Here is a 72,089-nt window from a genome sequence, read left to right as displayed (position 1 = left end):
AGGCAAACCTCTCCTTTGTTGCGATGCTGATGTAACCTTTGATTAATTTGGAGTGCAAAATGTACAAGTTGCTGACACAGGTTCTTGACTCAGGCAGCTATGTACAATTTATATGAAATGAGATTGGCGGATCACACAAATAGAGAAAGGAAAATTTTATTGAGCTATCAAATAATCATAAGTATAATTGCCACTCCAGAAAAGCAAGACATGTAAAGCTGAATGGTATCATACATTGCATACTCACAATATCATCCAAAAAAGAAAATGAGGATTCCTTGTGGCACTTTAGAGACTAACAAATTTATTTTGGCAAATAAATTTGTTAGTCTCTAAGGTGCCACAAGGACTCCTTGTTGTTTTTGCTGATACAGACTAACACGGCTACCACCCTGAAACCTGTCACAGTATCATGAAACCATCAGTGGGAAAGACAAAAAGGATAGAGCAGTGAGTGGAGATTTCCAGAAGTGAGCATGACATTTGAGTTTCCACTGGGCTGTCATCCTGATGAACTCGACTATGTCCCCACATCTGGGACCATATTTGATTAGGCTTTAGCCCCTTTTGCCTATGTTTGTTATTCTGGGGGTTTGCCCATGTTTATTGTTAGGGTTCTGGCTGTTATTTACCTCACTGGTTTCGATACATCAGCGTGGTTTCACTCCATGGTTACATGTACCAAAATCAGGGCCGGCTCCAGGCACCAGCACAGCAAGCAGGTGTTTGGGGCGGCCAATGGAAAGGGGCGGCACGTCCGGCTCTTCGGTGGCAATTCGGTGGAGGGTCTCTCAGTCGGAAGGACCTGCTGCCGAAGAATTAATGAACCCGATTGAATATTTTTTTCTCCCCTGCTGCTTGGGGCGGCAAAAAATCTGAAGCCGGCCCTGACCAAAATCCCCCAAGAATCTGTTATTTTAAGACTCTTTTGTTCTTTTGCAGTTTACATACTTATTACAATGTACTTATTGCAAAAGCACCCAGAGACCTTAGAATCTTAGGTCAAACACTTAGGCTAACTATGGGAGCCTTGCCTGATTTCATGGGTTTCAGGGCATCAGCAAACTCTCCCTCTGGGCCACAGAGTGCTGAGGCATTTGTATTTTAGCAAAGAACAGTTCCAGGGGCCTCATGTATAGGGGTAGAATTGGAATTGTATAGACTTATAAAGAACTGTTTATTTATAGTTCTGGGTGTGGTGCATAATTTATTATGCTTATCTCAAATTGCAGGAATAGTTCCCCCAGCTGTTTTTTTCCTTGAGAAGGTATGCTCAGTGTCTTCCTGCCTTCTCCCCCAAACTGTCAGAAATCTTGCCTTAATTGAAAAAGTGCAAAATTGGTTATTGAGCTTGTACCTGTTTCTGGTCAGTTTGTGCAGGAGTTCTAGGGAAGGATTTAAGGTATTTCTGGTCCATGTCCTTGACTTTCCTTTCAAAGAGCACAGTGTTTTCCCTACACTCCCTTTTATTATCCACAGCAAAGCTAATAAATCTATCTCTAAGAAAGGCTTGTAAAGTTTCCCAAAGAAGCTGGCTAGAGGGAGTTGATGCCCATTTTCCCTTGCCCTTAACAGGATACAGACCCACCCTACCCACTGCACTAAAAGAATACTGGAAAGGAATCTAATATTTTGGTGCAGTGCCGGTAAATGAGCTTCAAAATCTCATACATTCCCTGAATGAAAGTTCAACAGTGTTTTGGTTGGAAAATGCTGATACTGTTCTGCTGCTACCATTATGGCTGCTACCATTATGAGTTGGGGCAAAATCTTCTCTCATCCTCATTTTACACTGAAGTAACTCTGTGGAGTTATGCCTGATTTAAACTGAAGTAACTGATAATCAGGCCCTGAAATGTCCTAGCTTAACTCTTCCAGACAGGAACGAAATTTTGGTTTGCATCCCTTCGGGTTAAAAGAAAAAATAAGAAAAATGATTTGAAAACCTCAAAAACAAACAATCTTTCTTTCCCCTCAGCAGCAGGTTTTGCTTATGGAGTGATAGTATATGATTCTATTTACTGTACTGGAGCTGCTCCACAATGAGAGTAGGTTTTATATTTTCCTTCTTGGAAAGAATCTGCTCACCAGCACTGATGCTTAGACATAGTTTGGTTAGTTGTTGAACCCAGAAAAAGTGGGTTTGCAAATCAAGTAGACATTGACTCATTTTGGCTACAACTGCCATCCTCCATCGTCCGATTGCATAGACAAAATTGAATAAGGCAGATATGACCGAAAAGGATGAAATCTTCAATTTTCTTGATTCATTCCACAATTAAATAGCTGTTTCTGGGAGCTCAGGTGGTGTTGGTGGTAAAAAGAACCTTTTCTCATGATACTATAACTTTCTCTTAGATCTGACTCTTGCCACAGTTTTTCTTGCCTACGTTATTATTATATATATTACAAGAGTGTCTAGGGATGATACAAACAAATTATCGCTACCTCAAATAGCTTACAATTCAAATAGACAAAGGATGGGAGAGAAAACACAGGCACAGAGATGTGAAATGACATGCTCGAGGTCACAAAGCAGCTCAGTAGCAAAGCTGGGAAGAGAAATCCAGGTCTACGGAGTCATAAGACCAATCCATTGGACCATGCTGCCTCTCATCATTTTAGCCTCCATATGGGATTCTTGCAATGCATTCTATCTTATGTCACTCAGATGCTTTAGGTGGTGTAATATATAGTTGCTATTTTTGGCAGTGGAAGTTGCAGAGAACATATTACACCAGTTTTTCATCATCTTTACTGACTTGCTGTTTGCTTGTGGGTACAATTGAAGTTGTTAGCTTTTGTTTCTATAGACCTGTAGGCCTGATCCAAAGCTTCTTGTAGTCAATGGGAATTCTTATATGGACATACTTTGGCTTTGGATTAGCCCTTGCGTAGATTGGGTCTTTATTATGTGAGTGGCACTACTGGTGAGACAGCCAAGGTCAATGGGTGATGCTTAATATTAACAGGTCCCAAAATTAAGTGTCACAGGGCTCCAGACCGGGTGTTTTCAGATGCTAGTCAAGGAAAGCTCATGATTCTGGAATTTGTTTTTTCCATTGGTCCAGGAGAATTTGAGTCTATTGACCTTTAGGGCATGGTACAAGACTCACCCTCTTTCCCAGCCTTTAGTTTGAAGGATGGAGGAGCCCAGGGGGGGTTGGTGTTTAGCTGTAATGGGGAATACCTCTGTTTTCATTGAGCTGTTTGGTTTAAACAATCATGCTAAATTTTGTACATGCACCCAGCAGCTTTCGTAGGGGCTACATTTATATGTCAGTCAGTCAGTATATTACTTTATGTTGTGATTCATGCAAACCAGTGCTGTACCATGCAACACAATGGACTGGATTCATAAAAATGATAGCAGGGTCAAAAGGGATGGAGTTGGCAAGCACCAAATGAACAAGACATGACTTGCTGGAGTTTACAGGCAATTTTAGTTTTATTTCCTTTTTTGTTTAATGTTTAAACTTTGATTTAAAGTTTCCAGTTGAGAACAATAGATCTAAGGGTTATTTAAGTCCAAACTGATAATGCCAAAGCCTTAAAAAAAATAGAAAAATAAAATAAACTAAAACAAGAAAAATAAAGCTCACAGCAGGACTTTTTCCACGCAAAGGCCTTGATGTTAAAATTGTACAGGCTGTTCCCCTTCCATTTGTCTCTCTGCAATGTTTGCTGTAGGCAAGATTGTAAAATGCTGGCTATCTGGCATAGTCTCTCTAAATAAAACTGATATTTATGCCCATCTGCAACACACAGCTACAGGAAATTCACAGACAATACCACTGGGATTGCTAAAGATATAATCTAATATAATAAACAATTTAAGTTATTTTCACAGTTCAGATCAAAGGGTTCCGGGATATCAGACCCAATCTGCTTCTGCAGAATTGTTTTCTCAAAATAGATATAATAACAAAGGATACGTCTTAGTGAACCGAGATTTCACATATGTCCTGGTGAATCCTTGTGCATGAAGATGGGACTATATCCCTTAAAGTCTTTCCTTTCTTCTGAATGATAAGTTAAAACAACCTATACAAAGCTTGGCGGTTCAAGCAAAATGGGAGTTCGAGCTAAACCATACATCGACAATATATGGAAAACTAAACCCGCTACCTTTTTGTCCATCTCTAGTCCCTTTTTGATTTCTCACTAGCCATGTATTTGTCATCCTAGATAGACCCTAGTGCCTTTTCAAAAGATTATATTAACAAGGACACTTCAAACAAGTAGATAACTGTTTTTGTATTGAAAAGGGGGTATGTTGGGCCCAGCAAGGGAGTAGATGTTAATGGAACTCTTGTTCACTGTTGCAACATTAAAGAGCTAAGTGTGACTTAGGGTTATATGTCAACTGGCAACTCTCTTTGTAACAATCACCATTAAACATCTTTTTTTAATAGCTATTTGTTTAGGAAAGTTCAACAGGCTCACACATCATGGCCAAGTAAATATCCGAAACAAAATGAAATTCATTACAACAGTAAGTTTATTTTTTTTTGTTTACAGGAACATTACGCAGTAATATAGTAATAATCTCTCCCTATTTAAGACATGCTACCATATTATAGAGTGAGCCTCTTTAGACCATCCAGGACATATTGTGGGTGATTTTAGTAAACTGAATGAAACTACTGACTCTGACACTACTCATATTTATCAAACCAGGCATGTCAATGAAACATCAATAGTACAAAGTATTGGGCACTTGTGCTGGGCTTTTTTTAAACCAGTGAATGTACTTTGTCTAACTATTGAATAAATGGCAACCAAAAATCTTTGAAACCATGTATTAAAGACAAAGAAAAAACGAAAAAACAGTTAAAGCATTTAAAATGTAAAGTACATAGTAAGACTTTTATTTTAATAATATACCTTATTCCCATTCCCTTTAGCTGTATAGAGATTTATAGCGGGAAATCTTGTTTGTCTTTTTGATGGCATTAACTGTTCCTTTGGGGAGAAAATAAGGTTAGTTTAGCTGGTCTGAAGCTGTTGTTTTTTGGAGTCTGATCCTAGTTTCTTTAAGCCAAACATATGCAGGAGGGGGAGAAAAGAATAGCAAAATCAAAAATGTAGCTTCTGTCTCAGTTTCTTTCACTTGCAGGCTCATTGCTGGAGACCCAAAGCCAAACATGTGGTTTTACCAGCCACTCCACGATAGGGCAAATGTTAATCACCATCAGGCTGTGTAAGGCATTATTCTTTGCTCCCTTTCTGTTGACGCTTTCAGCACTGCTGCAAAGGTGGAGTTGTCTTGGAAGCTAAGCCAGACTCTTATTCAATGGAGGCAAAAAGAGAACGACAGGACAGGAAAGAAATAAGGGAGGAGGCGAAAGCAAGAGCCCAAATGTCATATCCCAGGTGTTGTACATACCTGTCTGAGACACTAGACATGTATGTGGGGCAGCTGGCCCCTCCCTCCATTTGCCTGGCCATAGCGCTCTAGCTCAGTCAGAGCTAGTGTGGGTATGTCTCCCCAAGCTGGAATGTACACCTCCAGCTCGAAGTGTAGACATCCCCTGAGGGTGCAGGTTCCTGCACTACACTGCGCCCCTGTGATGCAATCCTCTTGCATGTTCTCCAGAATTTCAAAGGAGAAAAACACTGATGTCGATACAGCAGCCAATATTAAAACACAACAGTTTCTGGACAGGCTCTGAACACTTCTCAGAATAATCCATTAGCAACCTAACTAGGATATATGCTAAACGAGGCTCAGTCCTAGACAGCTCTGAACACAGTGTGTTGAGAGGTTTGGAGATGCTGGGTGTCTTGGTAATTAAGTGTGACCTTTGCATTTATTTAGATGGCTACTAGCCATATGGCTCCTTACCACAAATCTCAAGTTAACATAGTGGTGCTACACAATAGCAACTCTTTTATTTCATGGTTACATGGTCACTACTGATTTTCACCCGGTGTAGAGTAGGGCTCTTAGTGGAATTTTTTCCACTAGTGGATGCCTTTCAGGGGGCTTGTCCTTTAAATTTGGCATAGTAAAATAGCTAAGGCCCTAACATGGCCATTTTGCAATTGGCTGCTGCATGCTGTCCCTCCCTCTCCACTAGCTGGTAAGCATTTTGAATTCTTGTTTTGTTTTTCTCTTTCTTACTGTATTTGAGGCGATGGCACATTTTTCACCTGCATCCTGCAATAATGCTCTGCAAGAATGTTCTCAACACCAAGTCTTGGCATTCTCGAAAGAAGGGTGCAAACCCCAACACAGTCTGCCTGGGGAGCTTTGGAGATAAAAGAGCATAGCCACCACAGCCTGAAACATATTGATAAAGCCAGCCATCTTTACTGAAGCTTGTTAGATTGGAAACAGGGGAAGCACCACGCCACACATTTTGGCATCTGCTTACCTTTCCCTATCTGTGGCCACCTTTACATGCCTGCAGAATTTAGGACAAGATTTGTTGCGCTGAAAACCAACGTTCCCTATTCAGTCAGCTAAGGCAGCATGTGTAAAGAGCTGCAAACAGCAAGCCATTTGCAGTTGCACAGTAACCAGTTTTATTGGTCTTGAAAAAGCCAGGAACTATACTATACATTCTTCAGTGCCATCTACTAGCACCTTACCTAGTAACTAATAGGTACTAATTATGTATGTGCATACAGAAATAGAGCTGCCTTAAAACAGTATATGCTAAGATCATTAACTTAGGCTCAAATGGCTATAATTCCATGAAGCATTCATTATCAATTGTCAAGCTCCTGGCAAAAACATGTATTCTCTCACTGAAATTAGGTACCACACCAGAAGACTGGTGAATAGCAAACCTTTATTTCAAAAAGGTGCTACATGTAATCTGGGTAGTCACAGTCCAGTGAATCTTACTTCTGTACTTAGGAATTTGGTTGAAAAGATAACTAACTAAAAATAGAATCATAAAACATCTAGAAGATCACAATATCTTAGGATCAACCAGCATAGTTTTGATAAGGGACTATTTTGTTTTCGTATCTATTAGAATTCTCAGAATGGGCCAATAAAATGGTGGATAAAGGAGAGCCAGTTGTTGCAATTTATTCAGTCTGTTTCAAAAGGCTTTTGACAAAGTCCTTCACAACAGACTACTAAACACACTAAGTATTCATGGTGTGAGAGACAAAATATTGTTATGAATCAGAAACTGGCTAAGATACAGAAAATGAAGAATAGTAATTTTCATCCTGGCAAAAGGTTAACAGAGGGGTACCACAGGTTTCATACTAGGACCAGTATTGTTTAATATATTTGTGAATGATCTACAAAGAGGTGAGCAGTGAGGTGGAAAAATTTGCAGATAACACAAAATTATTTAGGGTAGCCAAGACTGAAGAACTTCAAAGGGGCTTAACCATGTGAGGCGGATGGGGGAACAGAATGGCAGATAAAATTACATGTTGAGAACTGCAAAATAATGCACATTTGAAGGGAATAATTTAAACTGAGCATATACTTTACCATGTTCTGAATTAACTCTACCAGCACAGGAAAATATCTTCACTTTATGCTTCAGGGTTTAAGTCAATCTCTAACAATTAAAGACCTGAGTGAGGAGACCTCTGTGGTGGACAGATTATACCACATCTGCCTACTGCAGGGTTCTTATACCTTTTTCTGAAGTATCCGGTACTAGCCACTGTCAGATAGAGGTTACTGGATTTCTTTGTTCCTATGACAAAGAACTGAGCATCATTACAGACAGCTCAGTGAACATTTCTATTCGATGTGTAGCAAAGATTAAGAAAAGCAAAACATTATTAAGCAAACAAAATATTAAACTACACAAGGAATGGGTTGGCAAATAAGACAAGCCATATTCTAATGCTAGTATAGAAATCAATGGTGTGACCTTATCTGGGATACTGTGTTCAGTTATGGTCATCCAGTCTCAAAAAGGATATAGCAAAAATAGAGGGAGTGCAGGATGAGAATAATTATGGGCAGAGAAAAACTCTTATGTGAGGAGAGGTTGAAAAGATTAGGAATATCTCTCTTGGAGAGGAGATGAATAAGTGGATGTGATAAAAGTATATAAAATAATTAACAATAATAGAAGGGAGGTCAGGCACTTCAGTTAACCTTTTCTTATAATAGAAAGTAAAAAGTGGCAAATTCAAAACTGGTAAAAGAAAATACTCTATCATACAACACACAATTAACCTGTGGAACTCATTGCTATAGGACATCATTGAGGCCAACAGCTCAAAAGAATTCAGAAAAGGATTGCACATTTCTCTGGATGACAAGAATGTACACAGTTATAATAGTAAATATTCAAACTAAAAAACAAGATATTTGGAAAGGATACAAACACCCATTTTTCAGAGCATAAATTAATCTCTGACTATTGGAGATTAAGAATAAACTTGTCCTCTGGGTAGGTGATTTCATACCTGCCTATTGCAGGGGTGTGTGTGTGTTTTGCAACTTCCACTGAAGCCTCTGATTCTGGTTGCTGTTAGAGATAAGATAGTGGACTAGATAGCCACTGATTTCAGATGGTCATTACTATGTTTCTATCATGATATATATTCAGTCAATGACCATTCCATTTCCTAAAGTCATCCTCATTTTGCTTAAAGATACTTAACTGATATTTAATAAAATGTCATGGATAGTCTTCCAGTTAACGAGCTGCAATGTCAGATTTCATTTCAATCCTTTTTATTTTTATTTTGGAAGTTTATATCCTAGGGCTCTCTGTTTCATTTTGACCAGAATTATAGCTGCAGTATTGGCACTGGATTGTCTGTATTTACATACTTACAAAATAAGGATTGAACCAAACTATGATGAAGCTTAATATAAAAAAGACTAGGAAACCAAAACAACAGCTAATGCCCTCCCTAGTTCTAAACCACAACACATCAGCAAAAATGGATTTAATATTAAAGGCACATTGTTCATATATTGTGCCCCCCACCACAAATGTCTGTATCGTTATTAAAATAAAAAGTGACTCTATTTTTTAAAGAGAACGGAGTTCTTCTGAAAGGCACTAGATTGACTCCTACGGAGATTAAGGACCTGATTTTTTAAATGTAGAGGCCCACTTACATGCCTGCTTTTGTGTGCACATGTAACCCATGCTACTGTAGTATCTGTGGCATTTCCTGTAATGGCGGGTTCAACAAGGGGACAGCAATGCACTAGTGTTATCAGCTGTTACTCCTTTACCACAAGTGTTAGAAACCTGTGTTTTGTTTTTGGAGCTAGCGACTTCTAACCCCTGCTTATGACATACGGACTGCATGTGTGTGTGTGCATGGTTAAGAAAGGGCACCTATGGTATAGGTGCAAATATCCCATGTACAGGTATGTGCAGGTGCAAATATCCCAAATTTGCCCTCCACATATAGTAAGTGCACATGCAAAAAGCAATGGTACACACAAGAAACAGGAGTGTGACTGAATTATTCTTTCAGGAGTGAGAGGCATAAACAGGACAGAAGAAAAAGAGACACATCAACTTCATCTCTCTCAGTGGTTACATCTCTGCATGGAGAAATGCACACACAAGCAGGCTTGAGAGTTCACTGTATGAAAATCCAAGCCCCCAGATTCTCCATCCATTGTATATTATATTGCATCATCTGAGAAGTAACAGGAGATAATGAAATTAGAGGCTGCTAGGATGCATTTGGATGAGGTGGCAGAGTGAAGGTTGTGGTCTCTTAACTTTGGCATTTCTGACTTTTGAGTGCTTCACCCTAGAACCATGGTGTTCTCTTACTGTAGTATTTTTAATGAAATGCATATTTACAAGTTTAACTCTGTGTTAACAAAGAGGTTTTGTTTGGGAGTATGTTTCTGGTCATCTCATATGATAGTCTTTAGAACTTTTTGTCAGGCAAACAGCAGCTACTTTAACTCATCTTCGAAAGAGGTGGGTATTCTGGGGTCCTGTGGTCAGAGATAGAGGAAGCCTGTGAAGTTAGCTGGGCGTAGCTATTCAAGCTATATTCTATTTCACGTTTCAACTGCTCTTTTCTTTGCCTCCAATGTAATTCCTCAAAATAAATAAATATATTAAAACAGTATCTGTTGCAGGGACAGGCATTATAAATCCTCCTAGCTAATTGAAAAGCCATCTTAGTTGCTATGGAGTCTTTTTTTCAGGCTGTGTTTAAATTAAGTAGCTCATGGGAGAGGCTTACTCCCCATTTATAGTGAGTTCAAGTGGGACAATGGATCTGTAGATTTGTGTGGCAAAGGATTAAAGAGAAGGAGGAAGCCAGTCACATAAGCTTTATATCTTTTAAATCTGAAAAGCAAAACTGTATATCCAATGATCCCTTCTTATAGTGTAGCAAAACACTAGAATAGAGTTTCCTCTTTCCTTCATGTTAAGGTGTAACATCCTACTTTCAAAATGGAAAGCATTGCCTTTAAGCACACAGAATTCCCCCCCCCCCACCTTCCTTTAAAGTATTTAAACTATTACAAGACCATTTTCCCAGGGTCATTCAAAATGTGAAAATTCTATTAGCATAATTTTAGAAGGGCTTATATAAAGTGCCCCAAACGCCCCTGTACAGGTTGCAGACTCACAGTTGTGGCGCCTCCTGCTGGTTGCTCTGGGAACTAGCTCTGTTGTGTATTAGTCCACAAATAATACATCTGTTTCAACAGGAATTATAGAGACGTTTTGGATTTTTGTCTCTTTTCTCTACAGCACTTAGGCTCTGATTCAGCAAGGTACTTCAAGTCTCTAGGACTTCTCATATGCATGTACTTAGCTATCTTACTGAATCTGGGCCTTGGAGGGGATCATATAGTATGACCAGGCGAGCATATCTTATACAATACATACTTTTCCAGCAGGACTTCAAGTGGTGAAGTATACTGGAAAAATTGTTGTATCCTTCCCCACCTTTCTTCCAAGTACATGTTCAATGTGTGTTTTGCTTTTAGTAGGTTTGAAGTTTTCCATTCCAGCTTGTTCTTGCCAATTACCTTCTCTTTCCAGAATGGCGACAGAATGTAAAGCAACAGATGGAATTTTAGTTACAGTATACATTTCCTTCTACTAGGACAAAAATTATATTGCATGCTAAGTGACTGCTAAGCTTTACCTGTAAAGATGCATCAGAAGAAGAAATCATTAGAGACTAAGGCCTTGATTCTCCACAGCATTGCATCTTATATAGTCCTTTACATTTATTTGCATAATAGGTATAAAACACAACCAAGTTAGAATGGTAGCATTCTATAGCCACTTTGCACATAATGACTACATAAAATGCAAGGCTGTGGAGAATAAAACCCCAGATACTCAGGCATGGAGCTCCACTGACTTCAGCTCTGCATGGCTGTGAGGGTCCTTCCATGGGGAGCAGATTTGCAGGACTGGAGCTGTAATCTTTTCAAGATGAGAGGTGCAAATAGCAAGAAGGTGTCCAGCTCTCATAGTGTTTGGAATGTGAGACCAGTAGTTGCCTTGGAAACAGAATGTTAGAGGTGGCAAATCCTTGTAGCAACATGGAGAACTGTTAAAGTAAACCTTTAGTTGTGAGTGCAAATCTAATGTTGTGAAGAAACAAAGATAACTATTGAATGGATGTTCAGGGATTCTCAAGAGAGGCATCTTACCTGCAGGTCACATACAAAGTACCTTAAGGTAATTTATTTATAGCATGCTTTCACCAAGAAATTTTCAACACAATATAAGTATCTTGTTTCCATCAACATCCACCCAGTGATCCTGTGAGAGATGCACAAGGCAAGAAAATGAATAGACAAAGGTAGGGGTGTTATGCGCTGCTGAAGAGAGCAAAAACACCTGCCTTCCCCAAAGAATAAGAATTCAGCTATTGAAAATACTAAACAGTTGGATGTAGAACAAAATCTGAGTCCCAAACCCTCTCTTCTTGTACTCCCCCCCTACACACTTGAATTAAGAATGTCACTGTCAAATCATTGCAGGCCAGATATTCAAACTGCATGCACTGTATCCGTGGGTGGATCAAGTTGCTTAAGAGCCCCATGTCTTAAAAATATGGCTATTTTTCCAATGCTGAAAGAGAAAAGCACACATGGGTGACCTGGATAATAATGGACATCACCTCCAGAGTGGTCTATAAACAGCAAAAAGATGCAGCCTATGATCAAGCAAGATAGTTGAGACAGAACAAAAAAATGAGGGGGCTTAACAAAGAAGTATATCTTTAAATATGAAAAAACCCACAGTTGTGTGAGCCTATACTTTGATCTTCGGTAGTCATGGGCATCTGGTGTGGTATTATAGGATGAAATTGTGATATCCCTATTCATGTTGAATAGTACCTCAAACCATGAGTAGTCCTGCAGAAGTCATTGTTAAAACAGTTAAAGATCAGGAGCTGTTCTTTATTTACATGGAGGCCAGCACTGGAAGTTGAGGGAGATGAATCTTGAGGAGAGATTTGACTGTTCTGGAAAAGGCTTAGAATTGGCTGTGATCACTATATTGTACTCTGCAGAGACATTCAAAAACAAAAGCAAGTAACAGTTCCTCATTTTGGTGATTGTTTTGGTCTTTTCATAATTTCCGGACTCCAAACTGATTAAGAAATGGAATGGACCCTAGACTTGCCTTCTTTTTAAAAAATTAGTTTAACTAAAATACATTAAAAAACCAACAATCCCAAACCCAAATAAAACAAAAGCCCTTTATGGGACTTTCTTAAAGAGTAATCCTTATTTGGCTTTGATTTTCTGTGGACTTCTGTAAAATATAGACGTTACCAAAAATGCCATCCACCTGCATCAACAGGTGGTGAATTAGATGGGGCCAGCGGCAAAAGGGGCGCAGTCCCATTAGCAAGAGAGGAAGACACTGGCCAAAGGACAATAGGTAGCTCCTCCCCCTGAGAGTCTCTGGCACCCATTGGCCAGCTGGGAGGGAGGGGTACTGATTGGCTAGCATTCCCCAGCTCCCAGGATTTAGCCCAGCTGTTCAGGGGCTGTGCAGAGCCTCTTTTGGCTTCATTCCAGCACTGTGTGAAAACATCTCTGTGCCCAGCAGATCCAATGCTATCTGAAGCGGAAATAAATAGAAAAAGAGGGCCCTGCACTCTTCTTGGAAGAGCACTTTATATTTAAAGGGAAATAGTAGTATGTCTGAGGGAATTAGCACTAGAGCTGTGTGGATTACTCCTTTTTTGGTTCAGTGGTCTTTCAATAATAACAAGAATAATTAATAATTAATAACTTAATAATAATAATCATTTCAGATCAAACCAAAACCAAATTTTGGGGGCATTTTTGGCAAATGGAAAAAGTCAGAAGAAATTAGTTGTGGGTCAGACCAAATGTTTCATTTGACCTGAAACAAAATGTTTCCATTTTGGGCCTTTTCAATGTTTTGGTTTTTAATAAGAGCAAAGGAAACTTGGAAACAAAGGGCTAGATTCACAAGGGGACTTAGGAACCATTCATGAAACTGAGGAGGAGAAGGAGAAGAAACCTTTCCTTATGCTCTATAGTCCAGTGGTTAGGGCACTCACCTAGGTTGTGAGAAACCTGTAACCAGAGCATGGATTTGAGCCTGGCTCTCCTGCATCCCAAGTGAGTGCCCTAACCACTGGGTTATTGGCTATAAAGAATGGTGGTGGCTGCACCACTTCCTTCCCAGCTTTGTTGATGGTGCCTTGGGAATGGTCCCCTTGGGAATCTAGCTCAAAAAATCAAAATGTTTCACTTCAGAAATTTCAGAATTAACCATTTTGACATTTCCAAAACTTTTCTTCGACTAAAAGAATTGACTGAAATTGACATAAATTCACAAAATGGTTGGTTCACCTGAATCTGCATATTTCAGCAAAAAAAGTTTCAGCTGAAATATTTCATCCAGCTCTAATAAGGGCTATGTTTGATCTGCTCAGAAGTATCTCCAGCTTTACTCTGAATATTGCAGATGAATTGGATATGATTTATTTTCTTGGTTAAATTCCTTCATTGCTTAGTGTATGTGTTGGCTGGAAAAGATGAAATGCACACCATGTCAGAGTCAAAATGCACTCCAACAGTCATATGTATTGAGAAATTTCACATTGGTTTCAGGTTTTAATGGATGAATAATGCTTGATAAACAGAAATACACTCCCCAGTTTTGGATGCTCATTTAGGTCCCAATTTTATAAACACTTATGTACAAGTAGTTCATTGAACTCAATGAAACAACTTGTGAGACAGATTATTCACATGGTTAAATGTTTGCAGAATCCAAACCTTAGGAATTAACAATCCCTTAGTTCTACAGGATTTAATATTTGTGTATTTCTTATTTGTGTTCTTTTTTTCAATGTACAATCATGATATGTAATTGGTTGTCAGAGATTACATTTGCATATACAGCACAGAGCATTTTTATTTACTAGTTTTGCAGTGTTAAAGAAAGCATGTGTTCATTGTACTGTGTTTTTCGGGAGAGCTCAGCTCAGATAGAGCATCTGGTTTTGCAGTGAAGGTCTGCTTCTTACCCAGTTTACCAGCTGAATTGACAGAGGGACAAGAAAGTTACCCCAAATCATACAATGACTCAGGGTTTCAATTGTGATTCCAGCAATGGCACTCTTGACTATGTGTCCTTTGTTTGAGGACAAACTGGAACAATGACTCCAAAGCCTATGGGTGTTTGAAATGTGGACCTGAACCTATATCTGAATTATTTATTTAGGTTTTACCTCCACAATGGCCTGCAAGTTTGCAGGTTTCCTACCCTTCTCTGAATAAAAGCTATTTACATTGCATTTAGTCCAAATGTACCACTTTCATGTGCACCGTGTACATTGACAATTCACACAACCATAGCAAAATATAAACATCAGACTAAGCTTGGTTGTTCCAAGGGTTTCTCTGCAGAAACCTCTTTGTCTCAGACCCCAGTTCCCTCTCTCGCTAGAGAATCCCTCTTATCTGCTTCCCTTGTTCCTGGTTATTGAGCTTCACTTGCCTCAGTGAGTCAGTACCTTCATACAGGGTTTTAGCAGCTGCTAACACAGTCGTTTAAGAGAAAAGCCTTGGCACCCTATTTCATGGCACAAACAAGAACTCTTAATCGATCCATCTAGAAAAAAGCTATAGAACTAAATAACAATAAAACCAATAGAGTTGTATAAAAATTGCTCTACAAGCCTGTAGAGTTTAATTTAGAATGATAACCCGTCTATTTTTTTTTTTAAATCATCCCATGAAATTCTGTTGCCGGAATAGAATTCAATATTAAATGTTATAGGATTTTTCCATGAACGGGGTGACGGGGCGACAAAATGGCAGATAAAATTCAGTGGCAATAAATGCAAAGTAATGCACATTGGAAAACATAATCCCAACTATACAGACAAAATGAGGGGGTCTAAATGAGCTGTTACCACTCCAGAAAAAGATCTTGGCGTCATCGTGGATAGTTCTCTGAAGACATCTGCTCAATATTCAGTGGCAATCAAAAAGCTAAAAGAATGTTGGAAACCATTAGGAAAGGGATAGCTAAAACAGTAAATATCAGAATGCCACTATATAAATCCATGGTGCACCCACACCGTGAATGCTGTGTGCAGTTCTGGTCACTTATCTCAAAAAAAGATATATTAGAATTGGAAAAGGTACAGAGAAGGGCAACAAAAGTGATTAAGGGTATGGAACAGCTTCCCAAGAGGAGAGATTAAAACAGGGGTCTCAAACGCGTGGCCCATGGGCTGCATGCAGCCTGCTGAGTTATTTCCTGTGGCCCACCATAGGTGCCGATTCCACCAGCAGCCAAGCTGCCCTTCCTTCCTGTGAGCACACCACAACCCTGCTCCTCCACCTATCTCCCAGTGCTTCCTGCCGCCAAATAGCTGTTTGGTGGCGCTTAGGACTTTTCAGGAGGGAGGGGGGGAGGAGCGGGGACATGGCTTGCTCAGGGGAGGAGGCAGAGAAGAGGCAAGGCCAGGGCAGGGATTTGGGGAAGGAGTTGGAATATGGGCAGGGAGGGAGCGGAGTTGGGGTGGGGACTTTGGGGAAGGGGTTGGAATGGGGGTGGGGAAGGGGTGGGAAGAGGTGGGGCAGGTGTGGGGCCTCATGGAAGGGGTGGAGTGGGGGTAGGGCCGGGGGCAGAGGGAGGGGCTTTAACAGAAGTAAATCTAAAAATAAATGTATGTTTTGTCGTTTGAGTGAGGTGCATTACTGAGTGTTTATATTTTATTAAAACCCCTCTTTGCATTACAGTTTTAAAAAAGTTAATACATTGACTTTTAATAGCATACAATATTATTCTTCATTTTTTTCATTTTTGATTATACTTTTGTATCGTTGTATGAAAAGGTTTCAGTGGTGCAGCCCTCAGGCCAATGTACTAGTTCTCATGTGGTACTCGTGGTGATTTGAATTTGAGATCCCTGGATTAAAAAGACTGGAACAGTTCAGCTTGGAAAAGAGATTACTAAGGGGGGATATGATATAGCAGGGGTCGGCAACCTTTCAGAAGTGGTTTGCTGAGTCTTCATTTATTCACTCTAATTTAAGGTTTCGCGTGCTGGTAATACATTTTAACGTTTTTAGAAGGTCTCTCTCTCTATAAGTCTATAAACTATTGTTGAATGTAAAGTAAACAAGTTTTTTAAAATGTTCAAGAAGCTTCATTTAAAATTAAATTAAAATGCAGATCTTATCAGTTTAGTGCAGTGGCTCTTAACCTGGGGTGCATGCACCCCCTGGGGCAGGGCCGGTGCAAGGATATTTTGTGCCCTAGGCGAAACTTCCACCTTGTGCCCCACCTCCCCTCCCCTCGCACATCGGTTCATTGGGGGCAAATCCCAACAAGCCTTTATAGACCCCAGGGGCCAGCCATGCCCAGGGGCTGCTCCCCAGATCAGGTTCCCCCTCCCCACCCCCTGAACTCCCCTGGAGAGTGCACAGCCCCCCTGTGAGCCCGCCCCGCCCCACCCAGGTGGCACCCGCCCCGAGTCCACTCACTGGCTTTGCCGGGCTTGGGCCGCTGCAGCAGCTCGGCAGGGAGGAGCCGCCTTCAGGAGGCACTGGAGAGCCAGAGTGTCCCGCTTGCAGCAGCAGCGAGTCTCAGCCATGGAGGAGCTGGCGCAGTGCAGGGGGGTGGCAGCCCTGCAAAGGCAGCAGTGCCACTAGCGGGGAGCAGCCGCGCCCCCCTGCCCCTCCTGCCCAGGCTGCGGCCCGGCGCCCTCCCGGGGGCTCCTGCAGGCTGCAGTGGATGTATGCGGGCGCCAGACCCCATGCACCCCCCAGCTCCCCCCTCGCCTAGGGTTACCATATTTCAACAATCAAAAAGAGGGGAGAGCCCTGCCCTAGCCCCATCCCCATCCACTCCCTCCCACTTCCCACCCCGATTGCCCTGGTCAGAACCCCAATCCCCCCTGCTCCTCGTTCCCTGACTGCCCCCTCCTGAGACCCCCCCCACTCTAACTGCCCCCCTAGGACCCTACCTGTCCCCTGACTGCCCCAACCCTTATCTACACCCCCACCCCCACACAGACCCCTGGGACTCCCACGCCCCATCCAACCACTCCCCATCCCCTGACAGGACCCCCAGAACTCCCGACCCATCCAACCCCCCCTGCTCCCTGACTGCCCCCTGGGACACTCCTTACCAGGCCCATGCTGGTCAGACGCTGGCTTCACGTGGAGGAAAAACTCCACGTGGAGTGCTGAGGCAGCGGGAGAGGGGGCAGCTGCGAGAGGGACAGTGGCGGCTCACACTTCCGAGAGCTGCAGAACCTGAGTGTGGTGAGGGGGAAGCCGGGGGGCGCGCCTGCCCAGGCTGTGGCCTGGTGCCCCCCTTGGGGGGGCTCTTGCAGTAGATGCATGCGAGCGGCGGTCCCTGTGCTCCCCCCGGCTCTCCCCTCTGCGGCTTACGGGAGTGTGAGCCGCCGCTGCCGCCCCTCCCACAGCAGGATCAGGGCCCCGCGCCCTGGCAGCTCACACTCCTGGGAGCTGCAGAACCCAAGCGCGGTGAGGGGGAAACTGGGGGGCGTGCCTGCTGCCAGTCTGGGGTCCCGGCCGCTGGCCCCACTCAGTCTCTGCCGGCCTGGAGTTCTGTTCACTCAGCTGGCCACACGCTGAGTGGGGCCGGCAGCCGGGACCCTGGCTGGCAGCCGCGTGCCAGGCAAAATCGGCTCGCATGCCAAAGGTGGCACGCATGTCGTAGGTTGCCAACCCCTGTGATAGAGGTCTATAAAATCATGAATACTGTGGAGAAAGTGAATAAGGAAGTGTTTATTTGCTCATTCACACAACAAAAGAATCAGTGATCACCTAATAAAATTAATAGGCAGCAGGTTTAAAACAAATAAAAGTAAGTATTTCTTCACACAATGCACAGTCAACCTGTGGAACTCGTTGCCGGGGATATTGTGAAGGCCAAAACTATAACTGGATTAAAAAAAGAATTAGATATGTTCTTGGAGGTCCATCAATAACTATTAGCCAAGATGATCAGGGATGCAACCCCATGCTCTGGGTGTCCATAAGCCTCTGACAGCCAGATGCTGGGACTGGATAACTGAGGATGGATCATTTGATAATTGCCCAGTTCTGTTTGTTCCCTTGAAACATTGGCCACTATTGGAAGGCAGGATACTGAGATAGATGCCCATTGGTTTGAGCCAGTATAGCCGTTCTTACATTTATGAAGACTAACATCACCAAACTATTTATTCCTGAAATCTATGCCAAAACTCAAATCAGAATTTTGTGATAGGCTCTATGGGGAAGATATAATTTCAGGTGGGTAAGAGTACTAATAAAGGAATCAGCTCTTAAGAAACAATTCAATGGAGCCTGCTGTAAAGGGAGAAAAGTTGTTTAATGAGAAGGACACCTAAGTAGTATAAGCCTTTCCTGGAATGAACAAAACTCATACAGACTTAGGGCAGATCTACACTAGAAGTGCTACACTGATGCAGCTGCGCTGCTGTAGCACGTCTGGTGAAGACTCTCTATGCTGACGGGAGAGCAGTCTCCTGTTGGCATGATTACTCCACTGCCATGAGAGGTAAAAGCTGTCTTTTTCACACCTTTAGATCAACTTAAGTGGAAGTGTAGACCTGCTGCCCTTACTTTTGCCTAAAAAGAACATTGTGTATTTTAAAGTACTATAAAACTGAAGAAGAACAGACACATTTGGGTTGATCCAAAATGCTAAGTAATGTCTTCCTTTCTGTTCTGTATAATTAATAATTGCCATGTGGCCATCATAAAAATGTTTTTACTTGATTTTTATTTTTTAAGTTGAAATTAAAATGTATAATAAATTAATCTTTGTCCAGCCTGCCAATGTGATTCCATAGGGATCCTTTCTCAAGTTCAATATGTGCATTGAGAGCTTCTTAAAAGAATGACGGGGTGCCGATCCTGCAGCAGTTGTGTGCACATAACTGAAGTCAATTGTTTTGAAATCTTAGCCATGGCAGGATTGGGCCCCCACAGTTCAGAAGCACTGCAAGAAAGATAAAATCTTGGCATGAAATGCAGAAAACCCACTTTATAGATTCCATGCAGCCTTTATACATACTGTATCATGTAGGCAAGATATTATTTCACTGCCTGTTTTAGGCCTCAGTCCTGCAAAGACATACATACATGCTTAATATTACACACCATGAGTAATCCCACTGAAGTCAGTGAGACTGTTCAGATACGCAAATCTTTCCAGGACTGGGCTCTTATTTTGCTCCTACTCTGCAGTTATCTTTTATTAAAGTGCCCAGAAGCCTGAGGACTTGGATACCAATGCATTAAAATGTATTCATTACTCATTTTAAAGTTATGATAATACAAAAAACTAGTTTTTCCTATCAAAATAAGAGAGTAAACGAAGGCCCCAATCCAGCAAGCACTAACGCACCAGCTGAGCTCTGCTTATATAAATAGTGGGATTACTCATGTGGGTAAATGTAAGCATGTGTGCAAGCATTTGCCATAGTTGTTAGGACCCAGTTTTATAATTTCCAAATTCAAAATCTGATATGATATGAACTTTAATGCTGAGGGCCAGAGAAGTAAAAGGAGAGGTGCACTGACTGCACATCTAGGGAAATACCTTTAGGCAAACCTCTTGCTGATGTCAATGATGGCTTAACCTGGGGAAGGACTCAATAAAAACTGAGTTAGGATGTCAGGATTTGGCTCATAAAAAAAAACAGCATTAACAGTCCACTTCACATTGGTATAACTTTGAGAACTGTATAATTAAACATATTAGTCAAAAAGTCTTACAATAACAGTCCAAGGATTATATATTTTTCAGTTTGAATGCAATACAGCCAGGGGAAATTCACGTCTGGATTACATTATAAACTTCATAAATCTCATCAGTAACAAAAGATGGCCAATAATAGCCTGCCTGAGCTACCAAATAGAAATGCACCGTATGTGTGCTGACCAGTCAATTCAGAGCTTATTTAGTTTCCCCACATTGCCAGCCAGTGCTCTTGTAGCTGACTTTGCTGCTGCTACTAGAAGCTGTAGCTTTCTCATTTGACCCTCTTTCTTGTTTTCTAACCCATCACCCCTTCCGCCTTTTTAGAAGTGATGTGAAGGCTGGGGAATGAACAGTTGTGTGAGTGGAGAGACACAGAATTAATTAATTAGCATGTTGTGGGTTGAGGAGAAGCTGGACGCTTTGCAGAGAGAGCCCTAGCAGCTGGGGCCGGATTCCCAGAATCATCTTGCTCTATACATTTGGGAGAGTTGACAACACTAATTGCCTCTCTGGAGATAGTCAAGGGAAGTTCAATCAAAAGACAGGCCATAAAGCACAATATCATCTCTCTGTCACCATGCACTTTGCTGAAGTAAGGACACAGTTGTTGGTAAGTGGCCTTAAGAACATAAGAATGGTCATGCTGGGTCAGACCAAAGGTCCATCTAGCCAGGGGCGGCTCTAGGAATTTGGCCGCCCCAAGCAGTCATGCTTGCGGGAGGTGCACCAGAGCCGCGGGACCAGCGGACCTCCCGCAGGCATGAGTGCGGAGGGTCCGCTGGTCCCACGGCTCCAGTGGACCTCCCGCAGCTGCGGAGGGTTCGCTGGTCCGCGGGTCCTGTGGAGCATCCACAGTCATGCCTGCGGGAGGTCCATCCAAGCCGCGGGACCAGCGAACCGTCCGCACTCATGCCTGCGGGAGGTCCGCTGGACCCGTGGCTCCGGTGGACCTCCCGCAGACATGACTGCGAAGGTCCGCCGGAGCCGGCTGCCGCCCTGCCGGCAAAATGCCGCCCCAAGCGCGCGCTTGGCACGCTGGGGTCTGGAGCCGGCCCTGCATCTAGCCCAGTATCCTGTCTTCTTTCCTCCACTGGCCAATATGTCCCAGTGTGGTTTCCTCATCATTACTCTTCTTCCAAGATCCTTTAATGTATATTTGACTTCATCTTTCTTATTGTAGTCAAGAAAATATATAGATCTTGTTTGCAAGATCTCCCTCAAACACACGCTCTCCATAAAGAAGGCTGAGCTAATGGAGTTCTGGTTCCTAAAATGGTTTCTGAAAGTGTAAAGTATCAGAGGGGTAGCCGTGTTAGTCTGGTTCTGTAGAAGCAGCAAAGAATCCTGTGGCACCTTATAGACTAACAGATGTTTTGCAGCATGAGCTTTCGTGGGTGAATGCTTGCATCCGAAGAAGTGGGTATTCACCCACGAAAGCTCATGCTGCAAAACATCTGTTAGTCTATAAGGTGCCACAGGATTCTTTGCTGAAAGTGTAAAGTCTACTTCAGTAGGCTGCAATGCCTATTTCAAATCCCTGTGCCTGCAGCTTATGTGATAAGAATGGGTTTGTTTGTTATGTGTGATTTATGATTTCCTTAACTATTCATTTTCTTGCTTTTTTAAGTCCTTGGGTTTTGTAAATGGTGTGTTAAGTAACAACACTTGTTGCCTAGCAATCTTGACTGGCTTTTGGAATGAAGCTCCTTTATTACATTGAAAAACATATTGCTGGAGGTAAATGGGTAATTTATACCTCAAATTTTAAATGTAGTTAAATAGGTATCAATTCTTGCTTTCAAAATTGGCTGAATGAAGTGGAAAACATATCTGAGACTACATTAAGGTGTTCATTGTGATCCCAGAGTGCTTGAGGGGCTGGCATGAACCCTGCTATGTGTGAGGTCTGGTTCCAAATGGCTGTACATCACCGCAAGAAGACAGGATTCAGAGTGGTAGCTGTGTTAGTCTGTATCAGCAAAAACAATGAGGAGTCCTTGTGGCACATTAGAGACTAATAAATTTATTTGGGCATAAGCTTTGGTGGGCTAAAATCCACTTCATCAGATGCACGGAGTGGAAAATACAGTAGGCAGGTATAAATACACAGCACAACACAACTGGGGGAGGCAACCAAGGTAAGCACTGCCTGGCTGGAGTCTGCACCTCTCCCCACCTCCCACACCCCAACCCCCTGCCCCAGCCCTGATCCCCCTCCCAGACTCTGCACCCCCTACCATCCCCCCCATCCTGAGCTTCCTCCTGCACCCAAACTCCTGCCCAGAGCCCCCTCCTGCACTCAAACTCCCTCCTAGATCTTGCACCTCTCTCCCCCTCCTGCACCCCAATCCTCTGCCCCAGCCCTAAGTCCCCTCTTGGAGCCTGCACCCCACACCCCCTCCCTCTGTAGTGTAGCCCCATTCAACCTGTCATTTCTATCATCTTACAGACATACAAAACCCATCTTAGCTCTGCCAATGTGCCAGCCTCAATTACCTGCTTATCTACTTCCCCCACAAGTACTTTCATGCCTTCTCCCATGATGGCCCTTAAGAGTAGAAAACTCTGTCACAATCTGTAAAGCCATCACCTTATCCTCCTTTAAATCCTTCCTTGAGACTTGCCTCTGCCATGAAGCCTACCAAATGCTGCCATCTGAAACTGGCTAGGCTTGTTGCAAGATAGGATTCCATCTCTTCATGCAAAGCATGCTTTTGAAAATGTTTCCTCCTCCCTTTCTTCCTTTGTCTATTCCATCCTCTTGTTGCATCTTGGGTTGTGAGGGACAGAGCCTGTGTGTTTACCACATGTTTGTACAATCCCTAATAGAGTGAGGTCTTGCTCCTTGATTGGGACATGCCATACAGATAATTAATAATGGCAGCGTTGTGGAAAATAGTGAAGAACTGACACCAGCTGAGTAGTAGCTGAGCTCTGTAGGATTCTTTATTTAAAGAATTAATTAATGTATAATAATTTAATAATTAATATTTATTTATTTATTTTATTTATTCAACTTTTAGAGATCTGTCCATTTCCAACTTTACACACTTGCCAAGATTTTTCAAATGAACTCAGCTCCATTGTAGGTGCCAGAATAAGTGACTAGAGCACAACATTTTGGGAGCTGAGATTTTTTTTTTTTTTTTAAATCTGTCCATAAGCGTCACAATGGGAGCCAGTGGGTGCTGAGCATTTCTGAAAATCTGCCCCTTATTTAGCTGCCTAAATGGGAACTGATCTTGTGAAAATTGAGCCTGGTGTGGAGTAGAGAGCTTGAGTGTAGCAGAAGGGAATGTGGGAGCAAGATTACACTTTAGATGATATAAATACTTTGTAGGTAAAGGGTATTTGAGCAATGCCCATGTAAGCCACTGAAAACAATTCCTCTTTCATGCAATGATAGACCCGAATTTCTCTGTAAAATTTCCCCATATAAATAGATAATTTCCCCAGATTATAAAGTCTCTCATGTAATTTTTAGTGTGAAAAGAAAACTGCTTCCCCAGCTACTGAGAACTCTGCTTTGTTATCTCTCTTGCTAAGCTCACTTTCACCCATCCCTTCCTGTAATGCTTTCAGACCCCAAACTGCCACCCACACCCTAGCCCTTTGTCTGTGGGAGGAGGCAGAGTGTGGATTTAGTGATAATTGTGAAGATGAATATGTCGGATAGCTTTGGTTGCTAATTTGTTATTTTAAGTACTTATTGTGCTTTGAAGGCTTCTATAAGATTTAGTCTCCATCTAAAAGACAGAGATCTAAGGGATGCCTGTATAATTTTTCTCATCTTGTAACGGTACAGTATGTCATTTTGGCCTAAGTAGATGCATATGTCATAAACCCCACAGAATTTAACTGAATACAAAACATTACCATTTATACAAATACTTGCATATTTAAATGAATTTCAGGAAACCAATACACTAAATCCCTCAAGAATCTAAAAGTCGCCTGCTGTTTCCTCAGAATCTGTTCAAAAGGAATTAACTTCCTTTATCTTAAAGAATTTTTCCATTGCAAGTAACCATTTTATTTTAAACCTAAACAGAATTGTAAGGGATTTCAGTTTCCAGGGCTGTCAATTTGATGCCTTTCACAAAACACTAGATTACTTTATGGCAAAGGACCAACTATGTTTTGTCTCAAATTATTGTATTTTCCCATTAATCAAATTAGCTTTTCACATTTAATCAGATACGTTCTTTTAAATCCAGTAACACAAATTACTGAATATAAGCTTTAAACTCCACTAATGTATTAAAATGGAGAACTATATGTTTTCTTGAGACCAGATTCTACCAGCCTTACTCAGGCTGAGAAGTACCTCACTCTGTAAGTAGTTTATGGGAGTACTTGTAGCAGGGGAAGATGCTGGTCCAGCACTGATTTTAAATGTGTGATTTGTTTCAATGTAGTCAATGGGACTACCTGAAGTGTAATGTTATGGATGTGCATACATGCTTTGCTGGATCAGGGCTTGAAGTATTACTACTGATGAGTAAGGATGTCCGAATCTAGTCTTAAACTAGGGCCTGATCCTGTAGCCACTTACAGTTAGTTGCTGTGCCTATTACTCTAAGTATTCCCATTTAAGTTAATGGACCTACTTAGGGTTGCGAGAACTTGAAGGATTAGTCCCTTAAGGACCCAATCTTGCCAATACTTCCGCATGTGCTTTGCTTTAAGCACATGGGGGCCCTGTAATGGAACTAGTTAGAAGTTGGAAATTAAGCAAATATGCAAACCTTGGCAGAATTGGTCTCTTAATTTGTAGCTACCGGGGAAGCTTGTTAATATATCCATTGTACTGTAATTTTAGGTAACTTTTTAAAAACAGCAATCATGTTTACTGCAATCAACAAATATTGACTAGAATCAGGGCAGTATATATTAGTAGAAATCAACATGCTTGCCAGATCTAGTACTGTATATTTTTCTGCAGCCAACATATATTTAACTCCCAACCGGCATTCTCCCCAAATATTGTATGTTTCAACTCAGGTTAGTGCATATGTATATAAGGTTTATCCTTAATGTGCAAAATTCACTTGCTCCATCTCTTATGAGCTGTACTTTCTGTTCCCACTTACACAGATGTGGTTTCTGACAATCACCCTATATATACTTATGCACTCTAATCACCTCACCATGTATCTTTATCTAGCTAATATTTTCCAGTTACTGAGTCACTGTCTGGCAAAACAACCTGACATACACAGATTTTTCTCCTTTAGTCAGCATCTCATGGACCTCTGTTAAGTTTCTTAGAGTTCATAGCCTTCCAGAACCAATATTTTTTGTGTTCACTGTTGCTTTTTTTTTTTTTTTTTTTTGCGATGAATATATGTGCGTGGCCACCAGTACTTTGGCCCTGGTTCCCCATGGACTCGAACCTTGTGTAAATAGGCCAATTTATACCAGTTAAGTATCTGTGCCTTTATACGGCTAAGAAAACTACTGAACTTCCTGAAGTGTGGGGAAGAGCTGGGACTTGAACCTAGATTTCCGGAATTGTAATTAAGTGTCTTAACCAAAAGCCCATTCTTCTTCTCTACTTTGTAAATGGTTGCTAAAAAGTGTTTTTTCCCAGGTCAGAGCATTTTGGGTCTGCTATTCTTTTGAAAGGGGTTCAAGCAAATCTGGCTGTACTTCTTTCTTAGCAATAATATTAAATGTTCTTTTAAGAAACACTTCCTTCCCCCCTGCCCCCTTTTCAACTTGGGCAGGGGGAGGGGGGAGAATTCATCCCCAAGGTAATAACACAGTAGTCTCTGGAGTTACATCACAGATGAACTTGACCTGTTGCCTTTGTAGTCTTTGCGTTGCTGCCAAATGAATGGTGATGGTGTGATGACTGTGGCACATGTTTAAAGAGTGCCTGTCATGAGTTGTAATAAGATACTAGCTTAAATGGAGGCTGCTAATGCCTGTTGAGATCTTTGTATACCAGTTCCATTGTTGCTGCATGAAAATGGCAGTGAATGTGTTTTTTCTTTATCACTGTGTGGTCCAAGGCAGATTCTATCAAGAGAGATTGCTGGTGATCCCACAGCTGGGGAACTTGCAGAGAACCTGATTTGAGAGCTTGCAGAGAATCTGATTTGTATTCACAGACTGGCAGCAAACTGTGTTGCTTATGTTTCCATCTTTTCTTATGTGGGTTTCTATAGCCCAGTCATGACATGCCAGGCATACACTGTTCATCTCGGCTGTGGTATATGTTTTGCATGTCTCTGTGTGATTATGCCGAGCTAGGAAATGCAAAAGGAGTCTTTACCAATTGGATGTATGATGAGCCCAAACAATCATAGGTTCTTCCCCTCCCATCAAAACCTATGCTATCTTTCCTTACATCATCATCGCATTCAGAGATGAGTTTTGTATTCAAATGAACCTTAAAGATAACACCCTCCCCTCCCCTCCCCTCTTTCTTCCTTTTAAAGATTTAGTGTTCATGGAAACTGCTAGATTGACACCTCTGGAAAATGAAATCCTTTGTTAATCCAGGGAATGAGCATATTGTGGGCAAAAGTGATACACTCTCCCACAATATGTTTTGACACTGAATGGCGGGGGGGACAACCAAGGTACAAGAATCTATCTTAGCTACTTATATGGCCCTCATTACCGGAGCATCTGGACGCTTCATGATTTTTAATGTATTTACTAGGACTGGCCAGAAAACAACAATTTTGTTTTGTAAAAAATGTTGAGGTTTTGCAATCTGTTTTCATTCCAATGTGGAATGAAATGAGACCTTTAGAATTTTTTATTTTTGCTAAAAAGCATGAGAGACACACACACACTCACGGAGACTGACTCTCTCTGTCCCCCTCTTTAGCCTGGTGGCCAGAGCACTTCCTGGGATGTGAGAAACCCAAGTTTTAGTCCTTGCTCTGAATAAGGCAAAGCGAGGACTTTAACCTGACTCTCCCACACTGAGGTGAGTGCCTTAGCCACCAGGTTATTGGCTACTGTAAGGTGTGTCAACAAATTCCAGCCACAACATGAGAAGCAATTTAATCAGAACCAGTAGGTTTCCACCAAATGACATTTTTTGAGTGCCCAGCTCTAGTATTTATCCTCCCAACTTGATTGTGAGGTAGTTAAGTACTATAGTCCTCATTTTACAGAAGCACAAAGATACTGAGTAGCCCAGACTACACAGGAAGTTGGTGGTAGAGTAGGAATTTGACTCTCTTTTAACTCTCCCAAGGTTTGGGCTATTGTCCTGTCTTCTACTGGACATCCTTCCTCCCACTCTGCTGATAGATCAGTCCGAATGCCCAGTATTTTCACGGAGATTACCCTGCCAACAAAAGTGTCAACTGTGGAGTTTTTTGTTTTTAAATATAACACGAAGAAGGCAGTCCAGAGTGATTGGATGCTAGCTGCCTTGGAGTTAGCTAATGTTTTTCAAAGCAGAGCTATGCAGGTCACATCTATTATGATGAGCTGTTCTTGAAGCATCTGAAGTTTTGTTTAAAATGTTGTTTTGGATTGCAATAGAGAATCTGTTTGTGTTCTTTTTTTAAAGCTATTTCATGTGAACTGACCAATGAGTTTATCTTGTTGAATAAGCAAAATTTGAAGAAGTAAAATAGGAAAAGTTGACATTTAAATATTTAATGTAATTACAAAGCTATAAAAAGATTAAAATTAAACAAGAAATTTAGAATAGCAAAAATATTTATTTGCCTCCCTCTCCCCCAAATTTCACATGTTGCTCATCATTTTAGATTATTTACACTGTAAACTCTTTAGGGCATGTAATCTCTCTCACTAGGTGTTTCTACCGTGCCTACCACAACAGGGCTCTAATCTCAGTTGTGGCATAATACAAATAATAGATGCTGTAATACAAATAACAGTTTGTAAGATAGTTGGGGCAGAGATCATGTCTGTCTCTTTATATAGTATGGATCATGACACAGCCCTGATCTTCAGCTGGAATACTGGGTGCTATGATAATGATTTAGAAATTAAATACATGTTGGAGTTTAATGATTGCCTGAGAAGATAGAAAAGATAGGTAACACCACCCTCAGAAAACTGCTTGTATTTGGGGAACTGACTGCAGCAGAGCAGTAACATTTCCTTGAAGAGCATGTCTCATTGTACCTATGCTGAGCTAGGAAAGCCCCCACAATTAACCCATCACAGATTGCAGAATAGGTTAATTAAGGAAACATTGGTGAACTAGCTTTGTACTTCAAAACCATTGCCAGTCTGTCAGTTATGGTGCATCATGCAGCAGAACCCCAGGGGTCACACACATTCTGGTCAGTTGGCAGGCTGGAGAAGTACTGTTATTCTCTGAGGTCTAACTACTGTGGAGGGAGTCCCTCCTATCTCCTGAGCCACATGATCTGTTGTCCCTGACACTTGTGTTTGAGGGCTCCTTGTGCCAGCCCTGTCAGAGCTGTGCAAGGACCAGGGACAGTCTAGCCCCTAATGTACTGTGTATGTCTGTGCATAGAATTTCACCAAATCCCAAACCATAGAAAAACCAAATGAAAGATTAACATTACAACTTGAAAAGTGCTTAAAGAGTGACTCAGTGAGTTCTTTCCTTCATACTTCAAGCCAGGGGCTATGGAAAACATCCTATTTTTAGCATTAATGCCTTTTTATTGAGTGCTGTATGTTTTTTAATGTAAAAAAAGCCACCCACAAATGATTAAGGAAAATAAGTGAAGAGAAAAGGCCCCATTTATTTCCAATATGATGAAAGTGACTCTAAAATAAAGGCCTACATGAGGCCTGGTGATTGCTGTCTTTCAAATGAGACCTAAAACCAAGGTCCTGAGTACTTGTGGCTATTAACTATCCCATGCATTTTTGCAGAGCGTAGGGGTGTTTAAGCCCGGCATTCTGGCCAAATTCCAGTTTGGGTAATTACATTTCATGTTACCCAAATTCTCCCTGCGGTTACAGCTGGAATACAGCATTCTCTTTTGTTTTCTCTCCCAAGCTGTTGTATAGTGTTGCTGGGTGCTGTTAAGCAGCTGCTGAGTTCTACCTTGCAGGTGGTTGCATGTCAGTGGTGAAAGAAGTGATCCTTGTGTATAGTTTGCATACCACTTTCTAAAGTGCTTTTGGATTCTTTGTGACAAATGGTACTGTGTAAATGTGGGACTATTACCATTTAAAGTAACTTCTATCATTTACCTGGAGGAAAAAATACTACTCTTACACTCTATCTAGTATACAGAACTGGAATTTAAGAGGTGTAGGAAGAACCAGCCGGTAATGTTGTAGGTGATCATTTAAAGTATATCAGTATTGTACCTATATGAGTCCTGTAAATCAAGAGTGTAATTAAGCAGGCACCTTTACTCCACTGCAACAATGAGTATTAAATAAGGGTTTCCCCATTTTACTGCTTCTCCCATAACACTCTCTGCGTTTTTCTCCACCATTCCTGTCCCTTATAGATGGGCTGTCCTTCCTGAGCTAGGCCACAAAGCCACTGCTCTCTCCTCATTTGAATCCCTCCTTTTGACCCATTCATACTGTGGTACCTTCAGGAAATGAGCCAACAACAACATTTTTTATGTTTATTTTTATTTATAAAAACAAAATTCATTACTGTACTGTGCAGGTCACTATCCTAGCTGAGTATCAGAGGGGTAGCCGTGTTAGTCTGGATCTGTAAAGCAGCAAAGAGTCCTGTGGCACCTTATAGACTAACAGACGTTTAGCTGAGTAAACATTAAATCTTCTTATTGTCCCACTGTCCTTGCTCGGTGACCCTTGTCTGTTTTGTTGTCTTCCTTAATTTAATTGTGGAGACAAGGTGGGTGAATAATCTTTTATTGGACCAATGTCTGCTGGTGAAAGAGACAAGATTTTGAGCTACACAGAGCTCTTCTTCAGCACCTCTGTAGCTCAAAAGCTTGTCCTCATCCATTGTCTCTCTCTAATATTGTCGGACCAACACAGCTACAACAACACTGCAAACAACAACAGAAGATATTTAATTTAATTGTGTCATGTCCGAAATTAGATTGTTGGGACCTGGATCCAGTCATTTAACCAGTAGTGTGAGAACACAATGAGGCATTTAAATTTTTTTTTGTTGTTAAAAGTGAACTCTCGCTACTGTGTTTTCTTAATGTGCTGTGAACACAGCATTCCAAAAGCCACCAGACTTAATGTGACCATATTTTCAAAATTATAAAATAGGAAAACTATTTTGGTGAGGTTTTTTTAGGGTTGTGAAATAGTCCTATGAAAATACACATAAAAAGGCGCGCCAATGTTGCTATTGCCAGCTTTTGATTCAACAGCAGCATGTGGATGTTTCTTAGAGTGGGGGATTTTTTTTTTCCAGTAACGGAATGTTCCCAAAGAGTGTACCATGGAACACTGAACAAGAGTTGTTAACATTCTCTTTGAACAAAAGAAGAGCATTAACGGTGTCTATACTCATTCAGCTTTTCTGTTCACTCCAAACACCATTCAACACGCTGAACACTCATTCCACTGAGTGATTTGTTCCTGGTAAGTGCAGAGCATGTTCTGTTTGGTATAGTGATATGACTTGAGCAAACGTTGCACTTATGAAAGAAACAACAACATTCTGATTGATGAAATGAAAAACTAGAGCATTGCGGGTGTCCTGAAAAGTTCCTGGGACATCAGAACATTGAATGTAAAACCAGGACGATCCCAGTAAAACCATGACACAAGGTTACTTTAACCATGGTTACCATTAACCAGAGCTGAATACAGTCTCCAACAGAAGGAAGGCATACATCTCAGGCATCCACTATGAACAACACAGAAACGGAGTGAGAATTGTGGTATACATCTTTATATAGCGAATTTGTAGAAGAATAGTCCTGAGCCTTTTGGGGGTATGTTGAAATGTCTGACTTAAATGAATTAGTTACATTTAGCAGACAGCAGAGGATGGAAGCACAACAATTTTTTATTCTAGATGTACTTTTCTGTCGTGCTTGGCAAAAGTGATGGCACAAAATCAAACACACAATCTTATACACAGACTGCAGAGCAAGCAAAATAAAATGAACCTCCTGTCCTCTTTTATGTTTAAAAGCTGGACCTTCTGTGCCTCATGTTGCTTTGCTGTAGTGCCCATGAAGTCCGGTAACGTGGATGCACCATATGAAACCGATGTCCTGGAAAAGGTTTATTTTATTTAGATGCAGTGACTCTGTGTTCTGTATCAGAAGTTCAGCTCTTTCTTTTCTAAATTGCAAAAATGTTTTCTTTCTCAAAGCAACATCTGTTATTTAACAACATGCAAATTTCCATAAATAATCCCAGATTTTTGGAGAGTGAAGCTATAAACAACTGTTCCACGTGAAGAAATGCAAGGCCCCCAATTCAGCTGCCTGCCTGCATGAGGAGGGACAGCTGCAACCAAGCAAGGAGGGAGTGCCACCTCTGCAGCATGTGCCCCCTTACCTTAGTCTCCACAGAAGATTCTTTGGGGGTATGTAGAGGGATCTAGCTCTGTGATATTTTGCTCTCGGGCAGGACATGGGTGTCAATTGGGTTTCTCCTATTCCCTCCAGTCTTGTTCCCGTTCCCCCTTGTGGATCACCCAAGAACTGTGAGGTCAGGGTGTAGAGTCCTCATCTTGTCTTGCAGTGGGACAAACCACACACTCTGTTTGGCAATAAGAATAGGAAATGAGTTTAAACACAGTGAGATTCCTTTATAGGTTATTCCTGCAGTCAAGGTCATACATCAGACGAGAGGAGGGTTTTTTAAAGCATCTTTGATTCACAGGTGGTTTAAAAAATTGTCGTGCAACAAAGAAAGTTTTGTAAAGAAATAAACAGCAATGTGTGGTGCCTCCAGGATCTCTGGCCCATATATCCCACAAAATTCTTTCCTCTGGTCTAGCTCCCTGCTGTAAAGATGCCTTTAGCATATGAATATAAATCTCTAAAAACAATTTCCTTTTTAATAGTTTTGTTTGTTCCCCTTGCCAACATATTTTCTGGCAGACTGTGGTGGCTGTCCCCTTAAACAATAGAAAATGACAAACAAAACCATGCCTTCAGCTAGTTTTATTTTTTTATTTTTTTTAAAAAATTCCGGAAACTTAAATTTCCTTAATGGCTCTCTAAACAAAGGCACTAGCCTTTCTGCAGAAGCTGTTTAACAAAGGCTGCACTTTGATATCGCTGCTTTAAAAAGTTCTAGCATGAGAGAGGATTAATCTAGCTGGCCTGTGCTGCTGTTCAAACTGAAGTGAATATTTCCTTATCACTCTCCCCATCTTTATTTTTTTCTCCTTCCCTTGGCTGATAGCTGATGGCTCTAGATTCCCTTTCTGCACTCAGGGGATCCTGTGAAAAGTTGTTTTTGTAGCTTAACCTCAATGCTGTTCCCTGGTTCTTCAGTGACTCCGTTCCTTGTATATGGCTGCCTCAGTGCTCTACTCCTCTAGGGCCAGTCCTGCTCCTGGCCAATGTGAGTTTTGCCACTTACTTCATTGGGAACCGGAACAGACTTTTGCACAGTGACTTAAGAATGTCGCTGTGATTAGCCAGGGTCTGTGATCTTTACTCTGCCACACCAACAGCCTGACATTTAAGATCCCGCTCGATAATTCTGTGTAAGAGAAATCCAGAGCAAACACAATCAAAATACATTTAGCTTTTGTACAGCCTGACAGCAGACACTGAGCCATCTGAGAGTGATTGCATTTTAAAGGTTAAACTCTTTAATTAGAAAACAAACTTTTCCCACTGTAAGCTGCTGGAGGATCCTCCGAATTTCATTTCTGCTGGCTAAAAGGGAGCTGGGTCAGTGACTTTCAACAATTGATCCTGGGACCTTCTGGTTATTTCCAATCCCAGGTGGCCCCCTCCTGAGTAGATTTTGAACATTTAGGGAAATGAATAGCTCAGACTTTAGCTCTGCTGCTAAATTCTGTTTGTTTTTATTGTTACACCTTCCTCCGTTTGTCGAGATTGTATGCCCTTAGGGGCAAGGTCTGTTTTCTTAGCTACTTCTCTCTGCAGTGCCCAGCGCAATCGGCCCTGATCTCGGGGGTTTCTAGCATGTAGTTAAAAGAATAGTAGTAATTTGACTCAGCTGCAGTTTGCCCTGCCAGGCAAAGAAAATGGTAGATGTAAATCTACTGAGCTATAAAAAGGAAATAAATGCCATCATTTAATACACACTAACTTTATACACAAAGGGTCATATTCTTGTATCTTTGCCTTCATTAGGGCTTTCTTTCTCCACCTTCAAAATGGACAATATAATTTTATCCCTGAAATGTAGGTCACTTTGAATTCAAAGCATCCGACTACACCCACTACTTAGCTACATAGGTGTCCAAGAGACAGTAACTGAAAGGACAAAAAGAGAGGCATGCTTTGGATAATGTGGTTCTAAAATCTTTGTTAATTTTTAACAGCGGTTCTGTGAAGATAAAAACAGAAAGTCCACCCAATGGAATAATGAATTCTGGGTTCTGTTTCCAGGTCTGCTACAGACTCACTGTGCACATAGAGGCCTCAGATCAGGTGGGAGTGAGACCGTGGTCTCCTGATTTCCAGTCTAGTGGCTTGTCTGCTAGGCCATGTTGCCTCTCTAAACATTTTTCTCTGGGTACAAGAGTTTGTTTTTTTCATAGCAATGTTTTGGTTTTGGTCCAGTAATGGAGAATGAATGAGTCACCATGAACTGGACTGATTCTAAGTTGAACTCTCCAGTTCCTGCAAAATGCAGGAGTCCGTGCTCAGCAACCACAGCTGACAAAAACACTATTGCCAGTGGTTAAGTGGGTTGGACAGCGAGGTAAGCACTATACATATAGCTATTACCTTATGTCAGATATTCAGCAGTGTCTCCTGCTTTTCCACAGAGCGACAAAAGGCCCTCCTTCCATTTCGGTTTTAATTTTCACAAAGTAGTAATTTGTTACAATTATTATTTCTTTGATGAACCTGACATATTGTAAGCAATGGCTGCTTTCCTTTTTTGCTTAGTTGGTGTTCCTCCCCCCACCCCCCAATCAAAAAATGAGCATGTTATTCATGAGAAAGGTTAGTCATTTTCTGCAGCATTGCTAGGCCAAATCTGCTGCTGGCATATCTGGGTATCCCAATTAACCTTCCAGCTGGAATTCAAGGCCTTAACTTATTAAACCCTAAATGGCATTGGACCGCCTTACCTAAGGGAATTCCCTCTCTTGCTGTGCCAGGCTGACACAGTGGAGATCAGGAGTGGTGATGTCCACTGGATGGAAATGTCAAGGGGTTGCTGGTAGAGTGCTTTGTTTGCAATCTTCAGTTTTGGATCTTTATTTCTCCCACCCCTTGATTTGCCAGAGCCAGGATTTGTTAACCTTCCAGGCATGCTTCCAAGTCCATCTTTTCTATTTCTTTTCTTGGGCTATTGAGGAGAAAACTGGTCGAGTTCATTTCTGTGAGCTCTGGATCAGACCCCTTGGCCAGAATTTTCAAACTTGGGTGCCTAAAGCCACTTGATTTTCAGAGGTGATGCCAATTGTGATTGCTTATCAGCTCTAGAAAGAATGGGCCATTTTTGTTTCAGTTCCTAAATATGGGTTTAGGTGCCTGATGCTAGGCACTTAAGTTTGAATATATTGACCAATCTCATCAGAGAAATACTGCATCTATTGGCAACAAAGTGTGCTCCTCTGTAGGGATCCCAAGTTCAGGAGTTGTTTCAGGAAGATTCTTGATCAGTTAAGTATATCTGTTTTTTTTTAAGTCATTGAATGCAATGCTGGTGGTAGGCTTTGTTGCTAAGAATAAGTGTCACTGCCCATCTGTGTATCACTAACTGTTTTAGGGTGCTTAGGTTCTGTGAGAGTACGGTGGCTGTCCTATCTGCTGAAAATAAATTCTGGCACCCCCACAGGAACAGGTTTCATGTTTGTTTTATTAACAGAGCTGTAACAGCTAACAGCTTATGCACTCTAACAGATTTAGCATTAATCTGTTTCCACTACCAACAGTGTAGGGGCTCTCTGATTACAACCGTATGGAGCTCTTAATGAGACAGCAATTACCAGTGCTGTTAGCAGATATATGGACTGGAACTGGTGTCAGTGGAAGGATACCCACAGCGATGGTAGCTGTCTTGCACATACAAACAAGGAGCACAAAACCCAAAGGCAAGGAACTGACTGTGAATTAAATAATGCAAGATGGTGTATATGCTGTTCCCTTGGGCACAGCAGACCTGGTATCACTGTGAATGCTCTGTGGATAAGGGGCTGGACACTACAGGGAAATGGGTACACTTATTGTTAATGGGCAAGGCAAAGTAAGGCCTGGGATAACCCAGAGGAGATTATTTGGGTAGCTAACAGGCTAGTGGTACCAGGGAACTGACACCCAGTTAAGCACAAGCACTTCTCCCTCTCGTAGGAGGTAAGGGGTCTGGAGGGTGAAAAGGTGTCTGACACTCCTGGCTACCCAGAGAAACATTACACAAGCCTTTGAACTTTAGGAAACTTACCCAATCCAACCTTCCGCACTTATTAGTTTCACTCATCACTGTTCAGAAGCTGTGGCGAGGTAAGGAAGCCATTTGTTTTTATCGTCTAGCTACTGCATACGTGAACAGTCTCTTCGTGTACGGCTAGTATACTGCAAAATGATTGGAGCTTTGTGCCTCTCATTCAGCCTAGTATGTTCAAAACGGCTTAAACATGTCACTGTGCCTGTGGTTTGGGATTTATTGTACAATGAAATTGCAAGAGAAAAAGTTATGTGGGTGTAAAAGCAATGGGACTGAATGGCGCCTTGCCAACCCCGGTTAATCTAGGCAGCAGGAGGTTGAGACATAGTGACAACTGCAGAACTGAAGACAGGAGAGGTACTGTGCTGCCTGCACTGATGTAACATGGCTTTGGTTAAGTGCTGATCAATATTGCTGACATGACTCTTAAACACAACTGGCAGCAATCCATAGGAGCAAAAAGAGGAATTCATGATAGTACAGCATAATTAGCAAGGGGCATTTTTTCTTAATTTTTATTTATTTTGTTTCTAATATTCTGTTAATGTAACAAAACTGTAGTTGTGGTGGTGATGGTGAGAGAGTGCCCAAACTCAGCTACAAATTCTCTCTCTATCTATATCTATATCTAAAGATAAATATTCTATGCCATGCATGGCTCCTAGCTATTACTCCCCTGAAAAACATACAGATGCTTGGTTTCATATTCTGTTGCAATGCTGTGCTAAGGACTTCTTTCCTGAGCTCTTTCCAAGACACTGTCACAAAAAAAACCAACCAACCAAACAAAAACAACAACAAAATCCTATGGAGTTGGAGTTGAGGGTACATATTGGTTATTTATAGTTAAATATATTTACAGGGATGTGGCAATTATCCCAAAACCAAGTGTTATAAACCCAGAAAATTCAAGGATAAGGTGAACCTTAAAATAAATCCAAACATATTAAGGCATCAAATGCACAGTTAGGGCACTCTCCTAACCTTAACTCTGCTCTTTACTGGCATCATGCAATAACTATATGATTAGGAATAAGGGATTTCAGGGTCTCTGATCTAAGATTAGATTGACTTGATTTTTAAAGAAACATTTGATCCTCTCTCCCCCACTGTGTCAGCAGTAATCCCACTAAAAATCAAGGATTTGTGCCTCTTTAATCCAAGACTGAATTTGACCCAACTGGTCAGATTCTCCTTGGTGTAAATTAGGGTAGCTCCATTGATGTCAACTGAGAAAATATTTAGAAATAAGGTTGCATGAGGTGCTTCATAATTTGCCACAGAGGACTTGTAAAACCCTTTCACCATAATACACACTTGATGATTTTAAGGCTCCCCGGGGCTATCTGTCCTTTTTCTGAATTTTGGAACTGATTTTAGACATCCTAAACTATTGCTACTCTGAGAGCACCTAATTCAGATCTTGTATTTCCCTCCTGCTCAATGGCAATCTGTACCTGATGTTTGGACTCATTTCAGGGTTTGCTCAGCAGGAAAAATAGTTGCATAATAAATTCCATGTGCTTAAATATGGTGTTACTCCAACAATTTAACTGATCACAAGAGGGGCAGGTGGTCAGTAAAGGAATGGAAGTTCATTTAAATATGGGACAAGGAGACTCCAAAATCATACCACCCTTTTGCTTTTCAGGGGAGAATGGCCAGAAGTATGGAATCCATTGGGCACTCTGAGGCTTAAAGGATTTTTTTCATAGATGTACACTTTGCTTTCCAGAGTGAGGTTCTGATTCGCCTTTCACTTATGATGCTTTAACACAGGTGTAACTGCACTGCGCCAGAATCTCAGTTGTGTTCTGTCTGCTTTGCACAGCAGCGCCATTGGCCACAAAAACTTACTAAGTGGCCCAGGGAGGCTCAACCCAGTGCAAGTATGATCCTGAAATGTAGAGGTGTGTACCTTGCATAATCTCCTTGTTATAAAAGAGAAAGGAGAGAAGTGATTACCATAAAGCTACCTTGGGGTAGCTCTTCAGTGCACTGTGGCTATTGCAGGGAAGTGTAATTGGAGGAAGGCATGAAATGGCATTGTGCCAGTACAGAGCAGCACAAGTCAGACTGTACACAAGCTCTGCATATCACCCCCTAATTTCCACTCGCAGTGTTACCTAAGGATCTGGTCTGTTTACACTGGTGAAGATCCTCTTGATTTACACTAAAGCAAATGAGATCAGAAGCAGGCCCCATGGCTTTTGTGTTACAGGTACATTTGTTTCCTAAATAGGAATTGTAAAAACAATTGTTTATTCTGTCATATGAATGAAACCCGCCCCCACCCCAAATGATTATTTCAAGTGGGCTAATGGCTCAGAATTAAGAGGTTGTATCCTACATTAGAAACCACTAAGTTTAAACATTGTATAAACCCTGAAAATAAATAGAAGAATACCAGTATGTTGAAAACCTTTAAGTAGGAGTGGATTTTAAGGGTAAAGGACCAAATTCATTTGCTGTAACTCATTGAAGCCAATGAATCTAGTCTAATATGTCTGTGCTTAAAAGTATGTTTCTCCACAACTTCAACATTCCCTCTTACTATCAATGAATTTGTTTTTGAGTTCACAAGGTATTGATTCTGTATTTGTAGAACAATAATTGATTCTATTAGATGTTTTGGTTATGTCTATTATATAACATTGACCAAATTGTCACCTACACTAGTGTGAATTCATGGTAACACCAGTGAATGCAAGAAGTACTTATTGACATACCAGAATGATGAATATTCCACTGAAATATATAGACATCCTGAAATGTTACTTGCATTAACAGAGCCAACAAGAATCCTTGGTATGTGTAACTGCTAGGTATGTGTAAATATTGTACTGTATATGTAGCATACTGTATCATTTCTGAAAAGAGACAGTATAATGCTCAATTGTCTTGGTACCATTAGAATGGACTATTGTCAGCATATGCTCATATCCACCTTCTGAAGTAGTAAAGTATTTCCTGACTGTGGTCAAGCAGCCAGCAGCTACACTTTCCCTGAATTTCACCACAGAATCATGAGCTATAGCAATCTCTGGCAAGTATTAATTCTTCTGCACCTTTGAAGTGACGTTAGAAAAAATGGGCCTAATTTGCCATCATTCTCCACCTTGTGTAGCATTTCTCCTCATTTACCACAGGGTGAGAGCAGAATCAGACCCACCGCTGGCACTGAATTTGGTGCTGGAGTAAAAGACTTCAAATGATACCTTGGCTAACCCAGTCCTTAATACCTGCTTCGTAAATGTTATTTAGACACTTTGACACTGTTCTTTCAAATGCCAGGTATCTTTTGGCCCCATCTCTCCCTTTGCTGGAAATAACACAGCCCCCCCCCCATTCTCCCCCCCCCTTCAAATTCTTTGAGCCACAGCAGGGCTAGCAGCCAATTTATTTCTAAGCTCCTCTTGTCTGAGGCTCCATCCAGATGCATCCAGAGAGGGGGTCAATCAAAGCAGACAGTGCTGCGATTGAGCGTTTTTGCTGTTAGCTGTGAAATGGTAGCGTACTCCCAGGAAAATTCTGCAGATCTCTGTCAGGCTGCTTTGATGAGGCCTGCCAAGGCTGCCCAGACAAACCTCACTAATGATATGATCGTCCATAGCATTTAGGATGGTATAAAGATCAGAAAGAGATAAACATTTGGTTGGCAATGTGAGCGAGGGGGGAGGTGGGAGGAGGAAGAGAAGAATTGTGATGGCCTAACTGATCTGTCCCTGTTGATATTCACCTTAGTCTTTTTTTATTGAAACAGATTGCTTAATACTTCAGAGAGCATTTTCTTGTCTGAATCATCCAAGAATTGGATGCTGAGTGCAGTGGTGCCATTAATGGTTCTGTACCTCTACACAAAAGTTGCCTTTAGAATGAAAAGCCTTATCTGCGTGTGCTTAGTAAATAAGGATCATATTTATCAGACTGTCACAGTGTATTTGGAGGTCTATAAACTCCCAAGCACTATGTAGTTTATGTGGATAACTGATTTATGAACTGTATTTCTTTAAAATACAGCCCACATTTATCAGCTAGTGGAAGCAATAAGGGTCACTGGGATTGTCACTCATATATCTATAGCAGTGGTTCCCAAACTGGGGTTCGCGAAATGTTCCAGGGGGTTCTCGGGGAAAAAATTCCCTAATGGCGGACAGAGCTGTCCCTAGGGACCCCGGGCAGCATGGGGCCAGCAGCCTGGCGCCCCTAGACTTCCAAGAGCTAAGCAGATCAAAGCAAGCGCATCTATCACACTGAGGAGATTTAAACTTCAAAACTCCTTATAAGAAACGGAAAGGGAGGTGAATATTTTTTGCTGTTTTTAAAATTAAATAGGCAGCTAGGATTGTTTTATTATGAAGAACAAGTTTAAGCTTTTTGGTAACGTGCGCCGTTTGCCTGGACTGCTCAAGACCTGAATGCTTGTGTAGGAGGAACTCTTTTGAGTTGGCTTCTCAAATACCTTCCTGCTGTTTCACATCTGATACTCCTTGAAGAAACACAGGAGCCTTGTCTTATAACAGGCTTATTCAAAGTGATACAAGCTATGAAAGAGAGATCTTGGAAGAGTGTTGCCATTTTCATAATGTAATAAAAATACTGTAATGATAGTTAATAATAAATAGTGTGTAATAAGCATGTCATAAAAACAAATTTTATATTTCCAAGATCGCTGCTTTTATAATTTATACTCAGGTACAGGAGAAAATCCCTGGAAATATTAATTTTTAGGAGGGAGTTTGAGACTTGATATGCTAGTGAAAGGGGTTCACGGGCTGTTAAAGTTTGGGAACCACTGATCTATAGCATAAAGAACAGCCATTGTAATTTCTACTAGCTCGTTATCAGTTACTGTTAACATGCACATTTCAAAAGGCTTTGGTAGTTTCTCTTACTGCTGGGAGCTGGAGTTTTTGGCCTTTTATCTGCTCTGGACACTAGCTACAAGTTATGTTGAATGAAACTTTCATACAAATGGCTAGTTAATTTCTAAGTCCTACTCTGTTTTATAACTGCAAGGAAGGCAAAAGACCCACCAGGCCTCTGCCAATTTGGCCTCAGTGGGAAAAATTCCTTCCTGACCCCCAAAACAGGCGATCAGTCAGTAGAGAAGAAGGACTGAAAGGGTCACGTAGATTGAACTAACCTCTCGTAGCTTAACCTCCCAAGTCAGGTTAAGGCATGTTGTGGAGAATCTCGTCTGGACTCATCATGTGTCTGTTGAATTGGACTGGAAATCTTGTGTGAACAGACTGCCTCATGAGATTTCCAATAGGTCCTGCTTCTGAAAGCGAAAGGTCTGGGAAAAATAAACACAAACTCACAAATGTTAGTCTTATCTCATTGCTCAGGGACTTGTATGCAGCATCCCACAAGTATTGGATTGACCTATGTGGTTAAAGGTTTGTGTGACCTCCTGATGGTGTTATTGTATAAAGATGCAGCAAGAATATTATCAATATATTTGTGTTACTTTATAGTTCCTGCAAATAGGGGTTCTGTGCTAGAGGGCTGCCTGGGCAATATTTCCAGCCCCAGTGTAGGAGATCTCAATCTTGTTCTCAATCCTTGGAAAATAGAAGTATTATTGCTGGGTAGGGGCTCCTGTTACCAAGCTGGTTCTCTTCCTTCGTGTCTCTTCTTGTTGAAGGGACTTGTTTGGAGGTAGGGAATTTTTGTGTCACTGCCATATGTTAACCGTGGTTCTTCAGTGGTGTCATATGGATAGGCTGTACCCTTAATTAGCTCAAGACAATCTCACAGCATCACAGGCTTTTGTAATCATGCAGATCAATTATTGTATTTCTTTCTTAGCAGATCTTTTAGCAGGGCTCTTCTGTCATCAAGTTCAGAATGCATGTTGCTCACCGGCTTTGAGCAAGCCAGGTCCTATGAACGCATCCTGCATTCTTTATATTCATAGAATCGTAGAATATCAAGGTTGGAAGGGACCTCAGGAGGTCATCTAGTCCAACCCCCTGCTCAAAGCAGGACCAATCCCTAACTAAATCCCCAAATCCCTAAATTGCCCTCTCAAGGATTGAACTCACAACCCTGCAGATTGATATTAAACTAGTGCTGCTGATTTGAGACATAGATATGTTCTGATACCTCCTCCTTTAGTATTAGTCTGATGGGTATCTTTGCGCAGACACAAGCCAGTATTTTAAGTGTTCCACAGTCCTGTATTAAACCAATGGGTGATCAGGTGTTTTCTGCAGTTTGAAACCCACTCTCCCTTGAAATCTCTCTCTCCCTTTCTCCCAAACTTGTTTTGGTTTGACTGATACCATGTTTATTTATTTTTCCTTCCTCCTTTAACTTTTCTCTCTTTGGATCCCCTTGCTTATCTATGGCCCCAATTCAGGAAAGCACTTAAGTGTCCTTCTTGAACAGATTGACTTAAGTACCTAAGTACCTCAGTGAAATCAATGGAACCTTAGCATACACTTAAAGTTAAGCCTATGCTTAAGCATCCTTCCTGAACTGAGATGCTCCCCTGAACAGCGGCCTGTATTTGTTCTTTTTTTTTTTGAGGGAGCTGTTTTAGACAAAGCTATAAACACTTTGGCTGGATGGAGGGGGAGATATAACTAAAATTACAATTATTGGGCCAAACCATGAGTTCCTACTCAGATTTACTCAGTCCTAACTTGGTCAAACTCCCATTAGGACCAGTTACTATTATTACTGAGAGTAAGGGGGCATGCAGGGCATTCCTGGATTGGCAGATTCCCTACCTTTGTGGGGCAGGGCAAAAGGGTTGGGATCTAGATCAGAATTTTATCTCTTGCCCTAGCTGTATAACGACTTGATCTGTAACCCTCAGTTCAATATCCCTGAATTTTTTGGAAGTGGGGTTTGAAATCCAGTTCTGAATTCAGATCTTAATTTTGTGAGTTGGGCTAATTTTTAGTTATTTCCAATACAACATTCTTGTCTGGGTAAAATAAAGGTTCTGTATAGGAATGAAACCAAATGGGGGGAGGAAAACAACAACTAAGGCAAAATTTAAGAAGATATTGTCTGTGAGCACGATGGAGAGGAAGCAGAAAGTGCTGTGTCAGTCTGATACGCAGAGGACAAAGTTTATATTTATTGTATAGTCACGCTTCAGTCACTTCACATCCCATTGGCCATGTCTTTGCATTTTCAGCTGTGCTGAATTATTGTTCAAGAGTTTCTGTAGTTTGACTAAACTTGTCTGGCTTGCCCTATCTAGAATCTAAGGTACCAGAACTTACAGTACCAAAGAATGTAGATGCGCTGTGCCACTCAGACGTGTATGGAAGATTAGTAACACAAAGCATGTTCTGTGTAAAAGGACATGAAGTATAATTTATTTCCAAAATGATCAATCCTGATCACCAACAGGTTGCAGCGATCTTCAAAGCAATTAAGCAGGTAGCAAACGATGTGCCCATATCACAACACTCAGAGGATATCAGAAAGCCCATGCTGGACACCTTCCCAGGTTTTACGGAAGATATTTTTTAGGTGGGAGATAAGATACAGAGACAGGGTTGTAAAGACTTTATGCAAGACATAACTAAAATGGGGATTTTGCCTTCACTTTCAAAATGATATTGGGTCTTATATTTATAGAAAATAGTTCATACAGTGTATACTCACTTACTAAAGGTCGATGGATTGAAATTCCTGCTTAGCCTCAGTTCAGTGGTGTTCCCCTGAATGCACTGGAATCTCATATACTAGAGCACGACCCCTTTAAAGCTGGATATTTTGGCTGGCATTCTCTTAACTGAACTACAGGGTGGAGAAACAGAGTGCAGCCTTCTTATAGCTTGGCTGCCAGTTCCTCTCCCCTGCACTTCATATAAAACCCCATTTATTTCAGGATTTGGATATTGTCCAAGACCTTTAGATTGTATTGTATTGTATTGTGTATTGTAATGACCAAATTCTGCCATCCAATGTGTGCAGAGGGCTATGTTGAAACCTAGTTCAACAAAATACTTAAGCAAATGCCTAAATTTAAGTACATGAATAGTTTCACTGAACTCAGTGGGACTTCTTGTGCGTGGGTAGACTGCTGAATTGGGGCCCCAAACATTTTCTTTTCCAGGATATGGTAGCATTCACAGCTACCACAAAACATGTGCATGCATGCCTTCATAGCGATTCTACGCTAAACGCTACTATCCACCTGCCACACTTTTACTGTTTAGTAATATACAACTTCCAATTTTGATATGAAATGTAGTACTGCACATGGAAGGAGGGAAGGAAAAAAGTGCATTTAAAATTTTTTCAGTATGAGCTTTGCTGCTGCATATGTTCCACCCGAAGGCAAATAACTGCCAGTATTGTGGATTCCTAAAACCCTTGAGCACATCCTGAGACGATACTTGTATGGAAGCTAAATAATACGCACAAGTGATAGTCAAGAATCTAGAATGCTGAAGTGCTGCTGCTAAGATTTGTGCTTTATTTGTAGAGATTTCTCACCAGTTTTTTTATCTCCATAGGGCATTTTGTGTGAATCTAAGCTATTTAGTATACTGTATTAGATCCAACTGAATGAAGTTAGCAGGTTGTAGAAAGCAATCAGAATGGCTAATATAGGGACAAATCTGCAGGCAGAAGTTGCATTTGAATCAATACAAGTTTTGCTTAAAGTCTCAGTAAGGACAGTAAGATTTGGCCTTATTTTAGTAATTCGAATTGCTTTCTAACCTGCCAATGTTAATCAGATATTGCAAGTTAGAGAGATTGTTCACAGGAAATGACATTTATGGTATATGTGAAAATTATAAATCACTCAAACACCCAAACAAACCAAAAAATAATAAATAAATCTCATTTTCTTACTAGCTCTACTATCTGTCTATGTTTTTAATAAGAGACTGATTGTCTGGTTTCCTGGTTGATTTGACAGCTCAGCTGGAGAGTGGTGTCTTGCTTTTGATACACTAGCGGCACTGCTATTATGGGATGTTGTCTTATTAGAGATCTAATCCCCGGTGGAGGCAAATTCCAACTCACTGCTTTATAAATGACCATACAGAGATTGGAAAAAACCTTGAACCATGCAGTCACAATAAGACGCACTCACAATAAGACACACACACCTTTTTGTGCGCTTCTTTTTTTAAAACAACCTTCTTTTCCACAACAAAACATTAATTTTAATAATTAAAAACTGTCCTTGATGTTCCAAGCTTAAAATCTCATTTATTTTTTCCACTGTAACCAAAGCAGTGTGGACATCACTCAGTCATCAATAGGTGCTCATTTTAAAACTGTGGGAAAAGTGTGGAGAGATGATGGGTCCTAAATATGCTTTTGAGAAAATTAAACCTACTGTGTGTGGTACTTCTACTTTATTTAAAGAAATCGTTAACAAATATGGACAAAACTGATATGGAAAAAATAACCCCAATGTTAAAATAATCTCTCTCACTGAGGTATCCAGGCACCCTGCAGTAAGTTTAAAGTGAACCCATGTCGTCTTAGCAGCCTGCATTCCAATGCATGTAAAAAACAACTAAGGTCACCGAAACATCTGACGTACTTGATTATTACTTCATCAGGAAGCACAGGGGATCAATCTTCAGCTCAAAATTAAGAGACAAAGACAAAGGCCCATATTGTGGCTTTGAAAACATTTACTGTGTTTGGAAGAGGATGCACAGCCATGGGAGTCCCTGGGGGAATTGTGACTTACTCAGTCAGCACTCCTCTTGAGTCTGTGGGGGTCCAGGTGTGGGGATAGGAGTTCTGACTCTGTTTGAAAGATGCAGTCTTTTTCTACCTATCCTTCAACCCCTTATTGCACTAGGTCTGTTTGATGGCTGGTCAATGAGGGATCAAGAGGGGAAGCATAGGCCTAAGGGAGAAAGTTGGATGCTTTCCTTTCTCGTAAGCAGAGATTTTGCACATTAAAACAAACATACACCAAAATGCTTTCTCTGAGTCACTGAGAAGTTATATTGTGATTTCTCAGTTGTTGAGGCCTTTTCCTGTTTTCTTCTACACTACCTTATGTGACATACATTTAGCTGAGCCTCTCGCTTGCTCTTGTTTGGGCTGGCACTGAGGCAGGGAGATTTCTAGAAAAAGGACAGTGCTTCTCAGTGCTTCCTAACATGATTAGTGTTGGAGTGAAGTGCACGCTGTCTGGGGTGGCTTGGTGGGGAGCAACAGCAATATGGCATTTAGCAGGTGTTGCATAGTTAGAGTAGAATCTAATGAGAATCATAGACACACTTGAAAGCTTTTTAACTCCATACTGGATTTGCAGGAGCTGTTGATAGGAAACAGTAGTGACCCAACTGACAGTTAAAGAGATGAAAGGAAGCCCTTTGGATTAAAAAAGATTTAGGAAATAAAAGGATTAGAGCTACACAAAAGCTAGATTTAGGGGTTTATTTAACCAGTGCAGTGTGGCATGATGGGATGTGGAACATCAGAAAAGAGATGAGAGAGAAAATAAAAAGACAAATGCAGGCGGTAGTAAGGAGGCAAAGAATCACCACATCATCCTCAAAAACCCTTCACAAATCTTTTTATAATTGAAAATGGCACACACACACACACACATACACAGAGGAGAGAGAGAGAGAGGTTTTCATTAGCAAATCTGGCTTCTTCACACAGCAACAAGAACTGTTATAATGATAAAAAACCTTCTGTGATGGGACTGCCAGCTCAACTCCTTGCCAAAGGAGAGGAGAACTTGTTTGGAGCTAACTCATCATTTTAGATGAGGTGTTTGGCTGACGGTAAAGTTTTAGATTTATGCGAAAAGTATTGCTTTTACATCCATAATTCACTGAGCTTTCAAAGGGGGAAATAGAAGAACCATTCTTGTTTTACAGCTCTGTGGAGGTGACGAATCAAGTCAAGTAAAAGGTAGAAAGTAAAAATCGGGAGTCAACTTCTGCTCTCAAATGCATGCATCAGTGGTAGCTAGGCATGTACACTGGAGAGCAGAATTTGGCTCTAGTAGAGATCACCTCAACTGTAACAGTTACCTGCAACTGAAAGGCAGAATTATTAGGTTTACCAGAGCTCACCTGTTTTACTTAGCGCTAAAACATTTACAGATGATTCCTTCAACCATTCACCACCTCTCTTGCCTTATAACCTTTCTGGATAAGATCAATCAATTATTCACTTAGGGCCTGATCCAAAGTCCACTGAAGTCAATGGCGAGACTGCTGTTGGCTTCAGTTGGCTTTGGATCAGTTCCGTAAGTAGGTTTGGGGCTGGCAGTTGTGAATGGTCTTAGCATCTTGCAGTTGACATCTGAACAATATACCACCTTCCTTGCCTTAAAACAGCTGTCATGTTGCAAGGCACCAACATGATGATGAATCTCTAAAATGTGATTTAGGATCAGAAGCAATCTGGGATTTTGTCATTGGCAGAAATGCTCTATCTGTTTTGTCCCCAGAAGGGATTAGGGATGTTTTCTGGCTAACTTGCCAAAATAGTGTTTGTTTTTATTGCCTCGGCTGATAACAGAAGGACTGATATTAATCACCTGAGTTTTGCGATTTGGCTAGGAAGCTATATGAGGCTAATGGCCACACAGCCCCAAAGAAAAGAAGTCAAGCCTTCTCCTTGCCATCTCAAAATATGATAGGTAAAAAGCATTTAACATTACTGAATAAGTATTTACTTATAGCACTTATTCACACTTTTCACACCAAAAACACGTTAAAAAATGCTACCAGCTCTGTCAATAGTAATTGGAACATGAGTATATTCCTTAACATTCACACCATTTGGTCATGGTTGTTGCTTATATTAAAAACTAGGGAGGGGGAAATTGGTTCCTATAAGATTTAAAACTCACAAGTATCTTTTATTCCAAACTCAAAAGAGTCTCAGAGGTTTGAAAAGGTTTGGGTCCCTTTTCTTTATTGTATTTAATTTTGGTGCACTTCTTGCACATGATCTTAGCTAGGACTGGAAAAAGTACTAAAATATTGTTGTAGTGGAATTTGCAGTGCATCCAAAACCAGGAAGTACCAGTAATCTCAGAACAGAGATCTCTTCTACGATTCCTGCACCTTTGACCAAAGATTTTTATAAAGTAGCAACTTTTCTACTGGGACTGGACTGAGATTACTGAATAGCTGTCAGGATTAAACAATTTTTAGTTGCTAACAGTGCGAGCTGGATTTTAACTGACAATCCCAGTATCCTATTAGCTTTGTTATCCTACTGCCAGTTCTCCTAAACCAGGGATTCTCAAACTCCATTGAACCACGACCCCCTTCTGAGGGGGGACCGAAGCCTGAATCTGCCCAAGCCCTGCCACCCTGGGTGGGGGGTGGGGTCAAAGCCAAAGCCCCACTGCCCTGGGGGAGGTGGGAAAGGGAAGCTGAAGCCCAAGGACTTCAGCCCCAGGCAGGGGGCCTGTAATCTGATCGCCCCACTGCCCAAGGTTGAAGCCCTCAGGCTTCGGCCCCAGACAGTGGGGCTTGGGCTTTGGCTTCAGCCCCTGGCCCCAGCAAGTCTAAGCCGGCCCTGGTGACCCCATTAAAAAGGGGGCCTGACCCACTTTGGGGTCCCGACCCACAGTTTGAGAACCACTGTCCTAAACCATCCAGTTGCTGCTGACGCAGCCTATAGGATTAAATTGAATGGATGAATGAAAAATCCACCCTCAGAGTGTTATCAAATATCTTGTTTGTTATAGCAGGGAAATGAGACATGTGGTGAGTGAATGACACTTGTTTACTAGACTCCAGTAGTCACATGTGTTCAGAAATATAAGTAAAAATGAGACCATTAAGAAAATGTATGTTTCTTCTTACCTCTGGTTTCTTAACTCTCTTTAAAGTGGTTTTCTCTTTCAGTGAGTGCCTGTGGTTTTAAGCCTAGCAAACTCTTCAATCTCCTCTGCATGCATTTTGATGTGCAGGTTGGAAAGACGTGAGACTGTAAACCTGACTTCACCTTTCTTGGCTGGTTTTGCTAGCAGAAGTCATATATCAAGGTGATTTCTTTATTTCTTCTACCTAGAGTTCTGGGAACCAGAGGGGAAATGGAACGCCAAAATCATAGTTCAGATATGCTGCTTTTCTGTTTTAAGCCATTGAATGAAAGATCTACTGCGGTCAGCCCCACATCCACATGAGTAAGGTCAGGTCATGGTGTGACAGTATCCCAGATTTTTGTTTCATTAGATTTTAGTCAGCTTTTATGTAGAAAGCAGCATTTCTGTGACCGCTCCTTTTGTGATCTTTCTAGAGCAGAGCAGCAGGCTAAAAGAGAAGACTTAGTGCTGGAAAGAGGGAGTGGTTGCCTGAAGGGCTTTGGAAGTTCACTGCGAATCAGCATCCAAATATTCAGAATCATAGAATATCAGGGTTGGAAGGGACCTCAAGAGGTCATCTAGTCCAACCCCCTGCTCAAAGCAGGACCAATTCCCAACTAAATCATCCCAGCCAGGGCTTTGTCAAGCCTGACCTTAAAAACCTCTAAGGAAGGAGAGTCCATCACCTCCCTAGGTAACCCATTCCAGTTCTTCACCACCCTACTAGTGAAAAAGTTTTTCCTAATATCCAACCTAAACCTCCCCCACTGCAACTTGAGACCATTATTCCTTGTTCTGTCATCAGGTACCACTGAGAACAGTCTAGATCCATCCTCTTTGGAACCCCCTTTCAGGTAGTTGAAAGCAGCTATCAAATCCCCCCCTCATTCTTCTCTTCTGCAAACTAAACAATCCCAGTTCCCTCAGCCTCGCCTCATAAGTCATGTGCTCCAGCTCCCTAATCATTTTTGTTGGCCTCCGCTGGACTCTTTCCAATTTTCTTGTAGTGTGGGGCCCAAAACTGGACACAGTACTCAAGATGAGGCCTCACCAATGTTGAATAGAGGGGAATGATCACGTCCCTCGATCTGCTGGCTATGCCCCTACTTATACAGCCCAAAATGCCATTAGCCTTCTTGGCAACAAGGGCACATTGTCGATTCATATCCAGCTTTTCGTCCACTGTAACTCCTAGATCCTTTCCTGCAGAACTGCGTCCTAGCCATTCGGTCCCTAGTCTGTAGCAGTGCATGGGATTCTTCTGTCCTAAGTGCAGGACACTGCACTTGTCCTTGTTGAACCTCATCAGGTTTCTTTTGGCCCAAGCCTCTAATTTGTCTAGGTCCCTCTGTATCCTATTCCTACCCTCCAGCGTATCTACCACTTCTCCCAGTTTAGTGTCATCAGTGTATTCTGAGGTTCTCCCATCAACAGCAGTAATACTTAATACTGATTGTGTGATTTACAGTGTAATATTCTGCTGCCATGTAATGCAGTTGTTTGCTTGCCTGGGAATAACCTGTAGGCAGGAGCTTATGTACCTGAGAAACTATTCTAGTTAGAGAGACTAAGGCATGAATTTACTTGTAATAGCCACAGATGCTAAAAGAATTGCACCACAACTACTACTTCAACACTCACCCAAATGACCGGCCATCACGATCGTTCGCCATTTAGTCCATTCCTCTGGGGCTGCAACGGCCTAAGGGTCCAACATCAAGACAGACTTGATGAACCCGTATAATAGGGGGTCTGCCTCTGGGCTGCCTCCACCCCTCGGTTGGTGGAATTTTATCTCAGAGAACCCTGAAAATGATGGTTAACATAGGCAGCGAAGATACAGGACAGGAGCTGCACCTAGCTACCCGAGGTGAAGGAAGTCGCTGAGAAAGACTCAACAGCTCAGGCCGCATAGCATGAAGCCAGTACTGGTAGTCCAGGAAAAGGTTTGTGTTACTGAGCCTGTCTCATCCCAGTGGGATGAGGTGTTCTTTGGGACAATCATTCACTCTTGTAACCACAACTGACAATAGCATTTCTCCAACATCTAACTGCCTATGTTTTCAAAACTTCTAAGGCTGTCTGTAATAGCACTACTTGATGACTCCTGATAATATTGCACAGATTAACATGCTCTTAGCTGGAATGTGAGAACACCAAGCAGAAACCTAAGAACTGCGGAGGGTTTTTACTTCAGACACATTCTGTGTCCCTTACCTTACTGTAAAGGAGTCTGAGTGTCTTAAAAACCTCACTACCAGAAAAGCATAGGATCAGGGCCAGTGCAACCATTAGGCAAACTAGGCGGCCGCCTAGGGCGCCAAGATTTGAGGGCTCCAAAAAGCGGTGCCCAAAATGTCTGGGATGCTCACCTGGCGCTGCGGCTTTGATCAGCTCCAGCCGGCTGGGAAGTGATGTCATTCCTCCTTCGGCCACCGGGGGCGCTGCTCCCTGCTGCTCTGGCTCTTCTCCAGGGCCCCTGCCCCTGCTCAGCCCGGCCCGCCCCCACTCCCCTGAGCTCTGCAGCAGGGCCAGCCTGCACTCACCGGCGGGGGGAAGTGCAGAGACCCAGCCCCAGCCATGCCACTGGGGAGTGCTGGGGGGTGGTTCCCCCTGCCCTCAAAGCCAGTGTGTGTGTGTGTGTGGGGGGGGGGGCGGTGTAGGGCCCCAGAATATCTATGTATGGCCCTGGTACCCGCCACCCTGCCCACAGCCAGCCAGCCCCGCACCCCCTGTCCTGCCTTCAGCCAGCCCTTGCTGCACCCCCTGCCTGCAGCCAGCCCCACACCCCCTGCCCTGACTCTAGCCAGCCCCACACCCACTGTCTCCAGCCAGCCCCTGCCGCACCCCCCTTGCCCTGTCTCCAGCCAGCCCCACTCCCGTCTCCAGCCAGCTTCTGCCGCACCCCCCTGCCCTGCCCGCAGCCAGCCCCGCACCCCCTGTCTCCAGCCAGCCCCTGCTGCACCCCCTGCCCTGCCCGCAGCCAGCCCCACACTCCCTGCCTCCAGCCAGTCACACACCCCCTTGTCTCCAGCCAACCCCTGCTGCACCCCTCTGCCTGATGCCAGCCAGCCCCACACCCTGTCAGGTCATTTATTTTCATTAAATATGTAGACTAAATAATGAAATTAATAAATTTTCAAGCCGAACGTGTATTAATTCTAATGAACAATGCCATATTATGCAGTATGCATTTTTGAAAGTTTTTATAATCGATGCTTTGCGGGGAGGGGTGGGGGGGAGGGGCGCAAGGTGGATGTTTCGCCTAGGGCGCAAAGTATCCTTGCACCAGCCCTGCATAGGATTGCTGAGTTGCAGGAACTGCAAATAGTTATTGCTTATCAACCATTTTCTTTGTGGGGAGGAGGAACTGGAGAAAAAAAAAGCTATTAAACTATGATATATATGCACCGCAGAAAATGTTTTGAGTGAATACCAAAAATAATAATGAAAACCTGTCCAGCTGTCAATGCAAAACCTGAAAAGTCAAATGCTTTTGCAACATTAATGTGTGCATTATAACAGGTGATGGGACCATCACATCTGGAAGCCTTCAGGATGATTCATACCCTTTTTTCTTTCTAACTCTGTGGGGGTTTGGCACCTCTGTGTGATTAAATTCAAATATTGGCTGCAGTTCTATGGCTGAGCACGTAACAGAGCAGATGAAGAGACAGGTCTGTGTAGGCATCCGTAGCTTTTTCAATGGACAGTCTCAAACTTTTTGCTTAGATGACGAGGATCCAGAGGAATTTTTGATAATCATCCAGAAGTTGTCTCTCAGAAGTATATATCCCCAGAAATGTCCATAGGGAACAGACCTGCCTTTTCCTTAACCAGCCATAGAGATGGTAGCAACATCCAAGTGCAGCAATATCAGAATATTACAGAGAGGCCAGTGCTAAAATATCCTGGGCCTATTTTAATGGGTTGCAATGTTTTTTAAGCACTTTGCTTGGGAAAATGGTTGGGCACAATCCCTTCAGCTTTAGCAGTTATGAGAATGGATATGTCCTGAAACATGGACACAGACACTTTAAAAACATGCATTTTCAATATTCAGTATTCAAGAAACACCTGGGTTTCACACTGGTTCTGCCTGCAACCAGTCGTTCCTTTTCATAAAATCATAACGATTATGGAGGAAAAATCCCTTTTAAGTTTTCTAGTCCATCCCCTGACAATGCAGGATTGTGCCTTGCAGTATATTTTATATTATTTTTCCCAGTGTAATTAAAAATCTCAAACAATGGGATTTCCACCATTGTCTTTGAGAGACTATTTCTCACACTAACAGATAAATATTTCTGACATTGTCTAAATTTTGACTTTCTTAATGTTGTCATTATTTCTAGTTATTCCCCTTTTACCATGCTAAATTTATCTCCCGTCCTTGCCATTAATGGTCTGCGAGCATCTGTCAGAAGTAAACACACGTCCCCTCAGTTATTACTTAGCAAAGCTATACATAACAGTATTTAGTTTTTTATTTTTCTCCCATAAAGCAAATGAGTACCTCCTCCCCCACCCAGCTGCTTAAAAAGATGGTCCTTGCCCTGAAAAGCTTAGTGCTTCTTAAAACAGATCATAAAAAACATTAACCTACAGCCAAAAATAGTCATCACCAAGAACAGCTTCTAAGGAAGAGTTTCCCTTCTCCTCCTCAATAATTCACTTCTCTCTCTCCCTTTGCAATAATCTTTGAAACATTTTCTGTGACTTAAATCTCTGTTTCTGTCATCTTTGAGGCCATTAGTCTGCTGTTTGAGCCCTAGTTTTGGTGGAATGGACCCTTTTCTGTGGCTTTAGTTTCCTGTCAGAGTCCATTCAGTAGATTATGGATCGACACACTATCAGTAACAGCAACTTCTTGGTGAAACTGGTAAAAATTATTCAGAGAACTTGAGGCACAGTGTTAACAGTGGTATGTATGTTCCAGCACCTCTGTAACAGTGAACTTGCACTGTATACCAGGAAGGTCATTTAAATGGAACTTGGGTACTTGGAAATGGAAGAGAGATGGCAGCTTCTTTGAAAAACTGATGAACTGCAAGTAAAAAGGAAATTATTAAGCATTCCCAGACTTTCATAGAGAAGCCAAGCTGGAAAGATTCTACCTGTCCACAGGACTGGGGTGAAAGTGGGAGGCTGTAAAACAAATTGAGGGAGAATTTGAATCAGGCAAGCAGTGTGTGAACACAGATGAGGGCGTAAATGGTGCCTAAGCCTCTGACGAGGCTAAACTAATTAATCAAAACAGTGGAAACAATTTTAGTTTTCCACTCTTATGGCATCATTAAAATAGGAGGGGGGGGGGGAATGCAGTAGGGAGGAGAATGAGAGAGACAGGGACTGCAAAAATAAAACCACAACATAGGTTAAACTTGCTTGTAAAAGAAACCATACAACAAAAATCCAGTACTCTGGAAGAGACAAGTATAGGTGGAGGCAAACTTCAAGATGGTGTGAAAAGGACAGTACTGAGACTATCATTTCTCTCATTGAATTCAGATACAAGCGTATGATTAAAGTTCATAGTTATCAGCGGCTCAAAGTGAACTACTCACGTTGACAGAGGCCGTGCAGAAAGAAAACCCTGTCACTGACACTTTGGGCTATATTTTCAAGTAGTTAGTAGTTTACTCTTCTTTGTAATCCTGAAAATTTAGAAACTCACAATTTACTCTTTCAGAGAATTCATAGATACTCATGTGGTTAATGATTGCTATTAAAAGGCCAACAGTTATCAAACGGTAGTATCTGAGATACTGGAGCTATCTCCTCCATTTAGAATAGTGAGAGGGTCTCTAATGCAAGTCCCCACGAGCAAAGATGATGTTTGACCAGTTAGTAGGAAAGAATGTGGAAAAATATTTAGGATAAAAAATTTTTATAGCAAAATTCAGCATTTTGTTGTCATTTATGGCCTCTTCACTGAATACCTGAAAGTAATGAATAAGTATAATGCACCTTTATCTAAAACTATCATGGCAGAATCAGAATCTTTTAGCTAAAAATTGTTAAAATAAAAGTTGCTCTTTACATTTTTTTGTCAATTCCATATGCTGTACTGTATATGATTTCAATTTTAGGCTCAGCATTTGTTCCAGCCTTCAGCAATGTGTATCACAGATGTGTTTTAATGTATTTCTTTTACAACGGTAAGGAATCTACAGCATCCAGTCATTTCTGTGTCTGTCTTTTTTTCTGGTGTTTTTTTTAAAAACCAGGACAACCTTATTTTTAACTTTACCAGTAAAAATATAAACTCAAACTTGTCAAATTTTCATTCTCCCCAAAAATGATCTTTGAGGTCTAACTGCCAGCACTGTTGTGGAAATACTTGATGGAAATATTTCTTTCTTGACAGGTTTCAGAGTAGCAGCCGTGTTAGTCTGTATCCGCAAAAAAAAAAACAAAAAAAAAACCAGGAGTACTTGTGGCACCTTAAAGACTAACAAATTTATTTTAGCATGAGCTTTCGTGAGCTGCAGATAAATTTGTTAGTCTTTAAGGTGCCACAAGTACTCCTGTTTTTTTTTCTTTCTTGACAGTGTGTTAGAACCATTTTTTAGCACAGAACTAATATTAATGTGTAACTTATCTTTAAGTCTTCAGCTTTGTGAATGTTCAACCATCAAATTATCTGTAGAATGTGATTACACAAGCTATATTCTAAACATACAGAACCTGTCCTTTTTCTTTACTAGATTTCCGGAAGATAACATCTGAAATGAGTGTTTTCCTTTGGTAAGTTTAGCTTATAGACACACAGTGTGCTTTTTTCCCCACTTGCATCACTAATCTATTATTTTTAGAATGTGCTGAATTGTCTGTACATGCAAATTTTCACTTGTACGTGAAAATATACCGGGCAACCTTTCTTGGCTAAATGCTTTGAAAAGATATCACTATGTCTGGATGAAGGTTGTCAGATAAACCTATATCTGAAGGGAGATAGGTCTTGAAATAATAAATATTAATCTAATGATCTGATAAATCGTGGTTGAAAGAAAAACTGACATGATACATCACCAAAAATTCTATTTGAATCAGAACCATTTGGTTAACTTTTACTTCTTTAAAATTTCACATTCTCTTTCCCCTGCCCCCACCAAAAATGACTTGGCTGCTTTGTCCATTGCCGGGTCTGGATTTTGGGACTTGCCAATCAGATCTGGAAGGAAGATGTAAGAACCATGCAGCAGGCACAAGTAAGGATAATCTGCCCCCCACGTTAGGTCTTATCTTGGTATCTCATAGAGATTGGCTCAAACATGAAGCACAAGGCACCTTCCAAAAATTTGTTGTAATTAATTATAACTCTTGATAGCCATATAAATATTCAATCTTATTTTGAATCTTGTTGAGGCTTTGGCCTCAACTTTCTGTGGCAATGAGTTACAAAGTTTAATCCCACGTTGTATGAAAAGGTATTACCTTTATCGATTCCCCCCCCCCCATCTTTTAATTTCATTGAATTTCCCCTTGTTCTGTTTTTATGATACAGGGAGAACAGACATTCCCGATCTACCTTTTCTAGACCAGACATTAAATTGAAAAGCATGTAGTAGGGTTGGCCAAACGATCTGTGTTGAAAATTCCATTTGACATGAAGCATTTTTTTCGTGAAAAACTCAGTATTCTGCAGAAAAAAAAATATTTTTTGCTGAAAAATTGAAGGTTTGAAAAGAGAAAAGTTCTCATTTTTTGCCAAAAATCGAAATATTTTTGCCAAAAATGATTTGGATACGGTTACTCATGAGAGCTGTAGTTCAGTTGCCTCATATCCTCATTCTCCTCTATAGGCCAGGCTCCCCAGCTGGACTTCATTTCCCATGAGGCACTGCAGCAGTATTTCTGAATCAAAACATTATTGTATTTTAATTTGTCTCTGCAAAGTTACAATTTTCTGTTTGGGTGGGGGCAAAGGGAGGGAGTGGGGGAAGGGAATCTTTTCAACCAACCGTATCATACACCTTTTGTTCCTCTAGTTAAGATTAGCTGCTGTTAAAATCCCGTGTACTCTCCAAGGTCTTGTTCAGTGCATTATAATCGCTAATCAACAGCGCTACGATTTTCACAGAAGTGCTAGAACCATTTTACCACCAATTAGCTGGCAGGAAAATTCAGTGAGTCCTTCAGAGAGCAAAGCTTTCATGAACTACAAATCCAAGGCATTTGTTGGCTTTTGCAAAAACTTGGCATCAAGCTAACTGTTTCAAGTCCAAGAGTAATTTTCAGTACTACAGTATATAAAATCAACCCTCTAGTTTCTTGTAAATACTGGCACAGAAATAAATCTGTGAAAAGACAGGTTTTTTTTTTTTAATATCAAAAGTGGAAAATGAAAGTGCTTGGTGCAGATGTGCACAAGATCAAAGTTCTGTACAATTGTGTCTTTTCCAAAATTGGTCCACTTCACCAAAATTGCACAAATTTTATGATTTTTTTTTGTATGGAAGTTGTCCCCTTCAAGTGAAAGGGTCAACTTCTCTGCAAATGTTCATGTCAAAATTATTCACACCCTCTATGTTTTGCAGAAAAAAGTGGTGTGATGTCTTCCAAAGTGAAATGGTGACAAATTTTGTGAGAAATTTCCCAGAAAAAAAATCACTATTTCTTCCACCTCTACTGCTGAGGAAGCCAGATAAGAGTCTGGCATTAGAGAGGGAAGGCAAACTGTTTTGGATTTTTTTTTTTTACTGTTTTATTTTTAAATTTTAATTCTGAGTAGGATTCTTGATCAATTTCATGCCCCTTCAAAATAGAAAAATGGAGAGTCTGTTTCTGATCTCACTTAACTCTGGTGTAAATCAAGAATAACTTAACTCCATCAAAGTCAATGGAAGTACACTGATGTAAATCCAGTGGGTATGAAATCAGAATCAAAGCCTTTAACTTTCTTTTATTCTACACACCCAGCTCGTAGTGACAGCATGAGAACTGTTCATGTAGATAAAGGACAATATCTGGAGTAATTCAAATTTTGAATCCTATTTAACTTTGATACATGTAAATGTTACCTTTTGGCTTTCAGATCCCTTTATCTATAAGACTGTATAACTATCACAGAATTCTAGTCCATGGCAGTTTTGTTTCAGATCTCTAACCTGGCATTTACCATTCTTCATTAAAGCTTTTATTAGATGGGTTCAAAGCGCTTGATCCTGCACCCATAGGTAAGGTTGCCATTGACTTCAGAGGGGCAGGATCAGGCACTAAATGCTTATTAAATCTTTTTTTTTAATGGTATCTTGGTGTGGCAAATGTGAGGGTGTTCATTTATTGATAGCTAATGGTAAGGATGGCTTTAGCGAACCATGTGGATAGTAGATCTATGGGATTGTGTTTAGATTTTGTACAGGATTCAGATGCCATGGCAATGGATGCAGAATAAATCCATATATACAGAGACCGTAATATCCAAATGCTTCACAAACACACATTATTTTTTCCAGACAACTCCCCTATGTGGTAAAGTAGTAGTATTATAGTCCACACTTCACAGATGAGGAATTGGAGGAAAGAGGTTAGCAGATTTGCCCAGGGATCACATGGGTTGTCTGTCAGAACAGGAAATTGAACCCAGATCTCCTGGGTTCCAGTCTAGTGCCTTAATCATAAAACCATCCTTCTTCTTTCTAGGCTTTTGGTTTTTCAGACAACAGGCACCTTCTTCTCCCCTGCCTTACATCTATAGTATATTCATTTATACTTGTGCATAGGGGTGTAAAGTTCTACCAGATCAGAATGGTAGCAGTTTACACTCACTGTGCACACTCTTTGCACAAGTATAATTAGTGACAAAGGGTACAAGATGGCAGAACCAAGCCTAAGGTCTTTGCTGTTCTAGATATGAGTTAACCTGTAGTGGTCTTCCCTGGATGTGAGTTTATTAACCACACATATATTGCCAGGGTTCTGGAATGGCTGAGGAGAGATCTAGGGTTATTTCTTGTGCTTCTGATTCAGCAACATGCATTACAAATTACAGGACATCAGACATTAATTGCATTATTAAGATGAGCATTTTCATGTAGAGTTTTTGGCTTAAGAAGAAATTTTGTGATTTATATATTCTTTTTTGATTTTTATCTTATTGGTTTGATTAGCCATTTTTTCCCTTCCTCTGAAACATTCATAAGTTACAGCTAATTGGCAAAAAGCTGCGTTTTATCTTTCAGCTCCAGTTCTGTCAAGCTGATCTACAGCAAGTTATGATCTGAGCCACTGAATCTTTAGTTATATATTGCAAGACAGCCCAGAAGAAGTTAGTTTTATTAAAGGTAAATTGTGAACATAATTATCTGCATAAAACTAGATGTACTCACGGACATACATGTAGCAGGGGTAGCCATTTGTCCACGTAGCATCCAGTGTAGCTAATTTAAAATTCTATACACCACTATCTACTTGGCAATCACAGTCAAGATTAAAAGGCTTTATGGTTTTACTTTTTTTTTTTTTTCCAACAGTCTGGAGCCATGAGAAAACCTGCCATGCAGATGTGATCGCACAAAAAGCAGCAGCCTCTACTACCCCCAGCAACAGAATGTAAGCAATTGTGGTGAGGTAGTGAGCAAGTTTTAACCCCTTGCTGTTCATGTCTCCTGTTACGAAAGGGATAACGATTCTGATACCTTTTCCAATCACTGGGTAACTTTACACAGGATCTCCCTACCATGCAATTGCAGTCACTTCTCAGATGCAGGCAATAATCCTATTTTACACTTCCATAGCACTTTTCATCCTGAAAGATTCTAGAGCAGGGGTCTCAAACATGCAGCTCATGGGCCGCATGTGGCCTGCGAGGTTATTTTCTGTGGCCCACGAGCTCCTCGCGGCCCCCCTGCACCCAACCCCCTGCCCTGAACCTCTATTTCCCTCTCATAATACAGTGACGGCACCCACGTTAGGCTCCCAGCTCCTCAGTCATCACCTCTCTTGGGCAGAGACAGGTGTGTCTCTCTTATTCTTGACTTGGGTTATACCAGGCTGCACAGTTCCCTGCCTACACCATGAGTTCCCAGCAAGTCAGACTGACTAAACAGGGCTGCTTTGCTTCCTCCTCAGAGGCTATCAGCAGCATAATTGGCCATAGTTAAGTTACCACACAGATCTTCCAATCAAGCACATTTATTCTGAAGGTGAAAGCCTTACAGAGAAACATTAAAAACAATAAAAGAACCTGCCTGCATGCTAATAAGCTTAACAGAGATCACGCCAACTCCAACAAAGACAGTGGCAGGTGATCAGTTCTTCAAGCCCCACCTAAGAAGTTTTTCTGTGCTTACAAGTTCATAATAAGCTCAGAACAAGCACACCCATGAATCTGAGTCACTTCTGTATATGGTTTGGGCCTTTGATCTTGGTACTCTGGCAACAGGTAATAAGCAGACAGGGCATAGCTTCAAAGGGCTGGGTTTTGTGCATTTCTGGAGGTGGCGGTGCGGGGTGGAGTTTGCATTCATCCCCCTCCTAGATATTTCCCAGTAAATCAACTTCACATGTATTGTCTCAAACGTTCATTTTTGTCTGCAACATTGTTCAACATAATCCTTTGATCATCCAGGCCCACAATAATACATAACCTTTGCATGTAATACAATGAACTCCACAGCTATTTACATTTAATTCTGTAAGATCTCCTAAAGCCATTGAAGGAAATTGCCATAAATGTCACACTTTCAATTCCATTTTTCTACCTCAAAAAGATGGAATGGTGAATTTGACACTGCTGATTCCAAGCAGTGGTTTGGATATTTCACTACGCCCCCTCCATGTTTTTGTTTTTTTTCTCTCTGGTTTTTGAATCATTCGGATTCATGTTTTCAAGATTTTCTCCACAACCATGAGAGCTAGAAGGGGGTGGGTGGGGGGAAGTTAAAGTAAGCTAAGAGTCCATTGTAATCTTATGACTGTGACTCCAAGACCCATGATTTCATCACAAGAGTTGGCAACACTGCCAGGATACCTAAGCTGGCACTAGTAACAAGCATGAAAGCATTTAAAAAGAAACGAGGGGATCCAAGTTATCAGCTTTGTAGCTGTACGGTAGCTGGAAATTTCCTGGGCCTACCATGTGTACTTACTAAAACCCCGTACTGCAGGTGGGCAACGTTCATTCCTAGCATTACTTCACTGAGTCACTAGAGTCACTAGAGTTCCACCAAACCTAAATTTGGCCCAGTGGAGAAAGCCACATGCTAAACCCTGGCAATGATATATATGTTGGGTTAAAAAGACCCACAAACTTGGTGTTAGAGATCTCTAATTCATGTAATTAAATAAGGATTTCAGTTTGTCCAGGAAGCCTATGTATCAAGAGAAATTAGGATGAGCAGAAATCTCAGGTAACCATGCTCAAGTCCTCTATCTGCACAACACAGGGAATACTAGCTTCCAAACCCTACCCCAGGTATAGGGGGTAAGTAGCTCAGTCCCCTTGCTCATTCAGTCCTTGGTTTTTCTGCTGAGGCTGCAGAAAGATTGCTAATTAGTGCCAGGTGAGATAGTCTCCCCCCACCCCTCCACTCACCCTTCACACTTTCTTTGCAATTGAAGGGGCAGCAACTTTTCCAGCCGCTGCTAATTTTTTAAGCCAACCTATGACACCCCCTCAGGATGAGTGATTGGCCAATCCCAAAAGATTCCAAAGTTCAGTTTGGAGAAGCAGATGTTTCTCCAAAGTTTATCACATGATGTGAAGTTCTGTGATCTGGAAATTGGGCTAGAATTCTAACAAGGGCAAGCTTCCTCCTGAGTTTTCCTAGGTTTCTTAGTTTTAGCCAGGTCAAAAATATTGCAAGAATAGTTATTTTAATGATATTCAAATACTCTGCTTCAGATCCTAGGGAAAACCAGGTAGCACAGAAACACAAGAAAATAAAATCTCTAACCTCAAAAGGTTCTGTTTGTGTTTTAGAGGAAGGTTCTGATTCCATTTGTCCTTATCCTTTGTATACCTCTGATTTCTACATTGGGCCATAAATCTATAGCACCTTTGGACCTCTATCACTACAAGAAGATGTCATCTGTTATTCTTCAGTTATGAGATAAATAAGATTCTCTGAAACCTACAGTACTTGAGACCAACAGGCAGATTTTACTTTTAATGAGCCAAATTCTCCCTTCCTACACCTTCTCCCAAAGCCTGAATATATGTGCCTTTGAGCAAGGGACTTAAGAGGGCTGTTGGGGACACGACCTTACCCCCAAGCGAGTTGGTATACAGTTGAGCCTGTGAGTTGTAATGTCACCTGGGGACCTCTGTGCTTTACGCTGGTTTGATGAGGGAGATGAGGTTTTCTGCCTCTGTCTGCTGGCAGAGCCACTGGCTTCTTGGGGTATGTCTACACAGCAACTAGCTAGCACAGGCCAGCTACAGGTGTTTGACTCTGGCTTGCAGACTGTAGGGCTGTCTTGTTGCTGTGTAGGTTGCTGGGCTTGGGCTGGAGATTCAGGCCTTGGAACGCTGCGGGGTGGCATGGGCCAGCCATGGGTTTTTCTTTGCTGTGTAGACATACCCTTGGTGTCCCAACACTCTTTGTGCTGTTGCAGAGATCTGCACTACAGCACAGAGTTCTGTTGCACCCAGGCCTCGTCTGCTTCCTACCTCCTCTGTCAGGGCCGGCTCCAGACCCCAGCGGCATTTTGCCGGGAGGGCGGCAGGCAGCTCTGGCGGACCTCCCACAGGCATGACTGCGGGAGGTCCGCCGGAGCCGCGGGACCAGCGGACCCTCCGCAGGCACGTCTGCAAGAGGTCCCCCCGGAACCGTGGGACCGGCGACCGCCAGAGCGCCCCCCATGGCGCGCCGTCCTGCTTGGGGCAGCGGAATTCCTAGAGCCGCCCCTGTCCTCTGTGCAGTAAAATCATTGATGTTACACTCTATTTAGGTCCTTTTGTCCCGGCAGTGGGCATGAGGAGGTTGCATTTGAGCAAATATAAATTGTTTTAAGATTGGCCTGTTTAAGAAGGGCTTCGTTCCCCAGTCTGTCTGTTATCGTTATGCCTTCATTTGTGTTCTGGCAGCCAGTTTCTTGCTGCTAGACTGGTTGGCTTTGGCTTCACAGGAAAAATGTGGAAGACCATTTTTTCCACCCCCCCTTCAATAAAAGGTGTTGGGATTTGCTCTGAGCATCACTGGAGTTCCTAACACATGGCTTTTCTCCACAGGACTACAAAAATGTGAACACGGTTTATAGTCCATCCCCCTGGGGAAGAGAAGAGAGAAGCCACCACACCAGTGGGGGCAGAGCAGCTTGCACAAGGGGCAGGGAAAGAAGTCATTCTCCTATGCACAAAGGAAAGAGAATGTATTTTATAGCATTTCAGAGATTCCATGTTCCATGCAAATCAGCCTCGTGCCAAAAAGTAAAAATAAAGTCCCTCTTTCCCACTCCTGCCTGGCAGATTTTTTTCAAAATAAAAATGCATATTGGTTTCAACACATCTAGTATTAGCCTTCAAACACATCTCTCCAAAGACAGCTTTCTGAACTTCTGTTCGGGTTCCAGATAATTATCTCATGGGAAAAATGTGCAAACTATTGTGTAGAGAAAAGTCTGCATTTCAGGTATTTTATGATCTTTTTTCTCTCCTGTTTTTGTTTGAGGGGACATATGCATACAAACCTGTTCTTCACCTTTGAGGGGGCTAACCTGGTTCATGATGCTTGTTCCACAGCTGAAGTAACACAACCCTCTGTTGCATCATAATCATCTCCGCAGCAAAAGAAGATGTTGTCACAAGCAAAGGATTCTAACTTCTAACCCCGGTGTTGCCAACTTGCACAATTTTATCACCAGACTCATGATATTTGATGTTTATCTTAGGGTAGGTTGACATGGCATCTGGGAGTGAACCTCCCAGACGGGGCAAACAGACTTGTGCTAGCTAGTCTCAAGCTAGTGCACGAAGTATAACAGTGTGGATGTTGCAGCTCGTGCCACAGCTCAGGCTCTCAAGCCCATCTGATCCCCAGGTCTCAGCTCAGATGTCCAGCTCCTGGAGTCATTGGATGACAGCAGAATCTCTGATTTGATTTAAAGGGAAAGTACTTATCTAGTCTTCATGGCGGTGGAGAAAAGCTTAAAGGTTCAAAAATAAGAAAGGCAGCAGGAGTCCCAGCAGGAAAATGAGAGGGAGATGTACCAGGGCAAAATGGGGCTTCTCTGGCAGTAAACATCAATGCTGCAGATTCTTGTGGACCTACAAGTTCAACAATCATGGGCTCGCCTCCTTTGCAGTCTATGGAGAACTCCATTACAGCACCCCTACATCTCCCCTCAACATTCCTCATGGCATCAAGGGCTGCATCTTTACTCCTACCACTCCATCCTGGGGGACATTAAGGACAACCACAGCTTCACATACACTGACCTGTAAAAGCAACAGTTGCTGTATGTGTAAATGTGCAAAATGGACATAAATGTTCTTTCCCTGTGTTACATTCTGTTCCATTAATTTATTAAGTTTTTAGCATAATTTCTTTTAAATTGCAGAGATTTTTCTTTGCATTGGTTTTGTTACTGAATAAAATGTCTAGCAGTTCTGAAAGCAGCCACTTACTTTTTACTGCACTGCAGGACACAACTCAAAGGATCAGTGACATGATGTTCTAATCATAAATTTACAGCAAGCACTGCAAAATTAATAGGTGCATTGACAGTGTTATGTTCATAGATGTGCATCAAGCACCTCACAGTTCCTAATATGCCCCTAAACAGGCCAAGTAGTGCACGGTACACCACAATGCATTAGTGTGGCTCACTCTTAGAGTGCTATTTCAAAACCATATAGGTTCACTTGAGCTCTTCTAATAGCCCTTGTTTCTGGCTGTTCAAACTCAACAGGCAGCCACTCCACCTCTGCCCTCCACCCCAGCAGCAACTTTCCCCTTTTGCTTCACAGATATTATGCAGGACACAGCAGTCAGCTATAACCACTGGGATATTCTTTTTTTCCACTGAGATCCAATCTTGTGAGTAAACAATGCCAGTGCCTCTTCAATTGACCAAAAGCACATTCACTGTCATTCTGCACCTGCTGAGCTTGCAATAGAAGCTTTCCTTGGGGCTGGTGAGGTATATGTCTTCATGAGCCAGGGGAACGAGGGGTAGGCTGGGTACCCCAGGATCACTATTGGCATGTCAATATTGTATGGTAATTTGCCAGTTGGGAAAGAAAGTCCCTGCTTGTAGCTTTTTTTTTTTTCCTTAAAGATGTGTGTATCATGCACCTCCCTGGCCAGCCAGCACTGATGTCGGTGAGGTGTCCCCAGTGATCCACCAACGCTTGCGTAACCATGGAAAATTGTCTGTTGACGTATTCTGTGACAAGGTGGTCTGGTGCCGAAATAGGAATATGCATGCTGTCTATTCCACCACCACAGTTTGGGAACCCCATTGCTGCAAATCCATCCACTATGTCCTTCACACTGCATAGAGTCACAGTCCTGCATAGCAGGAGACGATGTATGGCACTGCACACTTTCCAACTCCAAAATGATTTCCCACTGACCAGTAGCAATCTGACATTGCAAGTTTCCACAGAGTGATAGCCACTCGCTTCTCCATTGTCAGTGCAGCTCTCATATTGGTGTCCCTATGCTGGAAGACTGCGGTGAGCTCAGCACACAGATCCAGGAATGTGGCCTTGTGCATCCAAACATTCTGCAGCCACTGCTCATCATCCTAAGCCTGCATTATGATATGATCCCACCAGTCAGTGCTTGTGTCTCAGGCCCAGACAGTTGCTCCATGAATGCCACCAACAACCTTGAATTGGTTCTTGCTATATCCTGCAGCAATCTGTCCTCCAAGAAATCATCACGTTCCCTGCTGATTTGGTTCTTCATATGGCTCTGCAAATACCAGAAGATTGTAAGTACTGTGCTTGCAATGCTTATGATAATAGTGAGGAGCTATGCAGGCACCATGCTCAAAGATGGGGGGGAGGGATAGCTCAGGGTACGTCTACACTACGGGATTATTCCGAATTTGCATAAACCGGTTTTGTAAAACAGAATTTATAAAATCGGGTGGAGCGCGGCCATACTAAGCACATTAAATCGGTGGTGTGCGTCCCTGGTCCGTGGCTAGCGTCGATTTCTGGAGCGTTGCACTGTGGGTAGCTATTCCCTAGCTATCCCATAGTTCCCGCAGCCTCCCCCGCCCCTTGGAACTTCCGGGTTGAGATCCCAGTGCCTGATGGGGCAAAAATCATTGTCGCGGGTGGTTCTGGGTAAATGTCGTCAGTCACTCCTTCGTCTGGGAAAGCAACGGCAGACAAGCATTTTGCGCCTTTTTCCCCTGGATTGCCCTGGCAGATGCCATAGCATGGCAATCATGGAGCTTGTTTTGCCGTTTGTGACTCTCACCTTATGTGTACTAGATGCCGCTCACAGAGGCGATTCAGCAGCGCTACACAGAAGCATGCTTTTGCTTTTGCATGACAGCAGAGATGGTTACTAGCCATATTGCACCATCCAAACCCTTCCATAAATTGGAACTGAGGATGATCATGGCTGCCAGTCCTTTTGTACCATTTGCTGCTAGTGCCCCTGGCCAATCAGCCAGGGGCGCAAAAGCCAAGATTGGTTACTAGCCATATTGCACCTTCCATCATTTTGTACCATTAGCTGCTGTCATAAGTGCCCCTGGCCGATCAGCCAGGGGCGCAAAAGCAAAATTTGGGAATGACTCCCTGAGTCAATCCCTCCTTTTTGGTATCTAAAAATAGAATCAGTGCTGCCTAATATAGGCAAGTGTGCTAGAGAACCACCGTATCATAGAACCAGAGAGCACAGCTGCTCTGTGTCAGAGCCTGCAGAAATTATCTGTATGCTATTCACAGGGGGTGCTCCTGTAACAACCCCACCTGTTGATTCCGTTCTTCCCCCAGCCTTTCTTGGCTACCGTAGCATTGTCCCCCCACTTGTGTGATGAATTAATAAAGAATGCAGGAATAAGACACACTGACTTGTTAGTGAGAAATGAGTGGAAGGCAGCCTCCAGCTGCTATGATAGTCCAGACAGGACATTAAGCAGTGTGTAGGAGAGAAGCCCAGCATCCCACTGCTAGTCCAGGGGCAACTGAATCTTTTCTTTACACATGAAGGGTGGGGGCTGATGGAGCTCAGCCCCCTGTTGCTATGATGAGGATGGTTACCAGCCATATTGCACCATCCATCCACCAGAAAAAATTAGGGCCAATAGGCTGATGACGAGGACGGTTACCAGTCCTTTTGTAGCATCAGCTGAGGCTGATCATGAGGATGGATTTCCAGCTTTTTGCACGATCAGCTGATGCTGATGATGAGGATGGATTTCCATCATATTGTACCATCAGCCGCCCATGGCGGGGGGGGGGGGGGAGCAAGGATGTTGGTGTTGAGTGCTGCACTATCGCGTCTATCTGCAGCATTCAGTAAAGATAGGGTGACATGTAAAAGAGTCAGAGGATTGTTTTACCTTTCGCTTCTGGGGGTGGGTGGGGGGTGGGTGAGTAGATTGCCAAGCTATGCCCTGACCCGCGGACACTGTGTTTGACCCTAGAAGCATTTGGAGCTCAGCCAAGAATGCAAATAATTTTCGGAGGCTGCAGGAACTGTGGGATAGCTTCAGTCCTCCAGTCCATGAGCATCCATTTGATTCTTTGGCTTTCCGTTACGCTTGTCACGCTGCAGTGCGCTGAGTCCCTGCTATGGCGTCTGTCTGGAGATTTTTAAAAAAGGATTCTGAATTTCATCTTCTGTAACGGAGCGCTGATAGAACGGATTTGCCTGCCCTTACAGCGATCACATCCGCATGGTCCATGTGGGAGCTCTTTTTTTAGTTTGATTTCGGACTGCATCGCCACCCGTGCTGATCGGAGCTCCACGCTGGGCAAACAGGAAATATTCAAAAGTTCGCGGGGCTTTTCCTGTTTACCTGACCACTGCATCCGAGTTCAGATTGCGGTCCAGAGCGGTCACTGGTGCACTGTGGGATAGCTCCCGGAGGCCAATACCGTCGATCAGCGTCCACACTAACCCTAATCCGATATGTTAATACCGATACTGGCGTTACTCCTCTCGTTAGGGAGGAGTACAGAAACCGGTTTAAAGAGCCATTAAAATCGATATAAGGTGCCTCCTAGTGTGGACGGTTGTGGCGTTAAATCGGTTTTACGCTCCTAAAACCTATTTAAACGCCTAGTGTAGACCAGGCCTCAGTGGTTTGAGCATTGGCTTGCTAAACCCAGGGTTATGAGTTCAATCCTTGAGGGGTCAATTTGGGGATTGGTCCTGCTTTGAGCAGGGGGTTGGACTAGATGATCTCCTGAGGTCCCTTCCAACCCTAATAATCTATGATTCTATGGCAGACAGCAAGGAAGGCCACATGGATCTGTGGGATTTTTAAAATATGCTAAAAAATTATGGGCTATAGATAACATTATGGGATGGAGACAATTGCATGTTGGGAGGTTGACCCCTTGCTCCCAGTCACCCCTGTGCAACTTGTTTCTGTCCCATCATGCATTGCCAATACTTCTACAAAAGACAACATGCTGGGATACCCCTCTACATAAGTACGCCTGATGAGTACATGCAGTGCAGATACAAGGAGTCAAGTATGTATGCAAACAAGTGATATACTCACTTGCTTGCCTATATAAACCTGCCCCTGGAAATTTCCACTACTTGCATCCGAAGAAGTGGGTATTCACCCACAAAAGCTCATGCTGCAAAACATCTGTTAGTCTATAAGGTGCCACAGGATTCTTTGCTGCTTCTACAGAACCAGACTAACACAGTTACCCCTCTGATACTCACTGTGGTAGCTTTATGCCCATGTAACTTGCATTGACCCAAGTTTGTAGTATAGGCATGGCCTAAAGTGGGCAGGCAGGAATGTTGGGTAAAATGTCCAATGACAAAAGTACCTTCATGGGGATAAAATGTGGGGGCTCATGGGCTCTTAAAGGTAGTGGAGGATGGCACACTAAGAACCAATGGCTGGAAACTGAAACCGGACAAATTAGAAATAAGACAATTCAAATTAGGAATAAGGCACAAATTTTTAACAGTGAGGGTGATTAGCCATCAGAGAAAACTGTCAAGGAAAGTGGTGGATTCTCCATCTCCTGATGTCTTCAAATCATGACTGGATGCTTTTCTGGATGATATGCTTTAGTCAAACCCAAATTAGTGGGCTCAATCTGGGTGACTGGGTGAAATTTAATAGCCGATGATATAGAAGAGATCAGATCAGATGACATAATGGTCCCTTCTGCCCTTAAACTCTGTGAATTCTGCTCTTTTAATGGAATTTTTTTTGTTAAGGGAGATATTTGACCTTCCCTGGGTGATTATTTGAAGCAGTTTAAATTAATAAAAAGCAAAGCTCACACTAGCCTTATTCAATAGTTTCTTTGTTCTGAAAATAGCTGTAAAGCAGCTAATAGCTGACCAGAATTATATGAAGCATTGTGTCAGGGGTCAGGGTGATAAACATGTACATGGACTATGGAGATGACTTTTCCATCTACCTTCCCCTTTGATCACAGGTGTGTTCTCTCATTCCACTTCAGTAACCAAATAAATTAACTTCTAAAACGAGAAATGGCTTGAAAGCTGATATAAAAGGACCTAGTGTCCAGGCCAATGCTAAGGGAGAGGAGAGAGCAGTGGGTATAAATTATACTGATTTCACAGTGTGGTACTGGCAGCATAATTTCCTGCAAAGGAGATAATCTTTCCTCATGATTCATTCGGCCGATGAGAGGCACACATTTGGCCAAAGAAAGAAAAAGACACACACAAAAATGACATGCTTGAAGGATCTCTGTGAAGATCTATAGTTCAGCAAATTTAACATTCACAGGAAGAAATATATGGTATATCCTGCCTATGGTATGGTGATGGCATTGTGCTCTGAGGGCAGGCAACCCAGATTCATGAATGTTATTGGGTTTCCTACTCAAACTAGGCTGGCATAGCCCTCTATTGTAGACACTGCATACACTGACAGAAGATGCTTTTCTCCTGGCGTATGGACACCACTTCCCTGAATGACATGTTGACTGAAGCACTCTTCTGTTGTCGGCATAGCAACATGTTCACTGGGGCTTTGGTTGGCATATTTATGTAGCTAGGGGTACCCCCCGCCACCCGTGGCCAACAAAGCTATGGCAGTATAAGCTTTAAGTGCAGACCAAGCCTCAGAAAGTATAGGGTAACATCATATTTTTCCCTTGGGGCTTCACAACTGTGTCCTGCCTGCCATTTCATGGCATAATATAGGGTTGGGCCTTGGACCCCACAGCTTATGCTATCCCTCTGGCTGATGGAAGAGTGCTTTTGTAAACCACATTAGGAGAAATTGGAGACTATAATATTATCTGCCATTGTTATGGTAGACAATAGCATGGTGGAGTGAGCATGGGACTGGGAGAAAGGACCTCCTAAGTTGTAGTCATGGCTTTGATACTGCTTGCCTGTGTCCTGTCTCAGTGGTTCTCAACCAGGGGTCTGGAACCCCCTATGGGTCTGTGAGCAGGTTTCACACGGTCCACCAAGCAGGGCCAGCATTATCAGGGCAGAAAGCTGAAGCCCCACTGCATGGGTCTGAAGCCCAGGGCCCTGATCCCTGCCACCCGGGCCTGAAGCTGAAGCCTAAGCAATGTTACTTTGCTGGGGGGTGGGTGAGGTGGGGTGGAGGGTGCTGTGGCGAGGGGCCCCAGGCAATTGCCCTACTTGTTACCCCTTAATGCCAGCCCTGGCTTTTGTACACAAAAACCCAGTTATTGTGGCACAGGTGGGCTGTGGAGTTTTTATAGCATGGGGCGGGGGGAGGGCTCAGAAAGAAAAAGGTTGAGAAGCCCTTCTATATACTGAATACTCTGTGCCTCCAGTTAGTCACCTGAAAAATGGGAATGATAATACATATTTCCTGCACTGGGGGAGTTGTCAGGAGTAGTTAATGATTGTACAGTGCTTTGAACATGTAATGTGCCATCATTTTTAAGTGTTGTTATTGTTGTGTGTAGTACTTAAGAGTTACTTTTACCATGTAAACAGAAAAAAAGTGTGTGTTCCTTTCACAAAAGCACAGCAATAATCCTTTTAAGTACAGAGATTTTTGACTGTACAATAAAATAAAATAAGGAGAATGGTGGACTCGCCTGCCATATTCTACTCTATTTGTGGCTTTGCTACTAGAATCAGTGTACCCTGGGCTGGACTGATTTCTTCAAGTTTTCAGATAGCTACTGCAATTTATGCTCACTTAGTGTGGCTTTTCTAATCGTATCATCTCACACTTACAATATCAAGGGGAATTAAATTAGGCAAATAAGCAGTACTGAAGGTCTAAGTGAAACTTTTCAAAGTCCCAGGATAATTTGTAGAGCTAAAAAGTACTGCTTGAGATCATTATCAGATAACCCTTGTAAGCATTTCTAAACATTGTTGTGAACACTTTTCAAATTGGATTTTGGTGTTTATGAAAACAAAGCATATAAAATAGAGACGCTGAAGCATTTTTAAGATGTAAAAAGACTTCAAAACATTTTCTAATTCAGCCAGATCCTGTAGGTCAGGCTCAGTGCCTAAATCATAATGCGCACTGTAAATCTCAATGCAAACATTGGGCTCAGCACAATGTTTAGTCACCAGCTGTCAAACCCTCCTAGCTCACATACAGTCTGGGCTTTGCAAGTTCAGAGAAAGCATTTAGGCTGCAATGAACTGTTTGCAGAGACCATGGTAAATCAACATTTCAGTAGTGCTGGTATATAAATCAGTGAACAGTATATTCCTTTGAGACTCAAACCTGTGCAGGAAAATCCACTCCAAAACCAGACTAGCAGAGACCTGATTTATGATTAATTGACTGTCCAAATTCCACTTTCAAGATCTGAAATACCAGAATTGTACAAGTACCTAGGAGACAATCTTCTGGGGTTTCACTGCCATCATATTGTTTGTTCATTCTTTTCTTTATGTTCTTACATATCTATATATGAGTGGGAAAGTATTTGGACGTTGAAGTTACTTACTGAATAAATATCAACAACAACATTGTACTGTAGGGCTGCACATGAGTGCTAAAATATCTGCTTTTATCCTTCCAGTGCTCCCTCCCATTGCTGTTTGTACCACCTGCTATCCACTCTACACTGTCCCTGGCCTCCCAGCTAGGCACTGGATCCTCAGCTGGGATAAATCAACTATGTCAATGGAGCATTGCCAATTTACACCAGTTGCACATCTGATGTTCAAAGCATATCTTGATTGCCGTGCTTTCTCAGGAGGAAATACTCTGCCTGTCCTATTGCTATAATTTACTTAATGACGAAGAAATACTTTCCATTCCAACAGTAACCAGCGGGATGTTAAACAGATGCTACTAATGCTAGACATTTTTAAATCAGCAGGTCTGGCTAATTTGCATCCAAGAGTTTTAAAAGAGCTGGCTGAGGAGCTCTCTGGCTCATTAATGCTGATTTTCAATAATTCTTGGAACACTAGAGAAGTTCCAGAAGACTGGAAGAAAGTTAATATTTGCCAATATTTTAAAAGAGTAAATGAGGTGAACCATCAGCCTGTTATCGATCT

General features: G+C 42.0%; 1 long non-coding RNA gene across 1 annotated transcript; it reads left to right on the top strand.

Moving 5' to 3' along the window:
- Positions 1-11,475: 11,475 nt before the first annotated feature.
- On the top strand, positions 11,476-62,870 carry LOC120399506. Its single transcript, XR_005595200.1, has 5 exons — positions 11,476-11,627; positions 55,194-55,233; positions 58,671-58,772; positions 58,962-59,040; positions 62,663-62,870. It is a non-coding gene; the product is annotated as an uncharacterized LOC120399506 (long non-coding RNA).
- The last annotated feature ends 9,219 nt before the right edge of the window (positions 62,871-72,089 follow it).

Source organism: Mauremys reevesii, linkage group 2 (assembly GCF_016161935.1).
Source record: "Mauremys reevesii isolate NIE-2019 linkage group 2, ASM1616193v1, whole genome shotgun sequence".
Classification (NCBI taxonomy): Eukaryota; Metazoa; Chordata; order Testudines; family Geoemydidae; genus Mauremys; species Mauremys reevesii.
The sequence above is the reverse complement of the archived record's forward strand: the minus strand, read 5'-3'. Positions and strand labels throughout refer to the sequence as shown.